This window comes from Poromitra crassiceps (assembly GCF_964638095.1).
Source record: "Poromitra crassiceps genome assembly, chromosome: 18".
NCBI lineage: Eukaryota > Metazoa > Chordata > Actinopteri > Beryciformes > Melamphaidae > Poromitra > Poromitra crassiceps.
The window spans coordinates 26,656,482-26,715,139 of record NC_139636.1 but is presented as its reverse complement, the minus strand read 5'-3'; the positions used below and the strand labels follow the sequence as shown (position 1 = coordinate 26,715,139).

The following is a 58,658-nucleotide window of genomic DNA, read 5'->3' as shown; positions in this document are numbered from 1 at the left end:
AAGAAATTCAAAGTGCCAAAGGCCACGATGGTGCACTTCTACTCCTCCATCGTTGAGTCCATCCTCACCTCCTCCATCACCGTCTGGTATGCTGCTGCCACTCAAAAAGACATCAACAGACTTCAGCGCATCATCCGCTGCGCTGAGAAGATAATCGGATGCAACCTGCCATCCCCTCCAGGACCTGCACGCAGCCAGGACACTGAAGCGGTCTCGCAAAATCATGGCTGACCCCTCCCACCCTGGCCACAAACTCTTTAAGACACTCCCCCACGGCAAGAGACTGAGGTCTGCCAAGACCAGAACCACCCGCCACAAGACCAGCTTCTTCCCAAACGCCATCAGCCTCACCAACAAGGCCCGGAAACCCCTTCCGCCAAGGGCCTCACCAACAACCCCCCCCCCCCCCCCACACACACACACACAAACTCACTACCTCCTCCTAAACTCAACTGAACCCCCCCCCCCCCCCAAACTGGAACTCATACTGTATCTAATTTAATGCCTGTCTAACTGGGACTGGTAAATTGATGTGAATTCCCTGCACATTAATGCCTATTTAACTTAGCCTGTACATTTCATGTACATTCAATGTAAACTCTTATCTAACTCTGACTGTAAATCTCATGTAAATCCAACGTAAATTCATATTTATCATCCACAGAACACTTCACCACTCATGTACATATTGTATATATTGACTCGATTTGATTTGATTTGATTGCACTTGCAACCTTGTGATTGCCGTTAGTTATCTTCCTACTTCTTATCCCTGTATATTGATGTAACCGCTACGCTGCATACAGAAAACTAAGACAAATTCCTCGTATGTAACTTGCATACTGTGGCAATAAAAGTGATTCTGATTCTGATTCTGATTCTGATACAACACACAGCACACATTTCATACAGGACACATTCACAATGTTTTGCTAAACCCTTTATGACTGCTTCATGACATATTTATGAATGCTTTTACAACCCTTATGTCAGCTTCCATGACTGAATGAGTGTTATTCATGTAACATATCTGGCTTGGACTCAGAAGAGTCTAGCCATTTGATTAACTTCTTGCTTTTCATACTAGGTAAATTTTTCTAAGAGTTTAGAATTGACTTGATATATATAATGTCCCCCAAATGTCACTTGCACCCCTCTGGCTCTCAGCCATAACATAACATATAATCTCATTTATCCAAACCCTATCTGAAATAACTGGTCAGCAATAAAATAATTAGATATGCAACAATAGGGGGGAAATTAATAAACCCATTCTAGTCTTGAGTAAACAGTATAATACACACCATTATTTTTAAGTTATGATGCATTCAAAACATTCCAAAAACATTTATTTTTTCCCATCAACAGGTTATTTTTTTAAATGATTCAAGATTCAAGATTTTTATTGTCACTCCATGGTACAAGTATCACGTGTGAACTTCTTGTGCTGTGGACTCCGTTTACAACATAGTACAAATATAACAGGGCATATGAGTGCAAAAACAACAAGAGACACAACAAGCAATGAGGCAGTATAGTGATAAGACAAGTCAGAGACAGTGGCATATTCACTGCACATAGGTGCACATGTCGTGTGCATACTTTAGACGTGCTTAAACATTTTAAATTCTGCGTATTTGACATACAGGTGATGTGAATATACCAAACAATTAGGACCAGTGTTGGGGGTAACTCATTACAAAAGTAACATATTACATGTAATATATTACTTTTAGCAGTAACTCAGTAATATAACTTATTACTTATAGGATTTCAGTAATATTATACCAGTTACTTTGTCAAGTAACTCAAGTTACAAATTGAGTTGCATTTTATTAAATTAAAGCACATATTTAAAAAAGATACAATCATTTCCTAATCAAACTATGTGTTTTTATGCAAATAAAAATGGTTGAAATTATTTTTCGGGATGTTCCCGGGGCGGCGATGTCATTCTACTGCTGCTGTTGTTTTAGTAAAAGTAATGCAAAAGTAGTGTAATAAGTAACGAGTTACTCTACACAGAAAGTAATATTGTAAAGTAACTTATTACTTTCAAATGAAAGTAACTAGTAATATGTAGTATATTACATTTTGAAAGTAACTTGCCCAACACTGATTAGGACACGTAAATTATACAAGCAATATGAAATATGTATGTACACACTCTGAAATGCAGATTAATGTGCCTTTAGTGGCGTTTTAGTGGCATGCCTCGTCACAGCAACTCCAGCAATTATAAACAATAAACAGAACGTATGCAACCTAGCATCAACTGTAAGGTCAGCCGCTTCTCACAGCTGCTGTATGAGTCTCGTGGCCTCCCGGCTCCCTTCAACACCACTTCTTAAAAAGTGAAAATGAAAATCTTCCATTGTCATTTCAAGCAAATTCAATTAGAGATGGCAGCCCCCTGAGATCTTATTGGTGGATTGCATTCATGCAAACTGCATTATGGGGCAGCGCGATGAAGTCATTAAGGAGCTTACAGACGTTCTGGCAGATTAGGTTCTCCTCTCCTAATCCCACAGATTACCAGCACACAAACCTGCTGACTGAGAGTGCTTCGTTGCGCTGCGCAATTTCTTCACGTTGATCATTTCTTGTTGCTCCCACGCCACTGGACTATGTAGACGAGAGTGACACCAGCAGCAGAGAGACGAGGTCAAAGTTCAACCGAACTGCAAACACTCCGCAGCTGCAGACAGGACAAAGCTCTTCAACTAACTGTAGATCAAGATAGGATTTAAAGATGCGTTTTAAATTGGATTCCATGAAATACGGTGTCTATTTTTGAAGAGATTACATTCTGTCTCTAGTGGATGAAGATGCTTTTTTGTTGTAAACGAGCATAGGTGGCAGAAGTTGATTCACAACAGAACCAGTACCAAACCCACATAGGTGCAACACAGGCTCGACAAGGAGGATCGTCTCTTTTGGAGGCTACCCAGGTGGTGTCCCTCGCTGCCTGCAGTGAGATGGAGACAAAGCCATGTTGTGAAAAGCACAAGGAGTTTGTGGTGGAGCCTGTTGAGCTTGAGGTAAGGGAGGCCATTTCTGGGCTTGTTGACAAGGATAGTCCAGCGGAGCTGTCCCATGGGCCTGGACCGGAAGAGGAGGATGAAGAGGAGAGTGAAACAGAGAAGAGTGAAACGGAGAGTAATGGAGGAGAGAGTGAAGGTGCGACAATGAAGAGTCCCTCCGAACCTACAGAGGGAGAAAGTAGACAGACAGAACGTCAAGACGGGAAGAACCTGAGAAAAACAAACAGCTGGAAGACGGTCCGATTTCAAGACCCGTCGCCTGTAGAAGTGGTGTTGGAGAGGGACAGCTCAGCAGAGAGTCTCTTTCCAGAATATTCAGTGGAAGAGTGGACTTCCTCTACCTTTGAAGAGTTGTTCATGGCAGAAGATTGGATAGACCTCACAGGTAGGCTTGCGGATATATCAGGACACAATACATTATAGCACATCACATTAATAGCCATATTTTGTACCTAAAATAGATCCATAGTCTTGAACAAATTTAAGTAAAATTTGAACTGAAAACAAAACCAGGACCAAATGTGTAGCCAAATTGTCTAATCAAGATCGGTCACAAGTTGGTTCAGCGGCTGTTTCTGACTGACTGCATGGATACCAACAACTGGCAGATAAGACCCCTTCACCTTCCATGAGCTTCTCTCCCCTTCCTCACCCAGATGAGCGGCTCTTGAGGAAGAAGGTGTTGGAGCCTGGGCCCCTGCATGCCCTGCAGCCCACCTGGGGCCAGGAGGTCACCGTCAAAATGCAAGGTGTCCTGGAGGACCGGACGGTGGTGGAGAAAGACTGCAAGCTGGTCTTTGTTATAGGAGAGGGAGATGTAAACCAGGTGCGAGCTTTGAACCTTTCTGCCTCTTTAACATGCGCATAGGAGAATCACACTGTCCCCCCCCCCCCCCAGTTCCCCTCCCCCCGGACAGGCGCCCCTGACCAGGACTCATACACCCCCGGCTTCCCACCTGCAGACATGGCCAGTCGTGTGTCTAGGAATCGTCAGTACCGCTGCCGGGTATTGAACCCGGGGGTCTCCGCGGTCGTAGGGGAGTTCTTTTACCTCTACACTACCCAGTGCACATCAGCAAAATGGCTGTTCTAGCTTGTGCCACTTTCATCAAGTATTATGTCAGTCATTTTAAGGACAGTAAATGACACAATGCTAAGATATGCCTAAATGTATTCACAGTAACTATGTTAAAGGATGCCAATAAAACTGTGCTGTTTGACTCCTGTAGGCCTTGGAGGAGTGCACTATATCCATGCAGAGAGACGAGATCGCATTACTGCTGGCAGACCCACAGTATACCTTTGGACATCTGGGAAGGTAAGGAGGATTTTGGCAATTATTTCCCGGAGCACCGTGGTATTAGAAGACATCATCTCTGACTCTGACAAATACTAATTTACCCATATCGTTTTTTGTTTTGTGGTTTACTTCTGTAGTCGTGGGGGTGAGGAGCGCGTTGAAACTCAGATTTGGTTAGTTATCGTCGTCCCGATTTGAAAAAAGTCAAGTGAAATCTATCGTCACTCTAAAGAAGCCATAGGGCTTTTTATACCTGTTGCTGTGGGGGCAGCCTGGCTACCCTCAGTAGCAAGGCTAATGAACCATAAACAGGAGCAGATGGCTTCCTCCTAACGCCATTCAGAGGCAGCCAGAGGCCAACACCTCCCAACCTATGGGAGGAGGACGCCACTCATATTACAGCCAATGGCTTCGGGTTTATAAGCCCACACCATTAAACAGCCAGTATAAACACAGAAGAGCTTCGTGTGCTACGCATCGAAAGCTGTAAAAGTGTTTATCGTCTCATGTGTGTTTAGAGATACAGTCACTTCGACACACGTGAGAGAGTGAGACTTCGACGCGCCGTAATGATTTGGGATTACTTTTCAGACTGCAAAGAACAGCATTTGAATGGAAACGTCTCGCCTAAAAGATTTAGGTTATAGCAAAAGGGTGTTGTAATTGATTTGCTATTTGGTATTATTTTTTCGAGCAAAACAATATCCTGTCATTGTTATTGCTATAGTGATTTTTAAAGATGCACTACAAGCATTTTTCACAGCATAATTAGCAGTGTTGTTTATTTAATTTGAATGTTAAGCTCTATGAGTGGACAAACAGTACTCTCCAATCAACCCTTGGCAACTCATAATAACTATCACTGAAAAAACCAACAGTAATTAATACTGGAAAATGTGCCGTATATTCAGGCCTCCATGTTGCCAAAACAAAGCTCGATGTATTCCTAGGAGGACACGTTTTGCTGCACTGTTGAGGACAAGTGCTGCCCAATGAGATTTCAAGATGTTCAGTCAGCTACACTTGACATACCCATTGAAAAGCTGTGGGGAGGAGGAGTCATGCACAAAAGCAACACTTCAGGCACCCAGAGCTATCATGCAGTGGCACAAGTATTACAACGCTTAAAGGAACACTCCGCCCATTTTCAACCAGCTTTGTATCATTAGAACATCAGTAGTATATCAGAAAACTGTAAACTGTTTTGAAGTCTGTCATTTAATTTGACAGTTATTGAGTGTTAAAGTGTGGACCAGTGACATCACTGGTCCACACTAACTCAAATGAATAACTCATTAACTCAAATCAACTCTCAATAACTGTCAAACTAGATGAATGATGAATAGTTTGACAGTTATTGAGAGTTGATTTGAGTTGAATTAATTTGAGTTAGTGTGGACCAGTGATGTCACTGGTCCACACTTTAACACTCAATAACTGTCAAATTAAATGACAGACTTCAAAACCGTTTACAGTTTTCTGATATACTACTGATGTTCTAATGATACAAAGCGGGTTGAAAATGGGCGGAGTGTTCCTTTAATGTATATGAGTCATAGCAGGTTTGCATCAAAGTGAAAGTGCAAGCAGGGTGCAAGGCATCTATTGCTGTATATATGGGCATTCCAAGAACTAAACCTGGTGACGCCTTTGAACTACTTTCAGTAGGTCGCTGGTTGGCTTGGTTCCAGCCTTAAAACTCGTTATACTGTATAAGGATTTTTCGAAATGTCTATGGACAAAATGAACTGGGGAACCCTCTTCCAGCCAGGGCAGGAGACGGCGCGGGACTGTTCACCTCTATAATTACCCAGGCACCTCTATAATTACCCAGGCATATTATTATTATTATTATTATCATTATTATTATTATTATTATTATTTTTTTTGTTGCCAGGACGCATGTGCTGTGTGTGCTGCACGCACGGTCCTGGCCTCTGTTGTGTGCTGTGTGTGTGAGGTTCTGTTTGTGTTATGCAGCTCTATGGAGGTGATGATGGGACATGGGTGGGAGGTGTGTGTGAGTCGGGTCCTCCGTGTGGAGAGAGAGAGTCAGTGAGGACGGGGCGAGGCAGCAGGAGGTTGGGTTAATGATTGTTTTGATGCTCCTGATTAGGGTTGTGTGCTGTGGACTCAAATGTAGCCGTGCCCCTGAGGCAGACGATCACAGCATCACGCCAGGCTTTTAAACACTGCTGACATACCGTGGTTGTCTTGTCTGATCCTCTCCAAAGTGGCTGAAGCCCAATGTTGCATTTGAAAACACATTTGATGCTGGATTGGAATGGGAATTGAGAAATAGATGAATTGAACAGCATGTTACAAACCTGGTGGCCTATAGTTACAGACCATCCCATAATATGCAGGGATACTCAACTTGCTTTGCCCGGGGGCCACTTTCATGAAATGATGATAGGAGGCCAGGGGCCAGTTAATAAACATACAATATCAATTTTTCTGTAGCGGATTGTAGGTTTTTGGGGTGTCAGCCGGAGTTTAGTCTGACAATGTTGTGCACACCAGATAGTTAGTTAGGTTAAGTACACATAGGTGCCTGGGTAGCGAGCAGACGGCGGTATTTGACAATTTAGCTGGAGCTCAGTCAAACTTTATTTCAAGTTTTTTATTGTGAAAACACCCCCGCACAGTGTCTTCACTTGCTCAAAATTGGAAATTCCAATTTTGAGCAAGTGAAGACACTGTGCGGGTGTCCATTATTCTTCTAAGTGATTCTACTCCACCTACGCACCTGCCACAAGACTTCTCAGGTGTGCAAGAGACTTTGGTTGAAGTTTTTTATTGTGAATTAGACTCCAATTCACAATGAAAACGAACGTGAAATTATTAGAAAATGGTCGGGGGGGCCACTCTGCACCCTGTCGTGGGCTGGCCCCCGGGCCGCAAGTTGAGTATCACTGCCATAATGGAATGGTCCCAGGTTCAATCCCCGCCAAATCCATGTGTCCTGCTGCTGAAGTGCCCTTGAGCAAGACACTGATCTCTCATAAGTCGTCAGAGAAACATAATACATGTTGAGGTCTATGAGAAGACATATTTGATAAAACGTCTCATTTAGGCAAAGGAGCTGACAAGAGTAACTATTTGAAGCAGAGAGATAGAGTCCTTTCAAAGGAGATTTGACAGTCACAGCATGTCTTGTGCTGTCAAATGAGAGACACAGACAAGGAGAGACATCTCATTACCCTCTCCCTGTTCTCTGCTGGTACATTGATTGAACTCTGTCAGTCTGTTGCAAACAACACGGCTAAGAGCACTTCACAGCTATTTGTCACAACAGTGGGCAAAGCTGGCCAGACAGTTTGATTCAGCACAGAGACACTGGAACGTTCTGTGCCGTGGTGAGTGGGTGATGGGCTGGGCTGGTGCAGCCATCCTAACAGACCGTTATTCCTGCATGCGGTGACGATGAATGAAACGCCTGGAAAAGTCTGGAGGAACCACAGTTTACCTTACTGACTACGACAGGCTAACCTGATGGGGCCAGATGGTTTGTTTTCACTTTACCTTACTGACTACGACAGGCTAACCTACTGACTACGACAGGCTAACCTACTGACTACGACAGGCTAACCTGATGCGGCCAGATGGTTTGTTTTCACTTTACCTTACTGACGACGACAGGCTAACCTACTGACTACGACAGGCTAACCTGATGCGGCCAGATGGTTTGTTTTCACTTTACCTTACTGACTACGACAGGCTAACCTACTGACTACGACAGGCTAACCTACTGACTACGACAGGCTAACCTGATGCGGCCAGATGGTTTGTTTTCACTTTACCTTACTGACTACAACAGGTTAACCTACTGACTACGACAGGCTAACCTACTGACTACGACAGGATAACCTACTGACTACGACAGGCTAACCTACTGACTACGACAGGCTAACCTACTGACTACGACAGGCTAACCTACTGACTACGACAGGATAACCTACTGACTACGACAGGCTAACCTACTGACTACGACAGGCTAACCTACTGACTACGACAGGCTAACCTACTGACTACGACAGGCTAACCTACTGACTACGACTGGAGTCGCCCAGGAAACTGTTTCAAAGGGCAGGCACTTTCAAAAAATACCTGGCAGGTGATTGGATGAACCCATCTGTCTATCATGTCACGGGCTCGCTGTCGCTGGTGTCACACCAAAGCCCGCCTACGTAGCTGCCGCCTCATAGGACGCTGATTGGTGCGAAACCACAGGTGGTTCAGATTCAAACCAATAGATTGGGGCGTGGCAAGATGCATTTGTTGTGTGATCGTGATCACATGATCTGGCGGGAATCCAGCTGCCTTGCAAGTTTAACCACATCAGGCAGACTGAGAAAAAATGGTCAGAACGAAATCAACTGTGAGGACCTTTGAAAGATGAGATGTGACGGAAGACTCGCTCGCCAAACTCGGCATCTTCAGAAAAAAGCAGTTATGTGTCACCAACGTTCCCCACTGAGACATGGCCGGAGACACGGTTTTCCCTGGAGGCGCGGACTGAATCCCATCAGTCAACATGTCATTATCAGAGATCAATGGAAACCAACATCTGTGGATCGCTGGACAGACCCAACTTCAACGCCCATAAAAAAAAAAACAGGGGGCGGCCCCCCCCCCTCGCCCCGCCCCCGGCCCCATCAGCTCTTCACGACCCCAAAGTCAACAACATGAAGTGTCACTGACAGCTGCTTTACTGCTTTACTTGTATCAGAGTAAAAGTGAGCTTGTCAAACTTGAGCCCGTAGTTAAATGAGCCTGCCTGTACTGTGTGCAGGGCATGCATGTGTTCTTTAGCCATATGTGAAATACTACACAACACATTTAAAGACCCTCTTCCGTCTAAACGGGTGGGCTGTCAAGTAAGGTAGGGTTACATTGGCCTGCCGTCATCAAATAGAAACAGGAGCCTACTCTGTGCTGGTTAGGGAAGGTGTTGCACTGCTCATCATTTTGGTCTCCTTTTGCATTCGTGGCAGAAAAGAGAACCATGTTGGAGAGGTGTTAATTAGACCACTTGTCAAAAGAGTTAAATTAATATCTTAATTAATAGCTTAATCCAAGCCCAGATGGACAGTGTCAGCCAGTCCATCATTCTGGTGTTGCGTCAATGTGTCATGTTGGACACTGCTGATGATTAGTACTATACTACAACATACACAAATAGATAAATGACGCACTAAACAAATAGCCTTCAATGGAAGAGCAGAGATACTGTGGAGACAGAACAGATGGCCGTCACTGTGGGTTTCTGAGTGGAGGAAAACAAACAAGTTTTACTGAGGGAGCAGAGAGGAATCTCCCCGCACTCTGACCTCTGACCCCAGGGGATCTGGGCCTGATGGCTGCTCAAGCCTTCATTACACCACCAGCCTCTGCTCCAGCACTAGTGGTGGGGTGGAGGGCAGCTCCAGTGATGCTACAGTTCGGCTTCAGCGCATGGGAATGTACCGCAGTCTGAACACCTTGATGATTGATGGTTATTGCATAATTTCCAGCGACCTGTGCGACTTCGTGCGTTCTTCTTGTGCATTTGCTGAATTATCATTTTCTGTCAGACTGCCACACTGTCAGCAGCACGCCAGAATAACAGGAACAGCCTGTACAATGTGTTTCCAGAGAATTAATAGATAACGTGCAATGATCAGACTTCTTTCTTGGGAATGTGCTGGAGGGAAATCTTTGTTGCCACTGTTCAAGAGGGCTGGCAAGTGTGTGGAAGCCTTTCTGAGACACGCCCATATCCAGCGTCTGAGACACGCCCATATCCCGCGTCTGAGACACGCCCATATCCAGTGGGGGAATGCAGCCGAAGAAGGTAACCGTGACATGCTCAGAGGAGAAAGGCATGCAAAACAATAGAGCCACAGCAGACATTGGCAACGTGAGTGTCAACCTTGAGACGTGATGAATGGGATTATGTCCAATGATGACTGAGGGTACTTGCGGTTGATGTGACATTGGCAATGACATATGACACATTCTCTCTCTCTCTCTCTCTCTCTCTCTCTCTCTCTCTCTCTCTCTCTCTCTCTCTCTCTCTCTCTCTCTCTCTCCCTCTCTCTCTCTCTCTCTCTCTCTCTCTTCACAACAAGGATATACAGTAGGCCTGGTGAGTGAGTCATGTACCTTCTCTGTGAGAAACAACAATGAGAAAAGAATTGACTAGTTCTTGTTCTCTAGCACTAAATGAGTGGTACGACTACTTATCGTTTGTGTGTGTGTGTGTGTGTGGGGTGTGTGTGTGTGTGTGTGTGTGTGTGTGTGTGCGTGCGCGTTCCTCCTCTTGCATAGTGCATAGTAATCGAGTTCTTATCAACAGTCGTATCATGATGCAGCTAGAACTTGCAGTTCCGCTTTTCCGTGACATGAAGTGGCTACACACAAATTAGCCTAGCCACCGTACACTTTGATGCACATGGCCACTCCTCCCCCTGATGGAAGATATGTAGCGTTTAGGCAATGCAAACAAGCTGTCCACTCTACTGAGGTAGAGTTTGTCTCTGAACTCAAGCAGCTGGGTCAAATGAATAAACTGACCCATTCTTCTCCAAAGGTGTCTCCTCACCATACACAAATAGGGAGACAAACAATCCCCTTTCAGGCCGTCAGAGGTCATTGAGAAGAATACGAGCCGACACCTGTGTGTTTGTCATCCGTGCTAGGCTTCCAGCAGCAAGTGAACTCTTGGCTTTCATGGTCGCGTGACTTCAACATGTTTTACATTTTGTTTGTAGCTTTCCTGGCATAGCTGCAGCAGGCTGCCTAGAAACCACACCCAGGCCCTCACGCTCCAGGAGCACGCCAGCAAGTACAGACAACTGTAACACACTCTCCAGATAAGATCTAGCTCTCACTCAGCATGCGCTCTTCTGTTTCTCTACACAACCTCTCTGCCCACACTGGTCGGCAGCTTCAACATGTTGACGACGTCGAACTAAACAGAAATGTCCCGATGAAATGGGATCAAAACAATGTCTTCTTTGTGTTTTCCCTCTGAAAACTTGTCCTGTTGATGTCACAGCAGTGTTTTGTGTTTGATGTGTGCTGCATGCGCCTCATCTAATCTGTCTGAATGTTTACCTTTTCCCCGACCGACTACTAGCAGGCCTTATCTCTCCCCGCCTCTGTCTAACACAGCACGACTCAGACTCTAGATCTACTTCTGCTTTTGTTTTGTTTTTGGGAAATTCAGTGGTGAGAGGGAATTTACTTACTGGGACAGTAAATCCACTGAAATCTCCCCATGTGCTTTTATTGAGTTTTTGGTAGAGAGAACATTTTTTAAATCCGATGGACTCAAGCTGGCTTTGTATTGCGTGGCCACCACTAGTTGTCCATTATCTCTTTGCTGTTATTTAATGGTCCATCATTTACAGTTCCTGCACAGTGATTGGCTAATGTGGACCAATCAACCTTCTTTCTTCCCTCTTAGTTTTGCTTGTTTGTTTGCATGGAGAGGTCATTTCTGTGTCTCCACAGTATGATTTCATCATCCCTTAGTAGAATAGCTTCCTCCCAATACAGGCAAAGATTTCCTCTTAAGCTGTTTTTCACTATAAATATGATTCTACAAAGAGGATTATCTTTGATCTTGATGGGCCCCAGATCAAAAAGGTTGACATCTGTATATGCTCTCCTGGAGCCCCTACCCCACCCAGCCTCACATGTTGTATCACATGTTGCATCAAAACATGCCGCATGTGCTGCGACACACAGGGGAGAAAGAGACACAAGTTTGCAAACAGTTCACCGATATCGCTTTTTGTCTATTGTTCTCCTCACTATGCGGTATTGTATAACACCACATTGTGAGCATTTTTCAGAGGAATGACATGCAAGAGGGGCACATGGGAGAAAGACACGTGAGGGCGGGCACTCCGGCTCTAATCTAGCCACCCTACCGGCACCTTTCCTATCTACACCTCTCTTTTTACATCCTCCACCACACCTGCTGTACACACACAGCCAATAAGATCCTCCACGCCTGCTGTACACAGCCAATAAGAGAGGGAGATTAGTGGAGCAGGACAACGAATAGAGAGCCACGCAGGGCTCCAGTTTCAAGTCTGAAGTAATCTAATGTGCTCTTATTTACAGGCAGGTGCCAGGACCACTCTCCTGTATATTGTGGGTATGTTGTGCCTGTCTGGGATTTATAATACGTAAGAGCGTTATAACAGCCATTATACATTCAGGAACCATTTAAGACAAATGAGTGGAAGCCAGTTTATTTGCACAGTCTAAGTTTAAAGTATCCAGAACAGAATCGCAAACCACGATACGATGTTAGGTCTTCCTCTATGTTATCCTCCGTGATGCACAGAAGCTGTTTCTTAGCCTGATATCAGACTGAATTGTCAAGTCGTTACACTCCATGTCCTTCTTCAGTCTGACATTACCTCCACTAACCGAGTTCCATAGGGAAAATCTACCTCTGGAATTCGATATTCCCAAACCAAACCAATCACTAGAAACCAACAACATATTCGCCTGAATATAATCCAGTGGGGGGAACAGAAAATAATCTCTCATTTGAATACATGTCTTCAAAGCAGAGTGCTGTTCAGATTTCAAAGTACTTTTAATCTATTTAAAACCGCCCCCCGGCATCTTATTGCAATCACCATATTGTTGTTAGGTCCGACACACTTGACAACTGTTTGAATTGAAAACGGCGATAGTCCCGCCCGTTGGGCTGTTTGACGCTGATTAGCTAATTGTTAGTCCCCCTTGGCGCTCATTGGACAAATCATTTTTTCAATTTAGGAAATCGCTGTTGCATGTCACGATGCTAGACCAGAAGCAGCCAACTCAGTGAAGTGGGTGGATTCAAATGTGTGGACCCAGACAGACTGCTCACTTCCTGTCCCACTGTGGCTCACAGAGCACATTTCCTGTCCCACTGTGGCTCACAGAGCTCACTTCCTGTCCCACTGTGGCTCACAGAGCTCACTTCCTGTCCCACTGTGGCTCACAAAGCTCACTTCCTGTCCCACTGTGGCTCACAGAGCTCACTTCCTGTCCCACTGTGGCTCACAGAGCTCACTTCCTGTCCCACTGTGGCTCACAAATCTCACTTCCTGTCCCACTGTGGCTCACAGAGCTCACTTCCTGTCCCACTGTGGCTCACAGAGCTCACTTCCTGTCCCTCTGTGGCTCACATAGCTCACTTCCTGTCCCACTGTGGCTCACATAGCTCACTTCCTGTCCCACTGTGGCTCACAAATCTCACTTCCTGTCCCACTGTGGCTCACAGAGCTCACTTCCTGTCCCACTGTCCCACTGTGGCTCACGGAGCTCACTTCCTGTCCCACTGTGGCTCACGGAGCTCACTTCCTGTCCCACTGTCCCACTGTGGCTCACGGAGCTCACTTCCTCTGCTATTAGAATTCTTTTGACTTTTCAGCCTACCGAAGCATGCACCTTTCTCATAGTCTGAGCTCAGACAGACTGTCTAGTGATAACAGGCACATAGTTGCTGGGCAACTCATGAACACACCTATTCTATATTTGTATTTGTAACATTTGGAGAATGGAAGCAGATGGGATAATGGTGGGACAGCTGTTATAGGCAATGAGAGCAGTACACACATATGTGTACACATACTTATAGTATACACACACAGACACCTGCTGTATCTATTTCTGGACTTTATCTACAAGGTAACATGCTAAATGTATCACATACTCTGGTTGAGTTGCAGACAATGATGTGTCCTGTCCTGTCCACACAATAACAGGGAAATGGCTTATGAGCTATTTGACTGCAGAGAGGTGAGAGATGACGCCTGCTGCCTGGGAGCTGGGAGGTAGGAGAGTCGTGGCAGACACTGGCTAGTGACGTGTGTGTGTGTGTGTGTGTGTGTGTGTGTGTGTGTGTGTGTGAGTGTGTGTGTGTGTGTGTGTGTGTGTGTGTGTGTGTGTGCGTGCGTGCGTGCGTGCGTGCGTGCGTGCGTGCGTGCGTGCGTGTGTGTGTGTGTGTGTGTGTGTGAGAGTGTGTGTGGGGGGGGGGGGGTCTCCGTCACTGGGACGTGGACCATGACTCATCTCAGTGAGACGTCAGTGCTTCGTCATCAGTTAGTCACACACACGCACGCACGGCACGCACGCACACACACACACACACACACACACACACACACACACACACACACACACACACACACACACACAAACACACACACACACACACACACACACACACACACACACACACAAACACACACACACACACACACACACACACACACACAAACACACACACACACACACACACACACACACACACACACACACACACACACCTACACACACACACACACACACACACACACACACACACACACACACACACACACACACACACACACACACACACACACACACACACACACACACACACACACACACACACAGTTTCAAAAATATTCCACTCAAAATTACAGGCTGCAATGCCTCAATGACAGGTCACAAAATAAAAGAAACAAGATGTATTTGAGCTTTAGGGATGAACTAAGTAGATCTCATTTCAAACTTGTAGAGCACAGACCTCCGCTAAAGGCCAACAGTTCAGTCTGCTATGATATGCAAATTGAATGATTCGGATCGGATCCGCTCCACATTTGAATGGGTTCTTCCTTTGACCCGTGCTACATCCTTCCACCAAGTTTCATGAACATCTGCCCAGTCATTTTTTCCGTAATCCTGCTAATAAACAGTCAGTCAGACAGACAGACAAACAAACGGCACAGAAAACATGGCCTCCTTAGCGGAGGTAATCAAACCCTGATGGTATTAGCTGCATTGCTGTTATGTGTCATATTGTTATTTCAGACAGACATAACACATAAGTGAGCTCATATATTGCAAAAGACCTTTCCGCAAACAGCACATCAGGTTCCCATTGTTTCCCATCATCAGTAAACTAGGCGCACGGCTCGTCGTTCCCACGTCAGCAGGCTAACTGCCTGTGGCGACTTCTGAAGCTATATCTCTGATGAGACTGACCCTGTGCCATGCCCACACACTGTGGTGTGGTCAAGTAACGCCAAGCCTTTCCTCCTATATTCCATGTCGCTGCATGACTGATGAGTGGTGCTCCAGGTCTCATACCTGCTCGTCTCGAGAGCATCAGAGACAGAGAGAGACTGAGAGAGTGAAGGAGCTGTGCTAATGACCCCTGCTACATTTGGTCCATTCAGCCCCCAGATGCAGGCTGGTCTGCCATGACAACCTGACTAATTAGGTAGGAGGTGAGTGTGCTGCAATTGATTCACAGTGTGGAGAAGGCTTTAGAACCTGCTGCTTACCGGAGGAGGCTGGCAAACACACACTGAGCAGATCCTGTTTTGCTTGAACAGTGAAATGACAGGAGAATGGGGGATGAGTGATAGTGATGAGCGAATGTGCCATTCTGCAAGTGCAACAACTCTGAGTCTTCATACGTCGTCAGACAATAAAGACATGGAGGCAAGGTGCAGGTCATAGACACTGCAGAGCGTGTGAGAGCTGGGGACCATTTGTCGTATGGCCAATTTGCAAAATGATATTCCCAGAAATGGTGACATTTTCTTTGTGGTACTTATCTACTTTCAGCACATGCATCTGTGACAGCTTGGATTTTTTGAAAGGAAATTAATTTTTGATCGGTATCTATTTTTATGACATTATTCTCCTCCCAGAATGTCATACGTGGAGCACTGAGCAGCTTGTGGTCGCAAACATTATAATGTCCACAAATCTATAACCATAAAAGTGTTCAAGCGAGGTGCACAGCAACCATTTTGAATGATGATTCATTTCCTTCATTACTTTAATGTCTGACTGATCATTTTTGCCCAATTCCTTCTTTCTGAGAAAAAGAAGCGTTGACCTGAATGCAAATTAAGCGGCTCATCTAAATAGAAAACACAAAATTCTCTCACAAGATTCAGAGATTCAATATAGAGAAAGAGGCATACTGTATGGGAACTATAACAGTAATGCGAGGGAAAGGCTTTGATCTTTCAAAGAGTCTTCACTGTAAATTAGAGAGCTTTGAAGTTCAAAAGTGAAATCCAAAACTGGCCGGATTCAGTTTGTATGATCAGTAGACATAACGTCTGTGCAAAAGAGGGAACTAAGCTGTCATTGTTGTTTAACTGTACTTTCACCATTTCCCGCACAAAGGCATCTACTGAAACAGAACCTCATTCCCCGGGGCTGAAGGAGAAACTGCCACTTGACTGCAGCATGCAGACGTCAGTGGCTGCAGCATGCAGACGTCAGAAACCTCTGCGTGTTAAGACTTATCGATGATGGATCAGCGTCAATAAGATACCTCCTGCAGACAACAGTGTGGCTGACGTCGATGAACTGCCTCTGATATATTTCTATATTAAACAGATTGCTCTCATCCCCGCTTTTTTTTTTTTTTTCATTTTTATTATTTAAAAATAGAACTGCATTTGCATAACCCTTCAAAATGCAAACATTGTTAAAATACTCCGATCTGAAATCACACATGCCTTGAGTCATCAGAACAACAGGCAAACAAACTTCTTGAAAATAAATATGATGATGCAGATATTCAGCATTGCAATGAATGCTTTTCCCCCTCTCTCAGCGCACACACGTCCACAAAGTGTCTTCATCGGCATCCGGAAGAACATTGCATCCCAATTTTCCGCTTGGACTTGACAGGGTTTATTGAATTCGGGCTTCTAGTTTCTTCATCAACCTCAGATGTTTTTGTCTTTGTCTTTCACATGTCACAAGTCTATTTTCCTCAGCATCATCTGGAGTCACACCTTAGCCGTCCACGTTGTCTTGAAAGAATTCATCATAATTTGTGTTACTAGGCTCTTCATTAACCTCCTTTGGCTCCTTGAACTCCAGATCCTCTCCATATTGTATAGAGAAGTCAATGTGCTGCAGTACTATGTTGATCCCTTCCTCATCTGTGCGGTCAAAAGGCAGGAATCTCACCATGCTGTAGTCACACCACAGATGGCTTTAGTCAACTTCTTGAACTTCTTGCTTCTGATGCTGTCAGAATGATCTTCCATCATTGTGTACATGTCTGGGTCCAGGTACTTTTCAATTTCCTTCTTTGCCTTGGGACTCAGCAGGTCCATCTTGGTCATAATGTTCACCATAGGGATTTCTAGTGACACCATGGCACTCAGGGCCGCCATGACTCCTGAGATGAACTTAAATGTCTCCACCATGAACTGGGAGTCTACCAGGAAGACGCCACACACTCTGAACTCCATCTGCTGCAGGTGCTCCACCAGTTGCTTCATCACCGGCAGATGTGTGTAAAGTTCGATCTGACCTGGGCAGTCAAACAGTATGTAATCATCTTCCACGTGCCCCAGGTTCGCCTCCAGCCAGTCAAAGTTGTTGGTAAAGTACTCCATGCAGAATCCCCGCTTTTCCTTAACACATAATTAAACCTTTGAACTTCCTCTAATTGTTTCTTGTTGAGATAACTCTTGTTATGATTTGGCGCTATATAAATATAAAATTGATTGATTGATTGATTGATTGATTGATTGATTGATTGATTGATTGATTGATATCGTTGACCTATAGAGATGCTGCCACATCATCCAATCAGGGCCCTATGTGTCAGATATTTCAGTCTTTTGCAGAAGGTAGAATCTGAAACTAGTGGTGATATTACATCATCATGTGACCAGTGATCTTAGATAAACGAATGCTTTTCCTTCTAGCTTTTTCTTTTTTTTACAGCACATTCCCTACAGGGAGGGAGTCACAATATTGGAGAAATCAAGGAGAAACTTTCACAAGCTGATACACCACACTGACTTTTAGTTGAAACTAATAATGTTTAATAACAGGATTCTGCTTTATTCACAGCCTTAGATGAGCATCATGTCTCAAATTAGTCCCATTTAGTCAAGGTCTTGGTCCGTCTCCTATCTATAAACAACTCTATATTATCTATACTTTGCTACTGTAAATTAACTGTTTAACCCAAATGATCCTCACTTGATCCACACATAAACGGCCAGACAGCTATACCTCCCTGTCATTAAAAAGCCACTACAGTGTTTATATACATGCCCTGCAGATAGCCCTGAGGCAGAGATTGGATTCATTTTAACGGGCTGAGGAAGTCTGTTCTAGATTAGATGGGGGCTTTTGAGGAGCTCAGTGGCTGGGGTGTAGGCAGTGCTGTAGCTACCCATGATCCCTGCTAGCCCTCCCGTCACAGTTTCACTGGCTCATCGCTGGTGGAGGAAATGAAAACAAATAGCACAGGGGAACACACACCCAGTAGCACAGTACACACAGTGCAGCTGAAAGGCCTACCAATCTTAGTGCCTAGATCTCAGGCAGTAGCAGGGGGCTGTTATATCTCAGGCGGTAGCGGGGGGGCTGTTTTGCAGCAAATTAACTAGTATGGTGTGTGTGTGTGTGTGTGTGTGTGTGTGTGTGTGTGTGTGTGTGTGTGTGTGTTAGTGGTAACTGTGACGTTCTCCACCAATGCCAGGATTAAGGCTAAGCTCCTTTGCATGTTTGTGTTGGTGCTGCTGTGTCCTGAAGTCCAGCAAAACAGAAACAAGCAATTGATCCGTTTTCACCATAAAAAAAAATCTGCATAGCAAATCCTCTTCCATTTCTGTATTAGCTTCCATCAAATTGATCTTAATTGTATTAGTGTGTACTATGCATTATGCGAGGTGATCACCATAGCAACCACTATGAGGCACATCGCTGGCCTTTCCATCATTTAAGATGGAGAGAATGACGTCCAACGTCTGATGGCTGTTTCCCCGCTCTGAGGTAGTTTTTCCTCTGGTTCACACCGGTGACGCCGGTGAGGTGTGTGACAGGTGTGTGAATCAGCTGCCGTACGTATCTGAACCCTTAATGAGGAAGTTTGCTTTGCTTACAGTGCATGACTGTAATGGATGCACACTGCCCATGACACAAGAGAGGGAGAAAAGGAAATCTTTCCTATGTTAGATGAGGACCAGACAGACAGACAGACAGACAGACAGACAGACAGACAGGCAGGCAGGCAGGCAGGCAGACAGAGGAATGGAAACATCATATTCTTATTAACATATTATTTAATTATTTGAAGAAGAAAAAAAACCCCGAAGATGCTAATTTGCTCATTGGTCAAATACATAAAATAAGGTTTTTGGTGGTTTTATATTAGGCTTAGGAATATATTGTGTTAAAATAAAAACCAGTGTAACTAATCACAATAGCAGGAAGGCAAGATACTGTATGTCGCCCTCATAAGGCATTTAACAGCACAAACGAACCTATGAATCAAACAGAGTAGAGATGTATTTCTCCTATCTACAATAAAGCACTTTATTAAGACACTTTAATTTCCTTTCCTTTCAAAAATATATTTTCAGTATAGTGAAAATTAATGTATAAACATATTTTGCCACCATATGGAGTGGACCCAAACCCACAGGCTCTGTCCCTCCCACTCTGGACCCAGACCCACAGTCCCAAAGTGTCTGTGTGCAGCTCTCCTCTCCCTGACCTTTACTCTGTTTAGGGGTCAGATGGCAACTAACTAGCAGGGTCATTTCTTCTCTGCAGCATGATTTGTGTATGGCCTTATTTTCTGGCTTGTTTACAGCATAACTTACTGTACACAATAACTTTCCCTATTTTTATTTTATAAAAAAAAAAATCCTACAACATGTGATAAATAGAACATCTGACTAGGTTATATAATCTATAACCTATATCGTGAATGTATCTATTCACGATTATCATCATTTTACAGAATAGGGACTATTGTACAATACAACATCAATTCCCTTTGCATAATACTTACAGAATAACTCAAGTAAAACTCAAACCTATCACAGTATAATAAATGATGATGGACAGGAGCAGAAACGGAGAGAGAGAGGGAGAGAGATAAGCACGCCACAGCCTAGTTTGAGGACATGAACCTGGGGGCTCTAAGGTTGCGGGTTCAGGTTTCATTGGGATGGGTGGTAGCAGATGAGTTTATCCCCCTGACCAGCCTGTGTGTTTCCTGCACTAATAAGACCCTGGGGGCTCATTGGCTGAGCTCAGCGCAGCCGCGTTCTGCTGTGGCACTAATCACTAGTGACCTGCTTGACACCATAAACCTGACAGATCTGTCAACGTGCTGTGTTCTCGGATGACACGCAACACAGCTCCACAGAAATGCCTGTTTCCTTTAGAGCTCACGACAACTATGGATCCCCCAACTGTCAGCTACGCACATGATGATACCTCTGCGTATGGAGGACATCATTGCAAAAGCTAAAGCTGGGTTCCTGCGTAGCGGCAGCAGCAGTAGCATGCCGAGCATATTGCATGGCAAAACCTTTGGCTGCTAAGCTTAACAGCATTATGCTTCAAAGGTCACCTGTTGAATCCTGCAAGAGGATGATTGCTTTCTTTCATGACAAATCACTTTGAAACAGCCGTGGTGGTTGAAGCCTTGGCCAAGTTGTATGCTGTATGCTGTGTGTGTTGTGTGTGTGTGTGTGTGTGTGTGTGTGCGTGTGCGTGTGCGTGTGCGTGTGCGTGTGCGTGTGTGTGTGTGTGTGTGCGCGTGTGCGTGTGCCTGTGTCTGTGTGTGTGTGTGTGCGCGTGTGCGTGTGCCTGTGTCTGTGCGTGTGCGCGCGTGCGCGTGTGTTAATCTTTTGTTTGTGACTTCCGTTTTACAACACATCAATGCATTTGGATTCATTAAGTTTTGATGTGGTCCATCTGATTAGGGCAGACAGGTGTACCTGTATCGATTAATAAGAAATGACTCATCACATTCCTCTAATGTGTCCCCTGTCTGTGTGACTCATAGCTGGCGTTCTATCCGCCTGTCCGGGGTGTGCGCCGACGCAAAAATCAATTTCTAACGACGTGATGGGTTAAGGGCTTCTGCTTTTCAATTATTCACAAAGAAAACACTATTAAACTCACCATCTGACATCCGTTTGGTCGTATTAAAGACTGTGACCTGATATAAAGACTCTGACCTGATGTGACCTGTTTTCCGAATGTGAGCTTCAGTAAACAGTGTCGCTTTAAGGACACATCAATCTATCAAGCCTAAATCCCTCAGTGGCTTGGCAACCTTTTCCATCGATGTTGTCCCTTTCTTTTATAGGCTACACATGCGGCACCTTTCATTGCCCACTGAAAAGAAAAGAGTTCTTTGGACCGTATGTAAACTAGAACAAAAGATCTGTAACGATGGATTCATGAAGCCTCTGATAGATTTGACAGATTGAAAAGGAAACAGTACGCACTTGTGAACTGTGCAACATCAACACAATATGTTGATGTTGCACAGTAGTGTGCACAGTATGAGAGAGTGACTCCACGCTCAGTTTAATCACATAAAATGCAAGTTTCTCTCATTACAGAACATTGGTTCTAATGAAGAAATTGAGTTCAGAAGAAGCTTGTTTTATGGTGAGGCCGTCGAGACGAACGCGCTGAAATTCCCCACATTCACTTTTTTCTCAGTCATTTAGGATCCAGGGAAGTTCATTTAGGGAAGTAGGTCCAGTGCGAGATGCCTTTAGCCACAGTCTGTAGCCAGCTGCTAGCAGAGCGGTCTGTATCCAGCTGTTAGCAGAGCAGTCTGTATCCAGCTGTTAGCAGAGCGGTCTGTATCCAGCTGTTAGCAGAGCGGTCTGTATCCAGCTGTTAGCAGAGCGGTCTGTATCCAGCTGTTAGCAGAGCAGTCTGTATCCAGCTGTTAGCAGAGCGGTCTGTATCCAGCTGTTAGCAGAGCAGTCTGTTAGCAGAGCAGTCTGTATCCAGCTGCTAGCAGAGCAGTCTGTTAGCAGAGCAGTCTGTATCCAGCTGTTAGCAGAGCAGTCTGTATCCAGCTGTTAGCAGAGCAGAGCAGTCTGTATCCAGCTGTTAGCAGAGCAGAGCAGTCTGTATCCAGCTGTTAGCAGAGCAGTCTGTATCCAGCTGCTAGCAGAGCAGTCTGTATCCAGCTGTTAGCAGAGCAGTCTGTATCCAGCTGTTAGCAGAGCAGTCTGTATCCAGCTGTTAGCAGAGCAGTCTGTATCAAGCTGGTCTGTATCCAGCTGCGGGCAGAGCAGTCTGTATCCAGCTGTTAGCAGAGCAGTCCGTATCCAGCTGCGAGCAGAGCAGTCTGTATCCAGCTGTTAGCAGAGCAGTCTGTATCCAGCTGCGAGCAGAGCAGTCTGTATCCAGCTGTTAGCAGAGCAGTCTGTATCCAGCTGCGAGCAGAGCAGTCTGTATCCAGCTGTTAGCAGAGCAGTCTGTATCCAGCTGTTAGCAGAGCAGTAGGCAGGACACTGTATGTATTGTTATTAAATACTGCACACTGTTGCATAACATGCAGCCTTGGGAATATTGTGAAACAGCCAGATAAGATAAGTAGAGCAAAATATGCGAGGACAACAAATGACTACAGTGTTGACAAGCCTGCATACATGAAGCGTGAATCCAAGCAGAACCAAAGTGAAATGACATGACAGGGATCAGTGATGGTCAGAAGGCCCTTTCTACAAACACTAATGTTACCCGCTGCTGCAACCCAAGCTGTTTATAAATGAATGAACAGTCTTCTTCACTGTACTTACAGTACTCGCCTAGCTGTGTTACGCAACCGGGCTACAGTAACTAAGTCTCTGATCCACATGAGCTGCCATAGTATGCAAAAAACAAGAACACAGAATTTAAAAGGGACTGGCTTCTAAAAGCCAGCGTCCCGCGTCTACTTATTCATGGCCTACGACGATAACATCTCTGAACGCTGTGACTTCCTCCAGTCCCGAGCGCAGGGATCCAGCTCCAGTTTCCCAGGCCTGAGCTCATGCTGCTGCGTTTCCCACTCGTGTGCATCCTCAAAACAGTGGGTGTAGTCTTGAGGGAGGAGAGGTGAAAGGGTAATTTGATCCCAGCTGCTGACACAGCCTCCCAGGTAACGGGGGATACACTAATTCTGTTAGACAGACAGAAATTGTGTCATTGACACAAGCTGTTTGAATAATTCATCATCTGAACACAAGTCCCAGTGCGATCACCTTGCACCGAGCCATCGCTGGGTGGGGTACAGTACGGGGGAGCTGCTGAAGTGACAGCTGAACTTCCCTCTGTATAATGGCTGCTCTTCAGATCTATACTTTGGGCTCTTTAAACTGACAGGATCCTCTTTGAAGTTGAGGAGATTCAATTTATTTTGGATTATGTGCTTTTAGCACTGAGGTTTAACATAGTTTGAAACACGTCTAGCTACTTAAACATCTGATTTTCCAAATGTAATCAAGCTAGGATCACATTCTTTTTCTTTCAGGTATCTCTCTCTCTCTCACACACACACACACACACACACCCACACACACACACACACACTCTCACATGCACGGGTGCGCGCACACACACACACACACACACACACACACACACACACACACGCACGCGCACACACACACACACACTCTCACATGCACGGATGCGCACGTGCGCACACACACACACACACACACACACACACACACACACACACAGACACACACAGACACACACACACACACACACAGACACACACACACACACACACACACACACACACACACACACACACAGAGACACACACACACACACACACACACACACACACACACACACACACACACACACACACACACACACACACACACACACACACACACACACACACACACCACTTTGGAATCAGAGCCCTCACCAGTAACTGATAATAGGCCATTGTGTGCTCTATGTGGTCACAGGAGCCAGATGATTGAAAACCAAATTAACTTTCCTTCTGAGTGACTCTTGAGTAAGTTGAAGCCGTCGACGGGTCACAGGTACACCAGTTTCAATTTCTTGCCTGCTTAAATAAATTGGAATAACCCACAAACCCTAAAACTAACATTACAAAACATTAATAGAATATATATTTTTTAGAGACAGCAGCTGTCATAACTGTGAATGAACACATATGTATCACAGTAAACTGTGCCACCAAAACTGGCACTATTGGACTAGCCTACTGTACAATGCATAAGCAACAAACTAGCCCTGTTCGAAACCGTTTCCTTCTACAGACAGAAATAGTGGACAGTGTGTTCGCCATTTTATTATAGTCTCCAAATTCTCAACTGTTAAATTGATTCACTATATAGTCCACTATAAAATACCCACAATGCACTGCAATTTCTAGTAAACAGCGAATGTACCCTACATTTTCTCCAATCTACCACAATGCAATGCGGTTGTGTTTACCAAGAGTGAGGTAGTGTCTGAAACTCGTTCCCCATATAGTTGACTATATGATAAACACTACATGGGGAATAGTGAGTGAGTGAATGAGTGAACCGTTCTGAACACAGCTACTGTCTCAATCAGATGCACAATATGGCCGCCATGGACGTGAGAAAGGGTATAGGCCTGTTTTCCATTCAAATTTGGAAGTCAAAAATGTCCAACTGGTGTGTTAATTACAACCTTTGTGCAAATGTTAAAGTAGCCTAATGCTAACAGTGTTTACCGCCATGTTGACCTGACATTGTTTTTCTAATTTCTGACTTTCCAACATGTTATGTCAGCAAAAGCATTTTTTTAAACAGTCAATTGGAGGTTCCATCAAACTTCATTCCATCTCGTATAAATTCTTAACGACAAATATAAATCCAAAGGCAGGTTTTGATGGGTGCAAGTGGACATGACATATCAGATATCAGTGCATATACAGAAACCCAATATGGACTATCATGATCAAACTTGATAGAGGCTACAGTACAGTAGCTGCCAGCCTCAACACTGTATTGATCCAATGTGATGCATGAGTTAGGTTACAAGGCGTAGGCATTAGTGGCCATACAGGATGTTGGACGGCAAACATCCTGTATTTTTGCATCTTTTCAAACTCACAGTTATTATCACTTACGGTATTTCCAAATAATCTTAGTGGTAAGAGTGTGCTCTGGATGAATTTAAAATATCTAGCAGTAGCCTACACGTGCCTCTGTGTTATGACTAAAATGCTAATATGGAAAGGTGTGAACGCACATTTAGTCAATTTGAGAGAAAAAATCTCCTCTGTGTGTGTGTGTGTGTGTGTGTGTGTGTGTGTGTGTGTGTGTGTGTGTGTGTGTGTGTGTGTCTTTGCGTGCTTGGCAGGGAGCCAGATATTCCTGCTTGGGCACCTTTACTCTACCAGCTGCAGCTCCTGAACATCAGAGAGAAACCAGACGCTCTGACTCTGCCAATAGCCGACCGCATCCGCATTGGCAACCAGAAACGAGAGCGAGGAAACTTCCATTTCCAGAGGGAGGCGTTCAGCATGGCTGCAAGAGCCTACTGCATGGCCCTGGATGTGCTGACCACACGCAGCAGAGGTAAGAGTCTACTGCATGGCCCTGGATGTGCTGACCACACGCAGCAGAGGTACAGTAAGAGCCTACTGCATGGCCCTGGATGTGCTGACCACACACAGCAGAGGTAAGAACCTACTGCATGGCCCTGGATGTGCTGACCACACACAGCAGAGGTAAGAGCCTACTGCATGGCCCTGGATGTGCTGACCACACACAGCAGAGGTAAGAACCTACTGCATGGCCCTGGATGTGCTGACCACACACAGCAGAGGTAAGAGCCTACTGCATGGCCCTGGATGTGCTGACCACACACAGCAGAGGTAAGAGCCTACTGCATGGCCCTGGATGTGCTGACCACACGCAGCAGAGGTAAGAACCTACTGCATGGCCCTGGATGTGCTGACCACACACAGCAGAGGTAAGAGCCTACTGCATGGCCCTGGATGTGCTGACCACACGCAGCAGAGGTAAGAACCTACTGCATGGCCCTGGATGTGCTGACCACACGCAGCAGAGGTAAGAACCTACTGCATGGCCCTGGATGTGCTGACCACACGCAGCAGAGGTAAGAGCCTACCTCATGGCCCTGGACGTGCTGACCACACGCAGCAGAGGTAAGAGCCTACTGCATGGCCCTGGATGTGCTGACCACACACAGCAGAGGTAAGAGCCTACTGCATGGCCCTGGATGTGCTGACCACACACAGCAGAGGTAAGAGCCTACTGCATGGCCCTGGATGTGCTGACCACACGCAGCAGAGGTAACTCATCGTCACAATCTGAATGGAAGCAATTTTCATATACTGTACCAGGCAGGAATTTTCTCAGGGTAGTTGTTCTGTGGCCGTTACCCTCCCAGAAAAAAAAATACTTCAAATGGACGCACGCACGCACACACATCACATAAACACTGTTTGTCTCATTCATTCCCTCCCTCCGTCTCTCATTCTCACCCACACTGTACACACACCTCAGACAAGAGCTGCAATGATTAGTCGATTATTAGTCGATTAATCGATTAGTCAATCGACAGAATATTAATCGCCAACTATTTTTACTATAATCGATTAATTGTTTAGGCAAATTTTTAAGGGAAAAAATCTCATTCCAGCTTCTTAAATGTGAATATTTTCTGGTTTCTTTATTCTTCGATGAGAGTAAACTGATTATCTTTGGGTTGTGCACTGTTGGTCAGGACAAAAGAAGACAAGATTTTGAGGATGTCATCTTGGGCTTTGGGGGAAAGTGATCAACATTTTTCACAATTTTGTGACATTTCATAGGGCAAAAAGCGAATCGATTAGTCGATAACATCGACAGATTAATCAATAATGAAAAGAATCGTTAGTCGCAGCCCTACAGACACATTTTAGAATGCCATAACACATCTGTGCTCTTCGTTAGTCCATCACCACACTAATCATGCTATCACCATGCAGAGCCACATCTATCTGAGGGGAGTACCGGCATCATTATTTCTGCTTAATTCCTTGGATGATCAAAGCTAATCGACTTTCATATTATTTCCACCTCCTTAATCACTTTAATCTTTGAAGAGGCAGGATGGACCCAAGAGGAACATTTGAGTGAACAAGCCAGTGAAGAGAAGAGCATGGACTGCTTCATAATGTATCAATGATGATGGACCAATGGCTGAATTCACTGTGGCACTGAGCAGAGACAGCGTTATATCAGGCATCAACATCATGTATTTAGTGGATGAGACAGAGCCAGAAAAATAATTCAGTAAAGTCAGCAGCATGTGAATCCTGTATTTTAGGCCCGTGGGATTTATTTTACGCATAAATAACTTTGATTCTAACCTCTTGAGTCCATAATACATCCTGTTGAAGTAACCAGTAATCATGTGTGACAACATTTTACAATTATCACATACTAGGGATGTCACAATGTATCGTCCCACAATATATCGCAATATCAAAACGTGACAATGTATCGTTGAGATTAAATCTCATATCGTGAGAAAAAGAAGCTGAACATGGTGGCACTGATCTGCATCTGATTGCATGCTCGCTCTCCTTTTCATTGCTTTGTTTGAACAGACGAGGGACGTTACAGACACGGAGGATGAAAATGGTGAAATTATTCAAATTAGCGTGGAGGATGCCCCCTCAACTTACAAATCGATCGCAAAGAAATATTGTTAAAATATCGTATCGTATCGTTATCGTGAACCCAATATCGTGTATCGTATCGTATCGTGAACTGAGTGTATCGTGACACCCCTATCACATACCGTTTTTGCTAGGATTTCACAAGTAACTGCCAAAATGATAGGACACACTTGAATGAATGTGAGATGTGAAGTATAATGAAAGCAGTTACTTTGTCACAGGTGTGTTCCCTAGTTCTCAAACCTTTTCATGTCAAGGACCACTAAACTGACACAGATTTGACCACAATCCCGCATCTGATAAGATTTGAGCTTTTGTGATGACCCTCCCACTCTCCTGGCCCTGTCTTGCGGGAGCTTGGTGTTTGGGGTCGTTAGGCTGAATGGGTTTACTTTGGTGTATGAGTCCCCTCATTTGTTACTTCCTCGAGCCGGGTTGTAAGATATGAGGGGAGTCATACACTAAAGTAAAAGTTAAAACAATTGATTAACTAAAACTAATGGAAAATAACTAGACAGCACAAACTTCATTAAGCAGTAATCACTCCAGCATACATACGGGTCATATATAAAAATGACTGCACTCCCATTACATTGGTTACCATGGTTTGGAGAAGAGACTTTGAGAAGAGGTTGGACTCGTGACTCGATACAATGAGGTGTCCTCTGACATAAAGACATCTGAAGGGACGTCCTCCTTGGACTTATCCAACAAGGTCTTGAATAAAGACGAGGAACATAAAATTCAGCGCTTCTGTAATAGAATATATTTAAAAACATTCAAACAAGCACATGCTGTTGTCATCACTTTTGTTGTGACTTTTGACTTTTGTTGTCATCACACCACCAGGGGTCATTGAGGAGGTTGTAGTGATTTGGAGAAGGTCTCCGGTAGTTGTCAGAGAAGGATTAACATCAGACGAAATACTGCTTCAGCTGTAGTTTTAATAGCAGACTTGGGTTGTAGCACAGCTCGAGTTTCAGTAGGTTAGATAGTAGATGCTTAACATAAAGGTTGAGCCACCGGCTCCAACATGCAACTTCCGTTCCCAACACAAACTTGAACTCGGACTCCCCCAGGGTGGACGTGACGTCACCATATGTACCCCAAGCAGTGATCATTACAAGGTTCCATGGGGACCCCCCAGCAAACTGATGAATTGTTCAAGTTACAAGTTATCACAATTGGAGATTTGTAGAATAATCACTGTTCTGATCATACTTTCTCTGTTATCTCTCTAAATACAATATGGATAGTCATGATGAGTCAGGAGTTCTGGACAAAATCATCTTAACAATGAAGAATATTCTCAGTTTTGTGTTCAAGGGACAAAATCTCTGCATACATAAATACAAAATAAGGCATGTTTCAATTCAAATTCAATCATGAGAGACCGGTCGGTAAGGTTTAACAAGAGACTTTATTTAGCAAGTGGCATGCATGGCAAGTACTTTGGCGTATGACTCCATTGTAAGATGGCGCTCCTCTTTAGGCGAGAGGGCGGCATCTATTTGGGCTAGAGAGAATCCCCCCCCCCGGGATTCTCCAGGAGTCAAGACTCGTTGGTGGTGGACTGGGGAGGTGGGTGGGGTGAAATGACGGCTTCAGAGGATGGTTTCAGGGGGAATGAACAGCCGCGATGCCGGCTGCTGCTGTGATCCGCCAGGCCAGAGTGGGGGGGTGATGTAGAACCCTCGCTATATATACTAGGGAGGACTGACGTCATGCCTGACGTCATGAACTGAGGACAACTGATGTCATGCCTGACGTTACGCTTGGGCTTTGACTGACGTCACGGGCTGATCAGGTAATACAGATACGACGGCCTCTCTCTCAGCTAGAAATTTGGTATGGAAACCTCACTACATTATAATAAAATATCGGCATATCGGATATTGTAAAAAAAAAAAAAAAAAAAATCCAATATTGTGCATCAGTGACAAAGTGGCTGGTGTGGCTCTGTCCCCTCCTAGATGGTTACAATGACGCGGCGGTGGCAGAGGAGGAGCAGGAGGTGCAGGAATACCGGGTGAAGTGTCTGAACAACCTGGCGGCCGTGCAGCTGAAACTGGAGCAGCACAACGAGGCGCTGCACACCAGCCGAGATGTCCTGTGCCTGGAGCCAAACAATGTCAAGGCCCTGTTCAGGACGGGAAAGGTGAGGGCGCGTCACCCACTGTTGTGACTCCACAATGCCGTCACATCTGATCCGTACAGTGTCCAGTAAAGGATTATTTCTGGGACAGATTCTCTGGAAACCCCCCCCCCCCCCCATTGGGAACAAAAGGAACTTGTTTAGTAGATTTAATCAGGTTTGAGGGAGGGAAAAGGCACTATGATATTAGCCTGGGTAAACCCAGCCTTCAACGTGACGTCACAGGCTATGCCTGTAGCGTAAGTTTCTTCGTGACTTATAGCAACATAGAGGTCACGTGGAGGCTGGGTTTACCCAGGCTACTATAATATTGCTATCTGGTTCCCTTCATGTTGTGATTTATGCATCTTCCCACAGAGCTCATACTGTAGGTTCTGCAATCTGTCTTTCAGCTCCTGTCAGACAGGGGAGAGTATAAAGAGGCAATGGAGATACTAAAAAAGGCCTTGAAACTGGAGCCTGCAACCAAGGTGAGACTGTGTGGGTGAGCATGTCTGTTTGTCTCCTTGCCACTTCTCTGCCAATTCTGCCTGTGATTGAACCCCATCTCTCTCTCACACACACACACACACACACACACACACACACACACACACACACACAAAGCTAAATCCCCTGATCAATTCAAATCAATAGTGATTTTCATTCCAATGTTCTCACACTTTTGCTCATATTTATGTGCTGCGGAGCCTCCTGGCCTAAGCATTTCACACGAGTGTGAACCGGATCTTGAATCTTGAACGTTGTCCTATAGGGTTAAAAGTCCTTTCAAAAATTTCAATTTCAAATTTAAAAGAAGACTGTCAAGCATAGATTTATGTCATTTATGCCATTCATTTAAAAATCCTATGTGTTGTGCAACAAACCTAATAGAAAGTTCTTCTTGCATGGACACAACCTCCCTTCCAAGAAAACGAAAAACATGAATATAGAATTAAATACTGACCAGAACCTTGTGCTCAAAATATTAAGTTTAGAGAAGTAACGAAGAAACCAAGCACGCACACTGACACACGCACACACACACACGCATGCATGCACGCACGCACGCGCACACACACACACACATACATACACACACACACACACACACACACAACACAACACACATTAACCTAGGAACTGGAGATGCCTATGCTCCCAGTGCATTACTGTGGCTCCTTTCAGGGCCTGTTGTGTCTTGCTCGTCTGCCAGATCCCCCAGCTGCTCAGAGTGGAAACCCTGTGCTGAGATAATGCACACATTCATTCAATATTGTCACACTCCATATATAGAATGGCTGCTGAAGCTCCATTAAGTGAGTGAAGATGACTATGGGTAAGAAATAGAACAGAATCATCATGACCATAGAGTACTCTACAGTGAGAGCTATTCAGAACGGTCGATCGTATTCAAAACTAACATAAATTTCCGTTTATGACCATTCACATGTTCTTCACTGCAATCTGATTAAATCCATTGCGTTTTCCCTTTTAACACTTGGCATGATCTGTTTTCAACACACTCTGTTGTTGTTATTGTACATTTGACCTCTGACCTATAGAGCGCCGTGCCACAACCATGAGTATGTCTAGTCTTAAAAGAAAAAAGTCTAGTCTAGTCTAGACAAAACTAAAATAACTGCTGCCGTCCTAATTACACCCTTGCCGCAACGGCGGATAAAATACTTTGGAGGAACCCGATTTAGCTGCGGTGTGAGAAAGGTTTGCACAATACGCTGTGCAGCTGATGACAGAAAAACAAAGACTACTAACAGGAAATGCCTTAAACGACACTGATGCATTTCACAGAAATTACAACTTCTGATGAACAATCTTAACGAAAGCCAACAAAATGTGAATCTAAGCCGTTTGCATGTAATTTTGAGCATAAAATTGAACTTGTGTCAAGTACTTAAAGGAAGATTATGTTCAATGTTTATAACTACTTTTTTTTATCAAAACATTGGCCATCAACCATGTTAAGACCATTTTGGACTACTTTGTATAGGGTTTATATTTTAGACATCTACTGCCACCTGCTGGACAACTTCAACATTACATTTAGTTGAGAACGTCCTATTATTATTCCTCACCATCTTTTGACACAAATGGTTCTTGTTTTGATTGTCATGTCTTCCTTTTCTGCAGGCGATCCATGTTGAGTTGTCTAAACTGGTCAAAAGGCAGTCAGGAGGCAACGACACTCAGAAATGGAAAGCGAAACCCGCCGACGTGCTTGGAGAAGATATTGCACCGTTTCTGATTCCCTCTGAAAAGAAGCCACCTGTAAGCTATAACACAAAGAAAAATCTATTGCCATTTTTTTTTATTCAGATTCAAAACAAACATGTATTGACACTTTTATTCCGATTCAAATCAAACCCAACAAAAATTATTTTGATTATGTCATTTGTTGTTTTAGGGAATTTCCTGGAAGCTCCTACTTGGCGCTCTGGTGGTGGCCTTGGGCAGTTTAGTAACATCAGTCATTCTGACTGCGAGAAACTGACACCTTCTGCAGAAAGCACTGGGAAAACCATCATCACGATCATCTGCAGGAGCTAAATATCGTCTCCGGTCCACTTCATGAACTCCTTTTCAAAAGAATTGTCTGCTGTGAAGATGTGAGATGAGGTCTGCACTGAAAAATGGCCAAAGGCTGCGGATGGTGAAGTTGTGTTTATGCGAGTGTTAGCAGGGTAGAATAATGACGCCTCACTGAAAGGTTCTATAAATTGTCATCAGAAAAATTAAGATACAGCATTGTATGCATTCACTATACAAAAAGAGATTTAATGCTGACCCATCAGAAAGAGGGTTGACACGGTCATTTTGTCCAGTAAAGGTTATTTTTTAGTTCATTTGTGAAAGGGATTGCATTTGTTTTTATCATTAAAAACAAAGAAAAAAATACTTCTAACAAGAAACTTGTAGCACATAACACATACTTAGTTGTAATTAAAAAAATAAGGTTCGTTAGTGAATCACACTTTCAACATCAGAATCTGGTAAAACATTCAGTAGAATTAATAATAGAAATTCTTTCCATCATCTGACATTTCACTGTATGCATGCTGACATATACTGTAACCAAGCAAAACTGCTGTAAAATGTCTGGTGTTCAAGACATACTGTCAATAAGTGTCATCATGCACTGATGCATAATAAATTGGTAAAATCATTTTCTTTAATATTAATATTAAAAATAAATTAAATTTCAAATTTCAAAAAAGACTGTCAAGCATAGATTTCTGTCATATTCCATTAATTTAAAAATCCTATGTGTTGTGCAACAAACCTAATAGAAAGTTATTCTTGCATGGACACAACCTCCCTTCCAAGAAAACGAAAAACATGAATATAGAATGAAATACTGACCAGCACCTTGTGCTCAAAATATTAAGTTTAGAGAAGTAACGAAGAAACCAAGCACGCACACCGACGCACGCACGCGCACATAAGGACATGGGCACAGGAAGGTGGGTGCGGAGGGTGCTGCAGCACCCCCTAGAGGAACAATGTGTAAATTGTTGGGGTTTGACATTACCACCAACTATCAGTCACTCGCCATTACTAGCCATTTTGGCGGGTGCTATTCTAGATTTGTAGAGGACTGAAGGTAGAGGTCTGTTTGAAGTAGAGCAGGTGCAGGCAGGCTGAAGCCGTTCACCCCTTTGGTCGGCAAGGCGAGCGGCAGAGAGCAGCGTGGCAATGAGGGCGTCGGCGAACCGCGCATCAAGCCAGGAAAAGCACAAGTCTGCTTGGCACGCTCTTACAAGTTAGATGTAAAAACATATAAAGAGAGATGCCACCTCGGTGCAAAAGAACATTTGGAGGTAAAAGGGGCAGAAATGTGTTGCAATAGGCTACTGTGCATATCTACACGGAGAGCAGAGATGTGCGTCTGGGGGCTCTCTCTCTCTTTCGCCCTCCCTGTGTGTGTGTGTGTGTGTGTGTGTGTGTGTGTGTGTGTGTGTGTGTGTGTGTGTGTGAGAGAGTGTGAGTGAGAGAGAGAAAATGCACCGTTGTCATTAAAACATCTCCAAATGTAGATGATCTAAAGTCCACAGCAGCTGTTCAGCGTCTTCTTTGGATTGGCTCGACTCAATTTGACCTGAGAATTCGACTGCGGCCTCAGTTTGACATTCTTCTTGACTTCTCTGTAGGGAAAAAGAGAGACTTGTTGAAGTGTTGCCATGGCTGGTGAAGGGCAGAATATGGAAACTCTTAGAGGCCATTTACACCTGGCGTTAACATGCGTTTTCTGCCATCAGATTGCAATCAGATTGTATTTTATCACTTCAGCCTGATTCCATTTACACCTGGCGTTAACATGCATTTTCTGCAATCTGATTGCAATCAGATTGCAGAAATGGTTGTCCTCTCAATCCACATAAAGTTGCTGTATGCAGATTGAGAGGACACATTGCATTTACACTTGTGTTCAATGTGTACACAATGCATCCCTGACCACCTCCGGAGGTGGTTTGGCCGATCAGATTGCAATCCTTCTTCAATGCGTTTTGGGGGTGTTTACACCTGTACTTTCAAGTGATAAAACACAATCTGATTGCAATCTGATCACAGAAAACGCATGTTAACGCCAGGTGTAAATGGCCTCTTAGACTCTCTCCTACCTCGCCAGGTGAAGCACAGCCTCCACGATATTGGTTCCCTCTTTGGCACTGGTTTCGCAGAACAAGGCACCGTACGTCTGCAAGAAAAAAGGATTGACACGCTCCATTTCCCTCAATTTGTTTAGACACCAGTGGGAGGCAGGACAGGTTTTGAGTTTGAGATGAAATAAGGAACGTACCTTGGCCAACTTCTCCCCGTGCACAGTGCTCACACAGCTTCCCTCCGCAAGAGCTTCTCGGAGATCCACCTTGTTTCCAATAACACACATTGGGATTTGCTCTTCTGTTGAGTCCTGTGTGTATGCAGGGACATTGTTAACCGTCATGTTTTTTGTTTTGTTTTTTTGGTCCCCACCAAAGGGGGGGACTATGGATCGGTCTTGCGTTCGTTCATTAGTTCATTAGTTGTTTCGCTAGTTTGTCTGTCACACTGTAACATTGACTTTGTGCCGCTAGGGGGCGGCATTGACAATGAATGGAGAGTCAGTGGTAAAGCAGGTCATACAGTTAAAGTTATACAATGTGGGGGAGAATAAAAATGGGGACTCGGTGGTAAAGCGACAGTTTACTATTTGCTTGTTTTTGGGGTAATTCTTTCGCCCTCATCACACATACCTGGATCTGATCCACCCATGCTCTGACATTCAGGAAGCTGCTTTCTGAAGTCACGTCATACAGCAGTAGGACTCCATGAGCTTTACGGAAATATGACCTGGCAATACTGCGGAACCTAAAGTCAATGGAAAACAACGTTAAGCCAAGCATCACCGGCATTCCTGACCAATCATATTGAACCAGTTTTAATCCACATCAGATTTTTTTTCCTGTTTGTAGGCTACTTCCTTCCTTGATGAACATTATGAGGGTTAATTCACTACCTCTCTTGCCCAGCTGTGTCCCATATCTGGAGGCTCGTCTTTTCTCCGTCTACCAGCATCTTCTTGATTTGGAAATCGACCCCTGAGAATCAAATTAAAAATTAAAAAGGGAATCTGAAATCAAGCAGCCACCCCAAAAGATTGCATGGGAGTTGTGTTTATTGAATGTGGTTTGTTGTGGCATTCACCTAGTTTTGTCTGAATATCTCCTCTGAACTCACCTAGTGTTGTCTGAATATCTCCTCTGAACTCGTTGAGCGTCAGCCGCAGCAGGAAGCTGGACTTTCCAGCTCCTGCATCTCCGGCTAAAACCAGACGGTACATTGGAGCCGGCCCCTCATTTTCTACTATGTCTACATCTGATGGCTTTGTAACAAGGAAGAAAAACAACACACGCTTACCCAATGTCATATGCACTTTCTTCTAGATTGTGGCATTAAGTCTAAAAAGGCATCATGCATTAAAAAGCTAACCGTTTTTACCTTTGTGGAAAAGGCAGACAAGCGTCTTCGTAACGACGACGCAATGGAACTGGCTTTGCTAGGTGTAACCGACAACGTAGCCGACAACGTAGCCTCAGATTTCACATCAGATATCTGATATGAAAGAAGAAAATACAACCCAAGGTCAAATCCCCATACATACATACTGTACCTTACGAGCATATTGTGTGACTTGGTGTTTGCACCTGGTGTTGTCCTAACCTCAACATCAGATGGGACATACGAGTAACTGTGGTGCACAGTCTCCACAGAGTTTTTGCTGTCATCGCTGTCATAATCACTGCCTGAGCTTTCAGCTGTGTCCATCGGCAGGGCCAGTCCACTGTCCAGGTACTTATCGGCCCAGCTGCTCACATGGGAGTAGTGCGACTTAGAGGAATCCTGCTCTTTACTGAACCAAAACACGGACACACACACACACACATTGGTTTTAGCTGTGACATTGATTTAATTAACCAAGATCAGTTTTGGGACTGTAATTAAACTACTTTTTGCAGTATCTAGTAATTTAACTAATTATTTTTTCAAATTTAGTAACTCAATTACAATTACTGAAATTTAAACGGGCTAGTTACTAGTTAATTTAGAATAGGGGACAACTTCAAAGGATTATCCGGTTTATGATCATCGGACCTAGTCCGGGGAGAGACGCCACCTCCCTGCCTGGTAAAAAGGCTCCACACGCCACAGCTGCAGCCAGAGCCCCAGAGGCTAATGACCTTCAGTAGGCTATAAGCCTCCCCAATAAGCAAATGTCCAAGTATCCCATGCAGGTACAATGATGGATCAAATTTGACACTTTGTCTTGTCCCACACTGTGCCCCAGCAACACTGAAATAATGCTGTGTACATTAATGAGAGAATCAAAAGGTAACACAAAAGTTGCTTTCCCTAGTAACTAATTACTTGTATTATGTAGCAGTAATTTTCAAAGTAAATTACTTTGAGACTAGTAACTAGTAACTGCAATAATGACTAATTTTCAGTAACTTGCCCAACACTGATCAAGATCAACGTGTCGATTCAGAAAGGAGCGGAAAAGACATTTGTAAACCTGCTATTGTTGAGTGTGCTTTGTCTGAGGGGCTTCATCCTCCTGGCTGGGATTTCATTTTGGGGAGATAGCTGTTTGACACATCAAACACAAAAGGCTGTTGAATGTCACAGAGGAAACGTTTTGAACAAATGAAGAAAACTATTGACTGCATCAGCAGCATCTGTCTGATGTGGAGCCAATACGTATGATGAAATGTGTCATCTACAAACAAGAAGGCACTTACCCTCCTTTTAGCTGCCACGGCTTCACTGGCTAATGCAGAGCGCAGGCCGTCATTACTGTCATACAGCTTCTTGTTCGTTTGCCTGATAGCGTGTGTATAAGCAAATCAGAGAATGAATGAATGAATGAATGAGATTTTTATTTTTTAACATGAGATCAAACAATCAAACATTTTCCACATGGTTTCACATGTTATACCAAGAAAATAAATGACATGTATGTTCAAAAAAGGAGAAGGAAGAAGCTAATGCTTGTAGTTTCCTACCCCTTTTATACATCTTAATTTTTTGACACGGTTACTATTTGTTTATCAAAAGTACAGTCATTTCTCCAAATAATAAACTTAAGTTTATCGGAAGAAGTAATTCTGGAAAATAAAAAACAAAATATTCTAGAAATAAGTACAAGAAAATACTGGGGGAAAAAGAAGCAAAATATATGTCTGGATATATGAGACAGACAAGCAAAAACGAGAAAAGCTCACATGCTGGTTCTGTTGAGCTTCACACAGTGTATGTGTGCTATACACAACTGGGTCAAGTAGCATGTTGTATTTGTTTTAACTCAACAGAAAATTAACACCATCACTGGAAACTATTTAAAAGTCAATCTAGTATACCTTTTATGTGATTGACTATGTGCCTCTCAACTGGATTGTCCTGATGCACAAAAGCCTGTCCATTTGGTAGTCCAAGCAGGTTGGATGCTAATAATGATTTGCAAAACACTACTGTTGTGGGAGGTAGGGGGGGGGGTGCTTGGTTGTTCACATTGAGGGCAATGCGGAAGTGCCAAAAACTGCTGTTCCCCTCCAATGGCCACTTGAGGCTGGCTGCAAAAGGGAGTCGTTCCCCCCAAGCTAAAGTCTGATTTTGCCGGATCCGGACCGTCCGGTCAAGAAACGTCTCAGGGGCTGACTGACATCAGCAGCATGCGGAAGCAGCCTGGGTCCGGCTTGCCTAGTCTTGTTTTTTTAGTTCCTAAAAAGTTAACATTTTGGAGATCAAAGGTTTTCACCCGACGGCAACAACACTATTTGACCCAGGTATAGCAACAAAACACTATTTGACCCGGGTATAGTGGTAAAAACACAGATAATAAAGTGTGCTTGCAAGACATCCACAACGCATGCTTGAATGAAATCCAATCAAAAATTCCTCATTAAATGTCCATACTGGACAACGACAACAACAACAGCGTCAACTGTCAGACAGACTTACTGGAGAATCTGAATCTGATTGGAGTAAGACTGGTATTCTATGACCATCCTCTTCAGCTCATCACTTTCTCTGTGAACACATAGAAAACACATTGATTGTGTTCTGCAGTGCATTGGGTTTACTGTGTGAATCAGACATGAACTGAGTGGGCTAAGAACCTTTCATGTTGAACCTTGTGATCTGCATACATGTTCTTCAGCTTGTCCAGCTCTGAATGCAGAATGGAAATGTCTGTCTGGGCTTTCAGCAGAGAGCTCTGCAGCTGCTCATTTTCCTGAGGAGAGCCAGAGAACAAGTGGGACAATGCTATACAGCATGTGCACGATTTGCTTCCTACAGCAATTAGTCCAATCATTACATACCTGTGTAAGATCACTGATGTGTCTGTTCAGTCTGACAACTTCCTCCTTTGAATGGCTGAGATCAAATTCCTCTTGGCTCTTGAGCAGAAACATTTTCACAGGCATTTTGTTCATTAGAATTTTTTAGATGTGGTTAATAACACAACACAGGGTATTTGATGTGAAGCAGCCTGCACAGTTCAGCAGTACAGAGAGGAGGCCAGTTATAGAGAGCCGCAGGGATGACATATTTTTGTAGTCAGAACGCGGAAGTCCCGGACTTCCTGGTTCTTCACTGTTTCTGTCTATGGGATTTTTGAATGGGTTTTTGCCGCGATGCTTCAAATACGGTCTCTGGGCAACGCAAGATTAATCAAACGCGAACCAGAGTTCAGTCGGATAATCTTCACACATGAGGACCACTTTCATGAGTTTTGTAGCGTAAATGCGAGCCCTAGAAGTAAAAAGCTCGAGCTAAACTAATCCAGAACTACACACTGTCGCATAGGCTTCGACGTCACGTCAGCACTCAACCTGGACTGTTGTTGATGTGTGCACTGATTACCCCGGGCTGAACGGGGCTGAACCAGGTGATGGAAAGAGAATTTCCGTGTTCGTCCTTTGAAGTGGTGACGTTATTGACGTATATATCCCCATCGACTCAACAGTGTAGTCTCATTTAGCCGTTTGCTAGCTAGCCGCCCTTTTAACGGCACGTAAAAGCTTCAAAACTCATAAAAGTGGTCCTCGTGTGTGAAGATGATATTACTAAACACTGGTTCGCGTTTGATTAAGCCAGCGTTGCCCAGAGAGATTATTAGAAGCATCGTGCCAAAAACCCATTCAAAACTCCCATAGGCGAAAACAGTGAAGAACCAGGACTGTTAGCATCGATGATTTCCGGACTCGTTCCTGCGGCTCTCTATTGATCCTGGTTCAGTGTCTCATCTGCAGATAGTGCAATGCCGTCTAATGACCACTAGGGGGCATATAGGCTAACCACAGATCTTGAATGGAATGGATAGAGCAGTCCTTCTACCTTTTGGTAATTTGGCTGGTACACCATATCACTATGGTCACTATGGCAATTAAAGGGTTGCTATGGTGACAACGCAAGAGCAGGCATTCAGGCTGTAAAGTGCGTCACACTTGCCTGAGAATGGTGCAGATATCTCTGGTGCATGAGTGCTTAGCAAATTGTCAAAACTTCAGTCAGATACAGAACTAACATAGCTTAGCCTAAAGCCTACAAATATAACTGAAACTGTCTGAAACCTAACTTTAGTGAAGAAAAAAATCCTTTTGACCCATCGTATTTAAAAAAGACAGGAGTAGCGTGTAAAATACCACCGCCTAATGGTGGCGTGAGTACCAACTCCATTCAGATGCAAAGCCAGGTTTCCACTGCTATGGTCCTTGCTGAAAAAGCTCTGAACTCAACACCTTGCTGTAAGTCGGCTCATACAGAAGCTAGCCCAACACCTAGAAATGTCTGCCACTCCAAGGAACGTTGATTTAAACAGGAAAGACAGTTCTGTCTATTCAGGTTCTGTGAGGCGAACAGTGAGTGAGCGAGTTACTTTACAGGCCCATGAGTTGCTTCACCTACAACACAAGAGTCTGGTGTGGCCAGTGTGCGTAAGTGGGTAAGTAAACAATGTGCTCTCTGACAGGACATCTAGAATGTGATTTTTTTCCTTCAGAAATCACAGCTGAACTACCCATACAAGAGCGCCTTGGTTTATTGTACTCTATGGAGGTCAAGTGGCTTCCTTTTCACTATTTTTCATGTTACGATACGATACGATACGATATACTTTATTGTCAGTTCACACTGAATTGTCTTGCAAGACAGCGGCAGTCCCATGCACAAACACATGACAAAGAGAACAAAACCAAAAATACAAAGATACATACAAACATACAGCACACAGAGAGCACTGGTCACTACTCCACTGACCCTCGGCCATGTTCTTGATTAAGCCTCAGGATCGACTGGTGTATAAAGGACTTTCTTAGTCTGACCTTCTTGAAAGTTGGAATTAAGTATCTCCTGCCAGAGGGCAGGAGTTCATATTCTTCATGTAACACATGATTAGTGTTTGAGGCAATATTTCTAGCTAACCTCAATACACTGTTGACAAGTAACCATTATACCATCTTCACACAATCACCTTGCTATGGATAAGAAACTCCTCTTGCATGATGCCATCTATAGAAACCAACCTGTAACAGCCTGTCCACAGTTGCATGCAGGTCTGCAACCTGGTTGTCATGTCTCCTCTGCATGGTAGCGATGATTCCCTCCATTTTCTTATGCTCCTGCAAAACATGAAACCCAAGCCGTTAAGTGGACCACTGGCTCAGGCACTGAAGAGGGGCTTTCATCTGATGCTACAGAGGCTCTTTGTGAGACATGTAGCCTGCTGCTGTACTCTGTCACTAATATGCAGGTAACTTACAAGAGGCAATGGAGGGTGCTTCACTATGGTATTACAATGAATCAACTTGTTTAGGCTATTTCCATATTATATTGCATCTTTGAATGAAAGTTTATGCAACAGACCAATCCTCTAATTGTAGCCATTAGAGCAGTGATTCTCAGCCATTTAATTTAGTCCACATTAAAGCCACAGAGCCTCTCCCCCTGGTCCAAATAGTCATTCTCTAACTGTGTTCGCTTCTTTTAGATGAAATAATGGTGAAGTGTAACAATTCATCAATTAGCTGGGGACCCCCTGAAGGACCTCTGGTGGTCCGCGCACCCCACATTGGGAACCACTGCATTAGAGCATACTGTATATCCACAGTCCACTATGATGAACATTCCTTGGTGTCACACTCACCTCCTCTCTCACCGTCTCTTCTACTCGAGCAAGTTGTTGCTGAATATCGTCTTCCAGTTCTGTCAGCTGACTGCTGTTCAGCTCCTCTGTTCTGTTTGAACACATATTTAAGCTCAGGTTTGTGTCTGCCGAAGCAAAGTTAGTTGTCCAAGAGCCGTCCCAGAGGCTTAATATCGAGTCACCAATCTCAGTATTAGTAGGAATGAAAATCCATATTCATTTGTAAAAAAACAACAACAACTATTAGCTAATAGCTATCTACTTGACTGATTTGAGAGTAACTTCATACAGGCTTCAGTTGTGCCTGCTTTGCTCTCGTCAGGTGACAGCACGTGAACCAATCACAGCCGAGCGAGGGCGGGCCTTTGAAAAGCAGATACAAGGTTTACATCTTTGTATGTGAGGTTTCTGTAAAGTGACAGTGTAGGCTCACATACGTTCTATTTTTAGGATTTTTTTTTTTTTTTCGTGAAGATTTCCAGGGTCCATTTACTTCAGCAAGTGTCTGGGAATATGAATGAATGGGCGTTTCTCCAGTTTGTAGCGAAGTCAGAAAAACTGGCAGAGCAACACATTTAAGTGTTCCAACTTCCTTGACTATGGAATGTCACCTTTCTCATGGTCACTGAACCAACATAAAGCTTAGATGCAAAGCCCTCCTGTGTAGGGTTAGAATTCCATTTGTTGATTCAAGGTGTTTTGTAAGAGATATCTTCCTTGAAGAGAACAGGGACAGAAATTAACAAAACATTTTCATTCACATCTTCCTTCATATCTTCCTTAAACATTCAGAAGTATTTTACAATCCCTGTTGTTTAACCTTAATATCAGTTATGTAGTAACCGCAGTAACAAATCTTATAGTTAATCATTCAGTCAGGCAATTAGACTATTTCACATCCCACCCAAATCACATCAATTTGTGTCTAAACAGGCAGGAAGTAAAACAGGATTTTTGAATGGGAATCGGTCCAAGCAATCAAGCCTATGGCTTTATGGCCCCATCCTTGAATTTGTATCGGGTGAGATTTGTTCCACCAACCTTTTGAATTATGTGTTCTGAATTTGTATGTGATTAGTTAAACTTTTTTGCTGTGCAGCCGCTTCTCTAAGTGAAATGTGTGTCTGTCCATTCTGGCACGAGATGTCGGTATGCGGACGAGATCTGTATCTGTCATGCCCCGTTCCGGTGTAGGCATAACGTGTGAAGCAGTAAGTCCTTTGTGGTGTGTGTGTGTCAGTGTTTGGGGTCAGTGAGGGTTTGTGCCTGCTCTCCGTTTGACTCTGTATATCTTTCAGCCACAAGAGGGCAGTAATGCTCCACTGCCGTGTTCAAAATAACTGCTTCAGGAAGAACATGTAAAGTTTAGGAATCCCAATACAAATCAATATGTTGAAATGTCTTAATTTAATTTAATTAATTTATATTTAAATGCCAACATTCAATTTCACTGATCACAATTCAGTTGTCTGGTGGCACAAATCTCATTCTATAAACCATGTCCCTCAGCTAACACTGATGTGATTCATTCTACATCCACAACTATTCCCATTGTTTTTCTTTTTCTTTTACCCATGCAGGATTGCAGAGTAAAGTATTAAACAGCCTGGAGCTGTACCAGCCCCATACTGTACAGTAGCCCTGAATGTTTTGAAGATGCAGAAACGTATTCCTACCGCTTCAAAGTGCTCTCCAGCTGTTCGCTCTCCAGCCTGTGGTCCAAGCTTTGATTGATGAGAGAGTGAATGATGTCCTCATACTGCTGCAGCAGAGCCGTGTTAGCAGAGGAGTGGATGGCCTGGTACAATTCAGCCAGCTGCTCCCTAAGACTGTGGGAGTACAAAAGGATATATATATATATATATATATATATATATATATATATATATATATATATATATAAATTGGAATATCATGGAAATACCATGGATGACCGTGGGCTTCAGCGGATTGTCAAGCAAAGACGATTAAAAAATCTGGTGGAGATTCAGAGGGAGTGGACTGAGGCTGGAGTCAGTCATAACTGAGAACTGCTGATTTTCTTCACACTATTCTAATTTCTTGAAATACTGTTTTGGGGGTTTTCTGGAGCTGTAGGCCAAAATTATGAAAAATGAAACAAATAAAGGCTAGAAATATTTCACTTTGTGTGTAATGAATCTATAATCTATGAAAGTTTCATTTTTTGAAAGGAATAATGGAAAAAAAATCTTTTCCATGATATTCTAATTTTTTGGAAAGGATCTGTATATACATATATAATGAGGAGGTTAGCACAGACAGAGACATTCTTTACAAACAAGATATTCAAAATGCTTAGCCATGCCAGTATTTTCTGATCTAAACTATTAAGGTTAGGCTTGGGCGGTATCTATTTTTTCATCCCTTTTCCTGACATTAGATCCTGGTATATATAGGGCCAGGCTATATGACGGTATTAGTCTCATCACATCATGGGGGGCTGTTGACCCTGTTCAGTTCATTCCTTTCTTGTTCTACCATTATCAGATCACATTCTCTGAGCTATTTGAGAACTGGTTGATCATTGGTTGATCCAACACTTTCACACATTCACCTTCATTACTCCGATCGACACTGGCCAATAGGGACGTGCGTTACTTCTTTCTGCTGTAGGTCCCGCCCTTATTGTAACAGAAAAGGTTTTGCAAAACTCAGGTTTTGCAAACAAAACTTTTCATTTCGCAAAAGAAAAGTTGAGCTTTGTAAGCAAAGGTAATGGTTTCGCAAACAAATGTTTTGAAGTTGAGAACAAAATGTTTGTGTTTGCATGCAACTTTTTTTAATTCACATGAAAATGAAAAATCTAAAACTTTTTCTTTTTTTCTTTGATTGGATTGTTGATAGTTTTGTTTTCAAATCTATGTTTTTGCTTACGGATCTATTTTTTGATTACAAAGTGGATTTATTTTCTCACAGATACAGTCTTTGGTTACAGGATGTAAACTTTCAGTCTCCATACCCCTAGGCCTACTTTACAAATTTGATATTGTATTATAGTGCCCCCTTTGGACTAATCAGTAGCCTACCATTCTTTGTGTCCAGTAAAACAACACACACACACACACACACACACACACACACACACACACACACACACACACACACCTGTGTGCGCGTGTGCGGAATAAAGAATGGTATCTATAAACATGAGTTAGCTACCAGCCTACCACAATGAGAATAATATAAGCACCTAAAAGTAACAGTTTGTTTGGCACATGCCGATACAGTAACGTTACATCCTGGTTTAATAGCACGGAGCTTGAACACCTGTGACTGTTGGCTGAGAGACTTGCCTTTCGGAGAGGAGCGCACCTGCGCCGTCTATCCTGCCCACAAACTCGTCCCACGGGCCGGCTGGGCTCGGGGAGAAGGCCGCTGCCAGGTCTAGGGTCTCGAACACCTCCTGGAACTTGGACGAAAAGTTGCCGTAGTCGATGTAACCGCCCGCGTGCGGCTCGAACTTGTTGAACAAAGCTTTGGTCTCGTGCTCGGGAACGTTCAGCTCGCGACAAACAGCGGTGAAGTCCTCGTACTCGATCGTGCCAGAGTGATTTACATCACACGCCGAAAACAAGCGCTGAAGGCTGGCTCTGTCCATTGTGATGAAATAAAATCACACTTAAAGCGCACAAACCTCGAAACAGTTAAAAAAAATAAGAGCCAGCTTCTTCACAGGCACATATTTACTCCAAAGCTCATGAGCGTCAGCAGCCTATCAGCCAGCGGTCATATAAAAGCCTCTAAATGTCTCAATTAAACTCTCCAGAGGCGATACGAGCTACTGATTGGTCCGCATGTCACTGTGTGTCACATGACATCCTATGTATCATCATCCATCCGCATCTAAAGGTTATTCCTGCTATTAATTTCATTCAGTCTTCATTTTGAATTCTCTGTCTAATATCAGATCGATGTGAATGGCAGCTCTGGAAAACCGCTGTAACGCTCACTTACATTTGGGGGGATGGGAACATACATTCACGCGCTGTGCTTTATTTGTCTTTAAGGTGTGTGTGAGTATGGATGTGTGTGTGTTTGCATTGCGTGCGTACGCTTTATCAGTGACACTCACACTTGTGTCATTGTTTGCAGTGTTTTTCACTCCACCCAGTCTGAGAGATTTTAATGTTGGATAATGCTGCTTTCCATCAGTTTGTTCAGTGTCCGTGAAAGTGTTGCACACTTGGAAGTGTGTAGCAGCAGGCACCCCCTAGGGGTCATTGAGGGCGGGGTTCCAGGGAGCAAAAGGGGGGGGGGGGTAATTTATTTTCACTATCATTTTATCCAAGTAGGCCTAACACTATGACAGAATGTATAACTATTTTGGTCATGGGTTTCATACACTTTCTGTAGCCTAATACAATGCTAAAATAAAAAGCTAAAATAATCAAATGGAGGGGTCCGTGGTCTAATTTGTGTCAGTTTGGGGGTCCTTGATGTGAAAAAGTTTGAGAATCACTGGTGTAGACTAGGCTACCTAAGTAGGTTATTTTTCTGTCTTTATTTCTGTTTATTAAAAACAGAGTAAGCTCATTTAGGCCTAATTTGTGTCAACAACTGGGCTTATGTGTGGGTTTTTTTTTCCCTTCAGGTGAGGTTTCTGTCAGCAAACATTGCTGCTACACTCCACCTACACTAATGAATTTTATGTTGACTTAGGCTGCACACTTAGCATTCAGCTGTTCACTGTAACTAGGGATACTTCAAAACACATAGCTGAACACACATAGTAGACCGTATACAAAATTCCATCTCGTAACATGAAATAAATTAGAAATACCCGCCTCACAGTTGTAGGCCTCCGCCAACAAGTCAAGTACTCAAGTTGCAGTTGACATTCATGTCTCTAGACTCACAAAATATACAGTATGTAGGCCTAGTGAAGACAAGGTAGCCTATTAAGCGTGTTTTATTTGTACTAAATGGAAGTTATCTATTAACATGTATGATTCCAGTGAATAATTTCCAGTGAGAAACTTGCTGTCTTCACTCAGAGAGTACAGAGGACTGATAGAGAGCTTTGTCACACGGTGCAACGACAATCACCCGAAGCTCAATATCAGCAAAACCACCAATGAGCTTGTGATGGACTACCAGAGGAACAGGAGGTCCCCTGTCCAGGTTGTCATCCAGGGAGAGGAAGGGAAGAGGCTGGACTGGACTCATACAAGTATCTTGGTGTCCAAATCAAATTAATGTGATTATTAAGTCAAGTCAAGTCAAATTTATTTATATAGCACCTTTCATACACAAAGGCAATTCAAGGTGCTTTACAAAAAAATAATTGAAAAAACAAGCAGCAAAGCAATGCATATATAAAAAACACAGCCGACAGTTTTAGTTAGAATATATACTCAAATTAACAAACACGAAACATTATTTCTGTTTTAAATAAGTTACAAGGCATTCTTCAGTATTATTATTACATGTACAGTCCATTTGTTGGAAATGTACAGGGAAAAAAAAAAAAAATTAAAAATTACAGGCCGAATACAGGTTTATTCTGCCGGGCTGGAGAGAGGCAGTAGTTTAGTAGCAGTTAAAGGCAAGAGTAAACATAAAGGTCTTTAGCTTGGATTTAAAAATAGGCAGAGTAGGGGCAGATCTAATGTGTTCAGGGAGTTTGTTCCAGTTATGAGAGGCATAGTGGGAGAACGCGGCTTCACCATGTTTTGATTTGGTCCTCGGGACAATTAGTAGACCAGTGCCTGAAGATCTCAGGGATCTGGATGGTTCATAGTGTAGAAGCATTTCAGAGATGTAGTGTGGGCCTGACCCGTTGAGAGATTTGTAAACTATTAGCAGAATTTTAAAGTCTATTCTAAGATTTACTGGCAACCAATGCAGGGATTTGAGAACTGGTGTAATGTGTTCAGCTTTCTTGGTTCTTGTTAGAACTCTAGCAGCCGCATTCTGAATGAGCTGTAGTTGTTTAATAGTTTTTTTGGGAAGACCATTGAAAAGACTGTTGCAGTAGTCTAGCCTGCTAGAAATGGAAGCATGAATTAGTTTTTCAAGATCTTGTTTGGACATATGTGTCTCTATGGGGGCATAGTCATCCGATGAGAGGGCTATGTAAAGTTGGGTGTCATCTGCATAGCTATGGTAAGCTATTTTGTTTTTTTTTGCATAATTAGGCCTAGAGAGAGCATATAAAGGTTAAATAGGACAGGACCTAAAATTGATCCTTGGGGTACCCCACATGTCATTTTGGTTTGGTCAGATGTGTAGTTGTCAACTTAAAGGGATAGTTCAGATTTTTGGACATGGGGTTAGTTGTATGAGGTAGCCTACTTATTGATAGTGAGTGGCCTACCCACAGTAGAATGCATCCAGTGTGCTCCCATTTAGGAGCAGCGGAGCAGCTTTGACAGGGGAGCAGAGCTCTCTGCTTCTGTGAATGGGGGTCATGAGAAAAAACATAATTTAGCCACCTAAAATAAGGCTCACCTAAATAAATCAATGTCAGTGTACATGTACGCTATAGTTTGACAATTTCCAGTGCTTTACTTTGCCGTCAAACAACAGCCCTTTCATTTGGCACTAACTGTAGAACTACTGTATTCCTATGCAGCTGATCTCAGCTACAGTGCAAAGTTGACCTTTGAACTTTTGGATATAAAATGTCACTTCATTTGATCCTATTAGACATTTGTGTGAAATTTTGTCATAATTACTGTAGCACATGAATTCTTGAGTTATGGCCACAAACGTCTTTTGTCAGGTCACAGTGACCTTGACCTTTGACCACCAAATTGTAATGAAGTCATCCTTGAGTCCAAGTGGACGTTTGTGTCAAATTTGAAGAATTTCTCTACAGGCATTCCTACAGGTGTTCACAAGAATGGGATGGACGTGAGGTCACAGTGACCTTTAACTTCGACCGCAAAAATCTAATCAGTTAATCCTTGAGTCCAAGTGGCCAATTTTGAAGAAATTCCCACAAGGTGTTTGGAAGATATCGCGTTAAGGAGAATCGGATGGACGGAGGTCACAGTGACTTTGACATTTGACCACCAAAATCTAATTAGTTCATCCTTGAATCCGAATGAATGTTTGTGCCAAATTTGAAGAAATTCTCCCAAGGCATTCCTGAGATATCGTGTTAACGAAACCGGGACAGATGGACGGATGACGGACAACCCGAAAACATAATGCCTCCGGCCACAGCTGCTTGTCGCTGGGAGAGCCATAAAAAAAAAAAAAAATCGAGTTATCCCACATCTCAGATTATAGCTGCACAGTAGCTGTGTTTTGCATAAAGTGATTTGATACTGTAGCTGCCAGTTACAATTTGTAAGCAATTCGTATAGCATACTCAGGGGAAATGGTCTATAGTCAGATTGCACTTGACAATAATCATGAGCCAATCAAATAAAAAAGTATTGATTTCTTCTTTATTTGAAAAATTAAAATAAAGTGCTTTTTATATACATTACAATACAAAAAGGAAAACAAAACAGTAGTGAGGTATGATACAAAAAATACAGTTCACAATATTTTTTACATTGGCAGCTGAATTTACAAAACAATTTTACATAAAAAAAAACATTTTATTATTATTATTATTTTTACTTATAATACATGTTGACAAGCATCTGAGCAACTTGTACCATCACAAATAGAAGGCTTAACTGTAGTGGTTCTTAAAACAGACAATGATACTCCAGCTGACTGTGGCATTCGGAGGAGGCTATCTAGGTTATGAACCATATCATAGCCGAGACTTGTAATCAAACAAAAGAATGTTCAATACAATGTACAATGTTTTGTCTAAATCACTACAGTGTTTATTTGTTCTGCACTTGGCAACTGTATTATTGTTCCAATGACAACCACTTGACTAAAAGCTGCCATCATGAGTGCTTTATTTTATTAACAGTCAAAGCATGAATTGCTTGTTTCCGTACATACTGCCTCACTACCCTGTGTGATTGAGCACAGCTGTCCAGTCTGTTAAATCCATACGCAGCCATTTTGCATGGTCATTTAGAAGAACTGTATCTTAATACTATGCCTAACTATGTTTCCCAATCAGCCAGTGGTTATATTTGTGTGCTACACTTGAAAGAATATGATTCATGTCCTGACTGAGGCTGAAGCCACTGTAAAAAAATATATCAAAAACAAACCAAAACAGAAACCCTTTTGAGCACACACAGCATTGACAATAATATACATGTACTCACCGTTTCTGCGCATCCGGGCAATCCTGTCACACCTCAGTATAGCATTCGACTCTACAGTACTACCACCTGGTTATTTTGGGTCAAAGTACTACATTTTAGTATCCCGAGAGGCACATCTCTTGATTTTCTAGAAGGCATGAACATTTCCCCCCAAAGGCAGTTTTGTCATCAGATCCAGAACCTGCACTATACTAAGGCTGTCCAACAGTATGTGCAAAACTAATGCATTCTGAGTTCAGCAATATGCCTTCCTGCATTTACATGTGTTGTCATTTTGGTGACATTTTTAATTTGACTGACCACATTTCAATACTAGAGCAACACTTTAATCCGTTTTAAAATAATATTGTATGAGTTTGGAAAATGCTTTCAAATAACTGTTGACACATTGTTGAAAGAACTTGCACTCAAAACTGTTGGATCGTATGGTTTACATCTTTGGAATATGAAATGAATCCTACTAATATAATTGGGCAAAAAAGGCGCGGCGCACAACGGCGTGAAGTGCCAGTCTGCAAGCCCGCGAAGTGGGTGAGCACGCGTAGTAGTGTGCGAGCTGCACCTGTGACCTCGAGGGCAAACCGAGGCATGGTAGAAATGAGCGATGACGATGAGGAGGCACGGTAGGAATGAGCACTGTCAGTTCAGCGGGCATGGCGAGGGACGCTAGAAAGGAGCACGTTCTGTTTCTAGTAGTAAAGAAAAAAGAAAAAAGGATCAAAACGTCAGAATGTTAGAAGGAAAGCTATTGCTTTTCCTGGTCGTCTTAGTTTCAAACCATTTGAGCAAGAAATCTGTTTTTGGTTCTGAGAAATGAAAGGGACATTTTCTTCCATCCGTGAACCCCCATCCAATAAAGAAAGTCTGGGCTATACAGTCAGTCATGTGTGTCATATGAATATAGGTGTAGCGTCTACATCGTACTCATATCTCCCCTTGAGAATAGTCATGGATATTTAAAACATTGAAGACTGGTTATGGGAAATAACAGGGGAGATTTTAGCCTGCCGTCGCACAATTATCACATTATATTGAGATAAATGAACAGCCAAAGTATTGGTTGTCAGTATCTGGTCATAATCAGCAGTGCTAAGTGTCATACGGACTCTGAAGTAACGTGACTGATGATTTCTTGTTAGGGGAAAAAACGTTTGGACCCTCATCTTGTTTTCAGAAATGCATTGTCTTCCTGTGTCAAGTATCACAAGAATGGCTAAAATCACTTGCATACTTACAGTGTTTGTGTTTGTGAGTGTGTGTGTGTGTGTGTGTGTGTGTGTTTGCAATGCCACTGATCCTCCGCAGTGAACAGCGCTGGCACCTTTTGTGCTTACACAGTCTCAAGGTGAGGTTTTCTGGCTGTTCACCTCACTTCACATTGTTTGCTTTGCATAGTCTGCCTATCTCACCAAGAAGAGCATCATAATACCTGGAATGGGCTTTTTCCCTTGATCACACTGCTGACCTCAAACCCTGTTGAATATCGACCTATTGTTTCTAACCAGCCTGTTCGTATCTGTCTTCAGAATACATCATATTCCTCTCTTTCTTTAGGTGTGTTGGGGTTGAGGCGATGAAGTCAACAGCATCACCATCAAAGTGACCCTCAGGTGTGCTTTTCCTTCACTCCATAACCGATTGTCTTTCACACCGAGGGTCCAACCAGGGTTATTCCCAGGTTGGCTTTTAGGTATGAAAGGGTTAACCCAGGTTGGCTCTGGGTATGAAAGGGTTAACCCGGGTTGGCTTTAGGTATGAAAGGGTTAACCCGGGTTGAGTGGGTTGGACCAGGGTTCATTTCAGTGTCAATGGCGCCACCCAGGCCGGGTTGCTATTTTCTATGCTAATAGCCTGTGCTATTAATTGTTATGCATCTCTGCCCGGTTGTGACGCGGGTCAGGTTTGAATTGTCACGACCAGGCATTAAACCCGTGTTGAAACATGGGTCAAGTAACCCGCGTCTTTTTCTGACCGACTGCTTTGGATCTGTTGTCGTGTTGTATTCAAGTCACCCGTAAGCGATGCACAATGCTTATGTAATGACCTGCGAAAGAACTATTTTTCTCTTCTTTTTTTAACCCTGGAGCTGTTTTGCGAGTGTATATATTGTGGAGTGCGAGTGTTTACCCTAACCTACAGTACATTGTGCATAGCCTCAGTGAAAGGTAGGCTGTTATCACAATGTGGAAATGAAAAGAAAAACAGATCAAAACAAAACATTGTGTCAGCAGAACTGAGTGGGATCACACCACGTTTAGAAGCATTACCATTAAATCTTATGGACGGACTGAGTGGCAACGCTATGAAACTCCACTGAATCATAGTTTTGACAATAGGGCAACATCACCTCCGTGTTTGTTACATGTTGTTTGCTCCTTATAGAAAAGCTTCAAAAGACTGACGTCAAACTGGAACTTCTTAGGTGTGCTTCAAACACACTTGAATAAGGGGGAGTGACAAAAATAATCAAAGAAATGCACATGGACCACAGGGAGAGAAAAGAAAAAAGTGCAAAATCTGTGTAATGAAATGTCACTCAATGAAGAGCTTGACGTTATTCAGTCTTCCCTCTTTCAGTGCGTTTGTCTTCTTCAGCAAGTGCACTCTTTCCATTCAGTTTACAGTGAGTCACTCCGCGTAACAAAGAGTCTATGTATCAAAGAACAGCCTCACACGATTGAGTCTTTAATCTCAGAGCCCAGTCTGACTCGAGGTCGCGGGCACGTGGGCGAAACCTCTACGTGGCTCTCCCTCAAGTTCAGAGGCCTCTTCTCAGACTCCGAGAAGCTCTTGCTGTTGTCTGGCGAGGAGCACTCGTGCGGGGGCGTGCTGCAGATGTAGTTGTCGTTCAGGGTCTGGTAGCCCTTGTGATCCGCGACGGACGCCGGGACCGCGTTGCCGTTGAGCGGCAAGCTCTCCGCCGGCTTCCCCGCTATCCGGGGCTTCTTTTGCTGCATGTTGGGAGGACACTCGCCCTCCTTGAGCATGGACTTCATGTGGTCGCGGTTCCTGTAGACCACGAACAGGGAGAAGACCACCAGGGAGAAGGCCAGCAGGGCACACACCACGATCAGCTCGTTCCAGTAGGTCTTGGTGTTGATCTGCGGCGAGCGCGCCTCCCCGGGCAGGATGATGAGTTCCTCCTGGGGGACCTGCGGGCAGGGGTGGGTAGTAACCTGTTACAAGTAACGCATATGAGGAAAAAAAGCAGTTTCTATAATAAACAAGTACTTTTCATGTTCCTTTTTTTAAACTGTACTTCTACGCTTTACTCAAGTATATTTTTTAAGCCAGTAATCTACTTTTTACTTCGCTACATTTGTCCACTCTGGGACAAATGGAGAAAGAGAATGCTAGGTGAGGAAGAGAGGGGTACAGAGGAAGAGATGGAGAGAGAGTGGGAGATTGCTCCTTATTTGTTTGATTAGCCTGCTCTACTTAAAAAACAACAACAACAACAACAACAACAACAACAACAACAACAACACATTTGCACATGCACTGCATGCCAAGTAAAAAATGCAAAGTAACTTGTACTTTGAGTAATTTATTAACCATACTTTTTTCTTTTGCTTTTACTTGAGTAGATTTCTCAAATGTCAAATTTCACTTTTACTCGCACAAGTCCTTTTTTTTGGGGGAGCAATTGTACTTTTACTCGAGTATAGATTTTCAGTACTCTACCCACCACTGCCTGCGGTGTGTGGGATCGTCCTATCAGGGTGGTGCTCTCCTGCTTGGCCTCGCCCCTCACACAGTAGTTGGCCAGCAGCTGCCTGAAGCCTTCCTCCACTGACCAGCACTCGTAGGTCTCCTGCCTGTCGGCCTGAGCCACCACCACCAGCCCGCCCTCGGGGCTCGGGTAGTGGAAGTGGCCCGCGGTGTCGCTGTACTCCCACCGCCTCACGGCCAGGTTGGAGCGCAGCTTACAAGGCAGCACTTTGAATGTGTTGGCCGGTATTATGATCACCTGGCATGAAGACAATCCTGTGGAAAGGCACAGTAAGTCAGTGCGATATTGCATGAAATAAGCTGTACTGCCGTACCTATTGTGCAACAAAAAATGGCCAGAAATCAGATAATGATGGTGGTGACAGTGACTCACTGAATACATTTGCAATCAAGACATAAATTGAAATGCAGAGCATGAGCAGATCCAGTGCACAGTGCTGCATTGTTAAATCGAACAGATTCTAGAGGAGAGCAGTTGATTATACTTACGTGTAGGTGGAGGTTTAGCAGACCGTGGGCTGGGCACCGTCTTGTTGCAAATAACCGATGTATCTGCTTCATCTACATCCTGCTGCCAGAGACTGAAACACATACATTGTTATCAGAAAATGAGCGTTTGCAAATAACGGTCATTCATTAATTTGAGTCTTTTATACACTTTTGATATCAATATTTCATTTGATATTGATCAAAATATTCTGGGTGCCCATGCAATGGTTGTAGATTAGCGCGCAGAGGGATACATACTTGCCTGGTGGAGCCCGTCTGATATCCATGCACTGCCTCCCGTTCCAGGCACAGTAAGGGTCCCTGGAGAGAACACACTCGCCACAGCTCTGGTAATTAGTGCAGTTGGCTACCGGGACCGCTACCAGTCGAGAGAAAGAGGAAACATACAGCTGACCCTGTGGGAGGAGAGATGAGAGGGCAGGGGACCGGGAGCAACAGTGCCACCAGATACAGTTATTGGGTTACCATTTCCATCCAGTGTCTTCCTTCCATTGTCTGACCCCCGATATCAATACAGTAGCCTTCGCTAATCTCCACGTCAATTAAACACAAACTTAATTCCCCCGATGTACAAATCTAAGCAAGGCAGCAAAACACAGACGAGACGGCCCAGAATTCACACTTCCAGCTGTTTAATAACCATCTGTTTGCAGTCCCCCTGGGAGAGAGTTGCATGTAATTATCTCAATGAACACGAGGTCCCCTTTAGGCTGCAACTCTTCACGGCTCATGGAATCCCTAAACTGCCAATAAAGGCATTTAGTGAGGCTGTTATTACGTTACGTCACCACCATGAGAAAGTTCCATAAGATAAACCCAACCTCTTTTCTCAGAGCGCTCCACTATATATATATATATATACTCTACCTTCTCAGAGCGCTCCACTATATATATATATATATACTCTACCTTCTCAGAGTCCAGTTCAATGTGTTGCACCGGTTGAGAATCAGGAAAAAGCACCATCTCCTCAATGATGTGCATCTTGCGGTTTACATTAATGGCTTTGTGAAGTCTCCCGTCATCTAGAAAGGATATGATGTCACTTGAAATTAGAATAAAGTCTTGACAAGAAAAGGAGCGAATGGGTGGAGAGGGGGGGGGGGACACTAAGCTCATTACCTGTGCCGATGAAGAGCACATGATAGGTCTTGTGTGTTGTTGCCTGGACCCGGTGGACGGCGATCTGTGTGTAGCGCACGTTGCGCTTCAGCAGGAGCGGCTGGCTGCGGATCACGCTGTCCATCAGGAAGTGGTCTTTGACGAAGTTCAGCACCTTGTCGGGCATGTGCAGAGAGGACGGGATGCCCTGCTCTCTGGCCACGTTCGTGATGCACTGTGGAGGCCAACAAAAGAGTCGCTTTAGAGCAGTATAGCGCCCCCTGCCTGCTTAGCCTCGTCAATAGGTTCTACTTAGATTTTGCACTGATTGGACTGCGATAAAGCTGCCAGGAAATGAAACAGCAGTTTGATAAGGATACGGTTTTCGGGGAAGAGAGGCAGACGGTGGGGCCAGCTAGACGGATATCTGTCCAAGCACAGATCATCAGTGGAGATTGAGGATGTGGCTGATGAGCAGGCAGGAACATATCAGAGCTTATTATTGCCACGGATGTGCAGTGTTTTTCAACAGGATTTGGAGATATTGGGGTGGGTGGACCTCGGGGGGCATATCCCTCCCCCCCCCAGAAGAACATTTTGTACATTTGAAAGTAAAGTGCATCAATCTGGTGCACTTTGAGAGCAAAATGAAGAGGCTAGATCTATTAAGAGCTACGCACATCACATTAATATCCTCTTTACTTTACTGTGCTGTGGCTTTACAATGATGAGAAAATAATTGTCTATATATATATATATATATTCTGTATAGAATACTGTTTGCTTAAATACAATGGCCCGTCTATACCAAAATCACTTCCAGGGGAGAACTCAAGTACAAAGTAACAGTTGCTGTGTAGGCATAAACAAAAGTAAAATAAAAAAAGGGCATTTCCTAACTTTGATTGGAATGATGTTCAGCCAAGACAATACTTATATAAGCCCTAAAGTGGGAGTTTGCGGTCGCCGGACACCTAGTTGAAATTAATATGTGGCACTTCAAATGTATTTGTGGTGGTCAAAATGTACTTGTGGTGTACCGTCACAAATAGATCAATGTATGTGACTACGTTGTGTATCCAGCAGAGGGCAGTAGGCAAGTACTCACGGCTCCAGGCCGAGGCTCGGGAACTGGGTGGTTGTATGTGTACCACTGCTGGGTCTCCCGGTTGACCTCGCGGTAACGCCCGCTGAAAGCCTTTTCCACCTGCTCCATAGTGAAGGAACAGACTGCTGAGCTTCCCGAAGCACCTTTATACCTGGCAACACATAAAGAAACATCAACACAATAGTTAATAATTCTTTGAACAAAACCTTTTATCCTGCTTGTTATATTGTACAGAAGAAGAAAAATACAATAGGGGAAAGCTGGCTGCAATTTGACAGAAGGGATGTAATCGCCACTGAACGCCTAAACAGAACTATAGAGACCAACCATAATATAAAAATGTGTTTTTCTTTTAGAGCATTTTTAGAGCATGAAATGCTTAAGATAAAGCGCCTTTTGTATTGCTCATAAATGGCAAATCTGTGCAATGTTCCGTTATGTTTGGTTACGTTTGCTTGGTGATGTGTCTGTTAATCAAAGCACTGGCAGTTGGTCCTCACCACTGGGACGTGAAGACTCCGTAGAACAGGGTGTTCTTCCAGTCAGCGGGGCTGGGCGTCAGCACAAACATGTCCTGGATAATGTTGAAGGGGAAGCCATCGTCAGGCAAAGAGCACAAGAGCTGGGCCTTCAGGAAGGTCGTCCATTTCTTCTGCAGGACTCTCTCGCCTCCTTTGTCACCCTGCAACACAAATCGTCTTTTGTCGTTTGTGGGCTGGTTCCAGACGCAGCCAGTAGAGGGTGCAAGCATACAAGATTGACACCTGTCTGACAATTGCATTCGGTGAGCATAGTTTGACACAAAAAATAGGATTTAATGGTATCGCACATGCTTGTAAAAGGCACGACATAATAATGTGTTCCATATGGCTTGTTACATTATATATATCATTTTGAGATGATAATTTTATCTTCTTTATTTACCTTCTTCGTGAGTAGAAACAAAGAAAGCACTGTGGCTGAATGTGAAGCTGTTTGAATTGACTCCATTGAAAAACATTAACCTCCCATAGTAAAACCATGCTGACTGAGTGCAATCGATTGTGCCCATATAACACAGATAGACCCTGAGGCAGTAGACTCCTACAGTAGGTCATGAAAACAATATAGCTCATCACAACTGGTTTTTGATAAAAAAAAAGACACGGGGGGCTTTGGGGAGGGCAAGTGCTTTTAAATCAAAAAGAAAAAAAGGCCATTGCTCTCAGACAATCCCTCTTCACTGACACTACTGCTGTGACTGTGCGCCTCTGGCAGGAGCCTTCAAAGTGATCTGTGTGCACGGGACCTCCTTCACATGCACTCATTTGGCTACACAGCTCTTACTGTAGGACGGAGGATATCCGTGCAAATTGGAGAGCAAAGTTCTACAACATCAAACCATCATGTGAAAGTGATTCATGTGAGCTACGATGGTTAAACACTGCCTATGGCAACGGTATATTCCACTTATGGGACGAAGTTAGGTGACTGTGAACGCCATAACTAGCTGCCTGTTTGGGTTTTGGAAGAGCAGACTAGAGGATTAAAAGAGGATGATCTAATGTACCGACCAGATTGTCTGTTTACATTCAGTCTGTGGCATCAATTACTCCACTTTAGTCACAGGCACTGATCTAAAGAGAATTAAGTTGTCTGGGAGAAAATAATTAATTAAAAAAAATAGTTGCAGTTGAGAGGACCAAAGAGAAAGACTAAGCGAGCCGGACTACATAAAACCCTTTAACATGTAGCTTCCATTGAGTCCCCTTTAGTGCTGCATGAATCAGCTGAAGTGACTGAGTCTTCTTTAGTGCTGCATCAATCAGCTGAAGTGACTGAGTCTCCTTTAGTGCTGCATGAATCAGCTGAAGTGACTGAGTCTCCTTTAGTGCTGCATGAATCAGCTGAAGTGACTGAGTCTCCTTTAGTGCTGCATGAATCAGCTGAAGTGACTGAGTCTCCTTTAGTACTGCATGAATCAGCTGAAGTGACAGAGTCTCCTTTAGCATGAATCAGCTGAAGTGACTGAGTCTCCTTTAGCATGAATCAGCTGAAGTGACTGAGTCTCCTTTAGCATGAATCAGCTGAAGTGACTGAGTCTCCTTTAGCATGAATTAGCTGAAGTGACTGAGTCTCCTTTAGTACTGCATGAATCAGCTGAAGAGTCTCCTTTAGTACTGCATGAATCAGCTGAAGTGACTGAGTCTCCTTTAGTACTGCATGAATCAGCTGAAGTGACTGAGTCTCCTTTAGTACTGCATGAATCAGCTGAAGTGACTGAGTCTCCTTTAGTACTGCATGAATCAGCTGAAGTGACAGAGTCTCCT

General features: G+C 43.7%; 3 protein-coding genes and 1 pseudogene across 4 annotated transcripts in view; 1 reads left to right on the top strand and 3 right to left on the bottom strand.

The window, feature by feature from the left end:
• Positions 1–2,978: 2,978 nt before the first annotated feature.
• Positions 2,979–32,547, top strand: fkbp16 (FKBP prolyl isomerase 16; the record flags this gene model as incomplete). Its single annotated transcript, XM_083654796.1, has 8 exons — positions 2,979–3,429; positions 3,701–3,870; positions 4,274–4,362; positions 25,516–25,733; positions 29,821–30,005; positions 30,395–30,472; positions 32,133–32,270; positions 32,407–32,547. The coding sequence occupies 8 exons, from the start codon at positions 2,979–2,981 to the stop codon at positions 32,491–32,493; spliced, it is 1,416 nt and encodes a 471-aa protein (XP_083510922.1). The 3' UTR covers positions 32,494–32,547.
• LOC310792429 (GPN-loop GTPase 3 pseudogene) lies at positions 16,812–24,889 on the bottom strand (annotated as a pseudogene). Its single transcript has 2 exons — positions 24,884–24,889; positions 16,812–17,783 (listed from the first exon to the last, which is right to left on the bottom strand). The product of its transcript is annotated as a GPN-loop GTPase 3 pseudogene (transcript).
• A 1,472-nt stretch (positions 32,548–34,019) lies between the features above and the next one.
• On the bottom strand, positions 34,020–45,307 carry rasef2 (RAS and EF-hand domain containing 2; the record flags this gene model as incomplete). Its single annotated transcript, XM_083654795.1, has 17 exons — positions 34,020–34,144; positions 34,622–34,698; positions 34,801–34,914; positions 35,237–35,351; positions 35,500–35,581; positions 35,721–35,865; positions 35,982–36,095; positions 36,204–36,393; positions 37,057–37,127; positions 37,283–37,364; positions 38,502–38,570; positions 38,660–38,775; positions 38,864–38,941; positions 41,069–41,164; positions 41,689–41,779; positions 43,365–43,511; positions 45,003–45,307. The coding sequence occupies 17 exons, from the start codon at positions 45,305–45,307 to the stop codon at positions 34,042–34,044; spliced, it is 1,995 nt and encodes a 664-aa protein (XP_083510921.1). The 3' UTR covers positions 34,020–34,041.
• A 6,994-nt stretch (positions 45,308–52,301) lies between these two features.
• Positions 52,302–58,658, bottom strand: part of sema4ba (sema domain, immunoglobulin domain (Ig), transmembrane domain (TM) and short cytoplasmic domain, (semaphorin) 4Ba) — a gene marked incomplete at its 5' end in the record, with an annotated part of 31,348 nt that continues 24,991 nt past the window's right edge. The window contains 8 exons of the mRNA XM_083654251.1: positions 52,302–53,050; positions 53,587–53,885; positions 54,120–54,211; positions 54,378–54,535; positions 55,050–55,165; positions 55,263–55,476; positions 56,350–56,500; positions 56,850–57,031. Of these exons, the coding sequence (XP_083510377.1) occupies positions 52,568–53,050; positions 53,587–53,885; positions 54,120–54,211; positions 54,378–54,535; positions 55,050–55,165; positions 55,263–55,476; positions 56,350–56,500; positions 56,850–57,031 (1,695 nt within the window). The 3' untranslated portion in view covers positions 52,302–52,567. The remainder of the gene's footprint in view (positions 53,051–53,586; positions 53,886–54,119; positions 54,212–54,377; positions 54,536–55,049; positions 55,166–55,262; positions 55,477–56,349; positions 56,501–56,849; positions 57,032–58,658) is intronic.